Raw genomic sequence first — 60,461 nt, forward strand, 5'->3', positions numbered from 1 at the left:
ACGAGGGCACAACCTCAGCCAGCTGTTGGTTCCCCACCTGCTCCGCCCCAAGGTCCTCGGGCTGGCTGATATCCCTGATCTGTCAGCCAATTCCCTCTGAAAAGTCCCGGTTGCCAGAAATCCCAGTGTTGTGAGGACTTGAAGTGGGACTGGCACGGCATGGTTTCTGCGGCTGTTTCGCTGTAAAGCTGGGCTCAATACAGCACAGAGATCCAAAAGAACAGCTTGTGGAAGTCGGAACCGGCTCATAAGCCACTCATCATCATTGGCCAGTGGATCCTGTTGGTCTCGGAAGATTCGCTCCCTCCGAAGTCTTTGATTTGCCACATCCTCTAACAGTGCCAAATAAGCCATTGTGCGTAATTGCGCATCATGATTGCATGCCCTTTTATACCCACCCATTTGATTGCCTCTGAAAAGCTACAGGTGTGGGAATTGTCCTGATTGATTGTAAATGACGAACAGTTCTGCACAACGAATGTGATGATGACGATGATAATAATAATAATAATAATAATAATAATAATAATGATAATAATACACGTTATTTGTCTAGCACCATTGAAAACACAGTTACAGAATTAATAGATAAAACGAACAAAAATGTATAACAATAAACACATTATAAAACATAATATATGAATATGATAACAATATATGAAACTATGCTCGTATCTGCCCGACTGACGCATTGTCATGACGGCATGAGTGCAGCGCAATTTGTCTGACTGTTCACCATATTATTTATGAGAATACATTTAATGACATGAAGTATTGTTTAACAATTCGTCTACATATTTGAGGGATTATTTTACAACAACATCTCCGTTTATATTTATCATCCTAAATCATATTTTTTGGGCACTCCAGGGAGCATCAATCAAACAGCTGTTTGTTTATTCGTTGTAAGAGAGGCTTGTGGTGGGAATTTTAATTTATTCCTGTAAGAAAACACTCAGAGACAGAGACAGTAAATAAAATCCAATCTTTACTATGTGCATAGGGTCCAAGTTACATGCAAAAACAAGGACAAAGGTTCCAGGACCTTTGTCTGGATATATGTAGGCACAGAGCGCAACAAATGTACGCCCCTTCATTAGTATTCATTCATATTTCTGATAATCAATATTCAAAGACAATCCACCGCTCTTCTCCTCACTGTAGATTGTTTATTCATATCTCCCCCTTCAAGGTACGTCATGCAGATGCATGTTCTCAAAACATTCCAGCATGACGTATACGCAGGGGCCTGTGCATTTAACTTGCGCGTCTGAGAATAATCTCTTATTTTGTTTTAACTCCCTGTTTCTAGGAAGATAATCCCCATGGTAGCTTCCGTCATGAGGTATTATGTTTTTGGTTCTGCAGGCTCTTAGGCACCAAGACAAGATAATCCAGAACACACAGTTAATGGCCGTGGCCTTGGAGGCCCATGGTACAGACAGGGAGAGACATCTCCACTCACACAGTTACAGAATATAATATTGAGTAGCACAAGGCAAGTTATGATACTTTAATAAGTGTGTATACTCTGGATCATTCCAGCATAAGCAACCAATAATAGTATAAGAAATTAATAAGATGATAAGTAATTAATAATGAAATAATCACATGAATATATAATTTCAACAACAGGCTTTTGTCCGTTTTTGCAAGTTAACTATTCGTATATGATACGTGAGAGGTAATATTTCATTACATTACATTACATGACATTGCATGGCATTTAGCAGACGCTCTTATCCAGAGCGACGTACAACAAAGTGCAAATTAAACACAAGAACAAGTGCAAAGAGGACCTGAAAGGACAGTATAGTTCCGAGTCCTAGTGTAAACATGCAGAAAATCAGAACCCTTTAAGAGTACAATCAACAACAATCAATTTCGATTTATTTTACACAGTGGTATCTGTTGTGTATCATTTTCGACTTCTCTCGTCGCCAAATGTTGTGTTGCACTTAGGAAGGGAGAGAACCCGTATAGCGAGATTCAACAATACAACACTTTAATAGGTATAACAGGGACGAAGCACGTCCTTACAGCAGCCATACCCAGTCACAACTCCCAGCAAATCTTTATACCTTTTTACATCCTGTTTCACTTCCCGTTTTCCTGGTCTTACGTCACGAGCATTAAAGGCACAGTTTCTCATTTCTCCAGTTAATGTGCGTACGCATGGGTCAGAGTTTCCGTGGAGGACCGCACATTTTCCCGTCAAGTTCGTTTTTTATAAATGCCAAAGTTTGCTTAGAAAGTGGCGTACGCATTCTTTTGTGCCTACGCAACGTTTATAAATGAGGCCCCAGGGCTTTTATTTCAAAACCCTTCAAAAAGAATAAACACGAGACTTTAAGCAAATGTAGAATGAATAGGTTGCTCTAAATATAGATTGCGTTTATACACCATGTATTGAATATATTATTGTTTGTTCATAGATACATATAACGTATATAAATAATATGTACTTTTCTATATTCATAAATTTCACAATGAAATGTAGTTTAAGAAAATACGCGTTTTATGGAAAGTATCTTTGGCTTTGAAAACCTTTACTTTGAAATCGCAAAACCGGAAGTACCTCATTTGCATCGTTCAATGCTTCCTAGCTATCAGGCGGGCTGTGTTTGAATGTTTTCAAGGGAACTATTGAATGTTTAAAAGCTAGTAAAGCATATCAGAGTTTAAAGCTACCTTTGTAACTTATATAAGCTAAAGAAAGAAACCTTACACTTAAAGAATATTCGTTTTCTAAACAGCTAGATGCCATCTGGTTATATTGAATCATACTACGCCATACTAGTCAGTAGATGGTTAGCTAACAAACGTAACTTCTTACTATGTTAGCTAACTTGACTATAGCTAACTTTTTTTTAGTTCGACGACAACTAACCAGCTACTAGGGAGGTAATATTTCTTACTTGAAATAACACAAGTTATCCGTACATTAGCATTAACTAACCAGTTAACCTGTCCAAGGTTTTTGGCTTTGAGATGAATCCTTGGGACCCAGTACCACATTCCGTGACACCTGCTGCTCAGGTCCTTGCAAGATGTGTTGCATCTGGAGTTTTGGCTCAGGTAGGTTGAAATTATAACGCATGCCTTTCTTAACACCGATGTTTGTATATTTACTCATTTTAGAGCATTGCGGAAACCTATTTTAATTTCACCCTCGAATCTTTCTCCTTTCAGAGGGATCTTGACGCGGTCCCAAGCGACACCCACGTATTCTCTCCACATCTCATTGAAGCTGAACAAGTTGCGGACTTGAAAAAGCAGATTGACGAGGTAACGGGGCCCTTCCAGTGTGACATCTTCATATGTTTGCAACAATCTTTCATATTTTTTACGTTATTCTTTTGTGTTTTAGAAAAACCTGGAGACGGAGCTGTTGAAGCTTGAGAAAGAGAGCGCAGACGTTACCCACAGTTTCTTTCTAAGTAAATTAATACAGGCACGCTAACACAGTCACGACTTGGACGAATAGATTAATCAGAAACTGTCCCAGCGCAAATTATGGTGAAATTCTCAAGTTAATTTTACGTGAATGTGATATGTCACCCATGAATGAAAAGAAGGACGCCCACACATTGATATGCGTTTTACACACTTATTGTAGACAATGTTTCGATCCCAGTGGATCTTCGTCAGATGTCACCCTGACCTAGTGTTCCCTTTGCGTGTTTGTAGGCCAGAGGTTTACTGCCCTGCAGCAGTTCACCTCACACCTGCAGGAGGTACTCAGGGAGCAGGCAAGCCTGCGTCAGAGACTGATGAAGCCCCTTTGCCAGCAGAACCTGCCCATAGAGGCCAATCTACACAGGTGAGAGCAACACAAGCCAGGTCAGGAAAATGCAGAGGACCATCCAAGATAAAGGTGTATACAGAATTTCAGAACTTGGCTAAGAAATTTAAGACAGCTGCAGCCTTTTGTACAGTAACTATTGAACCATACAGAGACATCGGTCTTGGCTGTTTTAACCATAAAGTAAAAGTCCCCGGGCCTGCTGTGAGTTGTGAGAGTTGCGTGAGTGGAAACGTTACAGCTCATGGTTCTATCTGTATAGACTATTTTACAATGCCATTGTTTTGGCGACTACAGTTCCATATTTTGTAACGTTGGGTGGCAAAACAAGTGAGGGGGACCTCACATTCTTTGCATTTTTTGAATCCACTAGCTACACAACTCTGGGTAATGTCGGTTTCCATCTCATGGCGAAGATCCAGCGAACCATATCCACAATAGTTTATAAATAAAATTGTTTTAGCATCAATATTGGAATTTCTCTTGAGGAATGATCATTTTTGTCCATTTTATCGTCAAATTCTGTACATGACAGATCAGAATTTTAGCTTTTATTTCCTGGCATTTTTATCTTGATTTGTAAAACCACATTTCATCTTTTTGTATCAGAGCACCCATTTTTTTCAGGTGAACAAAAAAAGGTATTGGAACATGTGACTGACAGGTGTGTCTTGTTGCCCAGATGTGTCATGTTAGATTGATTGGTCATACAATAAATAGTTCTGGGTGTCTAGTCTTGGTTTTAGCCTTGGGTTTCTCATGTGAAGACTGCATTTGTGTAAAGATAAACCATCATGAAGACCAGAGAGCTGTCTTTGGGGGGGAAAAGCAAGCCATCTTGAAGAAAAGAGGGGAAATCTATCAGAGCCATTGCGGATGGCTTGTGCAACAACTTGGAATGTCCTCAAAAAGAAAGAAACTGCTTGCATACTGAGCAACAGACATCAAACAGATTGACCAAGGAAAACAATAGCAGTTGATGACAGAAATATTGTGAGAGCTGTGAAGAAAAACCCCAAAACATTAGTGCCATCACAAATAATCTCCACAGGGCAGGGGTGAAGGTATCTCAATCAACCATTCGAAGAAAACCTAGAGAGCAGCAATGTAGAAGCTATACCACAAGATGCAAACCATTAATCAGTAGTCAGAATTGGAATGCGAGATTACAGTTTGCAAATAAGTACAAAGATGAGCCACAAAATGTCTGGAACAAGTTGGACTGATGAGACCAAGATTAACCTCTATCAAAGTGATCATGCAGCAAGACCCACTGCCAACACAACAAAGGACTTCATCAGGGAGAAAAAGTGGAAGGTTTTAGACTGGCCAAGTCAATCACCAGACCTTAACCCAATTGAGCATGCATTTCACCTCCTGAAGAACCCCCCCCCCCCCCCCCCCCCAAAAAAAAAAAAAAAAACCAACAAAAAGAAATAACAACTGAAAGAGGCTTCAGTAAAAGCCTGGAAAAGCATCACAAACAAAGAATGGAACTATTTGGTGATGTCAATGGGTCACAGGCTTGATTCGGTTATTGCAAGCAAAGGGATGTGCTACCAAATATTACGTTTTATTTACTTTCCTTTACTTAAATACTCTTCCAATACTTTTGCTCACCTAAAAATTGGGTGGTCTGATACCAAAGGTGGTATATTTTAAGTAGATTAACACAGCTTGGTTTAAATACCAGGAACTAAAAGCTGAAATTCTGAACTATTGTCACGTGTTCATCTTTTTATCTCAACCTCAAAACAAAGGAATTGACCTTGCTGTCCAATACTTTTGGAGGGGACTGTACATAGGAATGCAATTATCTATGTTTTTTATTGGCTCACTGGAACTCGGTCTGCGTAACTAGGGCATAATACAACACAGATTTTTTTCACCAACGTAATAATCTTCCTTTAATTTTCTGTATGCAAGCTGAGACAGTTTCAGTCTGGTTGAATAGTCCCTAGGACAGTGAAATTCACATACTAGAGGGCTATTCTTCTATCAGTGGACCTCAATTAATATTTTAGTATACAAGTTGTTGTTATTGTAATTATTCTCCTTTTTTAAATTTATTTATTTATTTATTTGTACAATGTTCTGGACCTGCTGCTGCCAGGAGAGGTAGAAGTAGAGGAAGGGTGACTGGCAGGGGGAAGTGAGAACACATTTTTTTAGGATAAAAAGGATTTATCATTTAGTATGAAATCATTTAATATTTAATTTAGTCATACCTCATATAAAACCCATAATATCATTACTTTCCATGTGTCCTTTTAGGAAACCTGCCTAGACATAGCTTAGAGAAAGCAATGCAGAATGATTTTTGGTGATATTGTCATCAAATTTGAAAGGGATTTGTCTAGCATTTGCTGTGGTTCCATTGTGTTTCTAAGCCCACCAGATAGAGCCATGAGCATCTGTATCTGTATTTGTTTTAGTAATATGAAAAGTAATTCTGGCTTTTGGAAAACAAACCCCCAAGGATTACCTTTTACGAAGGGTTACCTTCCATGAAGGGTTACCTTCCAGGGGTTAAGCTATTATCGATCAATACATGCCCAGTGTGATTGTGCCTCCTTGGGAAATATTTGTTAATGTTCTTCCTTAGTAGTTTATCCAGCACAGAAAAACTGGCACTCAATGTGCACACCCTATGCTTCTCATGGAAAAATAGTAATTTGTGGGAGGTGGGTTCATATATTGTTCAAATTAATTCAAGGTGAATAAAGATAAATCACAATAAGAAGCAGAGCCAGTAAACTCAAATCCAAGTTTAGCATCTTACAGTATCCTGAACATGCCATCTCTAATACAGCAGTGCACTCAGGTGCTGTTTTTGCCCTTAGGCAAAAGGAAAGTGCTTTTTTTTTTACCAACAAGCAAATCCAGCAGTAACATGTTTCCCCCCTTCAATGTCTCCCTTACACATTATAATGGAGCCCAGTCTGCTGGGTGGTATGGCTGCTGATAATGAAATTGGCAAGAAATGTATCTGATTAAATAGTTTTGTATGTCATTCTGGTTTTACATTGAGTAGACCGTGATACAGTGCATCCGGAAAGTATTCACAGCGCTTCACTTTTCCCACATTTTGTTGTTACAGCCTTATTCCAAAATGGAATAAATTCATTTTTCCCTCAAAATTCTACACACAACACCCCATAATGACAACATGAAAGAAGTTTTTAAAATTTTTGCAAATTTATTAAAAATAAAAAACTAAGAAATCACATGTACATAAGTATTCACAGCCTTTGCTCAATACTTTGTTGATGCACCTTTGGCAGCAATTACAGCCTCAGGTCTTTTTGAATATGATGCCACAAGCTTGGCACACCTATCTTTGGGCAGTTTCGCCCATTCCTCTTTGCAGCACCTCTCAAGCTCCATCAGGTTGGATGGGGAGCATCGGTGCACAGCCATTTTCAGATCTCTCCAGAGATGTTCAATCGGATTCAAGTCTGGGCTCTGGCTGGGCCACTCAATGACATTCACAGAGTTGTCCTGAAGCCACTCCTTTGATATCTTGGCTGTGTGCTTAGGGTCGTTGTCCTGCTGAAAGATGAACCGTCGCCCCAGTCTGAGGTCAAGAGCGCTCTGGAGCAGGTTTTCATCCAGGATGTCTCTGTACATTGCTGTTGTTCATCTTTCCCTCAATCCTGACTAGTCTCCCAGTTCCTGCTGCTGAAAAACATCCCCACAGCATGATGCTGCCACCACCAATTTTGTTTCTCATGGTCTGAGAGTCCTTCAGGTGCCTTTTGGCAAACTCCAGGCGGGCTGCCATGTGCCTTTTACTAAGGAGTGGCTTCCGTCTGGCCACTCTACCATCAGGCCTGATTGATGGATTGCTGCAGAGATGGTTGTCCTTCTGGAAGTTTCTCCTCTCTCCACAGAGGAACGCTGGAGCTCTGACGGAGTGACAATCGGGTTCTTGGTCACCTCCCTGACTAAGGCCCTTCTCCCCCGATTGCTCAGTTTAGACGGGCAGCCAGCTCTAGGAAGAGTACTGGTGGTTCCGAACTTCTTCCATTTACGGATGATGGAGGCCACTGTGCTCATTGGGACCTTCAAAGCAGCAGAAATTTTTCTGTACCCTTCCCCAGATTTGTGCCTCAAGACAATCCTGTCTCAGAGGTCTACAGACTTCAAGTGACTTCAAGTGACTTCATGCTTGGTTTGTGCTCCGACATGCTCTGTCAACTGTGGGACCTTATATAGACAGGTGTGTGCCTTTCCAAATCATGTCCAATCAACTGAATTTGCCACAGGTGGACTCCAATTAAGCTGTAGAAGCATCTCAAGGTTGATCAGTGGAAACAGGATGCACCTGAGCTCAATTTTGAGCTTCATGGCAAAGGCTGTGAATACTTATGTACATGTGATTTCTTAGTTTTTTATTTTTAATTAATTTGCAAAAAAAAAAAAAATTCTTTCATGTTGTCATTATGGGGTGTTGTGTGTAGAATTTTGAGAAAAAAATGAATTTATTCCATTTTGGAATAAGGCTGTAACATAACAAAATGTGGGAAAAGTGAAGCACTGTGAATACTTTCCGGATGCACTGTATATTTTACCCTTTGCTTTGTAAAAATCTATGTTAAATTGTTTTAATTAAATCACTGCTTTGACACACCCGCATGCTGTAGGTATGTGGTGGAGCTCGTGGGTATGGTGATGGACCTGATTGAGAACATGGAGAGCAAGATGACGATTACTCGCTCCTTCCCATCCCTTGGCCCATCAATGACCAACCTGGTATGTCCCAGGAACACGCGTGTATGGAATGAAGTGTCTTAAGTTAGTCTGTGTTTTTCCACTGTTCCTTGCTTGAGTATCTGGGTACAGTAGTATTTGAATAGCACATAATACTGTTATGACAGAAAGGGGCCCTAATAATATAACACATTTCCTTTCTTTTAATAACTGCTCAAATAGCCAATACCAATTCAAATGCAGAAGTGGTGTAGTCTAAAAGCATAATCCCAAATTACATAATGGACTAGGTGTACCGTATTAGGTGTAGGTGTACCATGGACTAGGTGTACCGTGTTATTTCTTGTTATAATTCACAAAAAAGAAATTAACAAGAAAGCTTGTACTTGTACTTAAATGGGTACATTTACAGAATAATACTGTTGTACTAATTAATAGCTAGATTGGCTAATTTTGGAATTGAACAATGACAATGTTATGCAAGTATTGATTTATAAATGTTAAATTGAATTGAATACATAAATATATTATGACACATGCATTGAATTTTAAATGTACAGTGACTTCAGAAAGCATTCAGATTCATTCATTTTCTTGCACACTTTGTGTTGTAGGTTTAGTTTTAAATCCCCATCAATCTACTCTCAATAACCCATACATGACAACCCATGACAACATAAACACATTTTGCAAATTTATTAAAAATCGTAAACTGAAATCTCAAGTATTCAAATCCTTTGCTGTGGCACTCCAAATTGTGGTCAGGTGTATTTTGTTTGCTTTACTTATCCTAGTTCTAAGTCTAGAACTTGACTGGAGTCCACCTGTGGCAAATTGAATTGATTGGACTTAGTTCAGAAAGGCACATACCTGTATATAAGTTCCCACAGTTCACACTGCATGTCAGCACAAAAACCAAAACATTACATTACATTATTGGCATTTGGCAGACGCTCTTATGCAGAGCGACGTACAGTTGATTAGTCTAAGCAGGAGACAATCCTCCCCTGGGGCAATGCAGGATTAAGGGCCCAATGGCTGTGCAGATCTTATTGTGGCTACACCGGGGATCGAACCACTGACCTTGCGGGTCCCAGTCATGTACCTTAACCACTACGCTACAGGTTCTACAGGTTGCCCTATAAAGTCCAAGGAACCCTCTGTAGACCTCTGCGATAAAATTATGGTCAAGATCAGGGCAACGGTATAAAACCATTTCTTCAGGAGCGCAGTGGCCTTAATAATTGTGATTTGGAAGAAATTTGGAACCACCAGGACTCTACCTAGATTTGCAAGAAGGGCCTTGGTCAGAGAGGGAACCAAGAACCGAACGGTCACTCTAACTGAGCTTCATAAGTCGTCTGCAGTGATGGGAGAACCTGCTGGAAGGATGACTGTCTCAGTAGCACTCCCATCAATCAGACCTTTATGGTAGAGTGACTAGACTGAAGCCACTCTTGTATAAGAGGCATATGACAGCTTGCTTGGAGTTTGCCAAACTGCATTTAAAGGACTCAGAGCATGAGGAAAAAGATTATCTTTCTCTGATTAATTCATAAATTGAACTCTTTGGGCAGATAAATTGAGCAGTATGGCAAACACCAGACACTGCTCATCACCTGGCTAATACCATCCCTACGGTGAAGCATAGCAGCTGTGGTGCTCTGGGGGTGCTTCTCAGTGGCAGGCACAGGGAGACTGGTCAGAATAGAGGGAAGGATGAATGCTGCCAAATACAGAAAACCTGCTCCAGAGAGCAGACTGTGGTGACCGGTCACCTTTCAGCACCACAATAATCTGAAGTATACAGCCAAGACAACAATAGGGTGGCTTCGGGGCAAGTCTCGAACATTTGTGGAGAGACCTAAAGAAGGCAGTTCACAGATGCTTCCCATCCAATCTGATGGAGCTTGAGAGTATCTGCCAGTAAGAATGGGATAAATTGATGATTTGTCATAAATTAGCAAAAATTTCTAAAACGTCTTCACTTTGTCATTATGGGTTATTGAGTGTTGATTGATCTGACATGGGACACCCTCAAACGTTCCATTCACTCATCTGGCCTTTCACTTTTGGTAACAGTGAAGTACCCAATTTAAATTCACTTAAACTAAAGTATGCATTTGGTAGGGCCACATTAATACATGACCAGGCAAGCTGTTCCAATGCATTATCTGCATTTAAAAAGAAAATTCAATTCAATTCAATTCAAATGATTTGTTCCGACTTTCAGATATGCGCCATACATCCACTAAATTTGAAATCAACCTGAAACATCTTTTGTAGTTAATCCTATCATGTGCTGTGGGTTTGTAATTTGTAATCACCCCTGAGGATGGATTGTTGCTCCTAACCTGTATATACACTCTAAAGTGCCTTGGCCATATAATCAAATGACTATGGGGTTCTCTTCTGCCTCAGAACAATGCTTTGGCCCAACTGCTGACTCAAGTGGCTGAGGTTGAGGAGCTGGCTGGACTGGTGCTACAGTGGAAGGACATACAGTACCGCATGCTCACTATGAATAAGCAGAACTCCACCTGAGTCCAGGACCAACCAATCTGGATCCAAAATGTGCATGTTTGTCTGACCACATCAGTTACCAGTCAGTGCAGTTGCATCAGCACATCTGGTTATATGCCTACCCAGAACAAGTTAATTTTTCATATTTACAATTAAGTGAACTTTTAGATGGAATTCCATTTGTGAATCCCATTGTAGTATTTTTTCAAACCACAAGCCATCATTCTGTGCAGTATTTCTTTATTTTTTTATACCTAAAAGGACAATTGCAATGGCCGGAAAGGGTTTATAATTTAAAACATTTATTACAATATGTAAAGGTCTTAAGGTCTCCATCTTGATGCGGTTCATCTGTTCAGGAATAGATGTCTTCTACACTGTCATGTCACTGGGTGGGCTGAGGATCTTCCACAATCAGTTCTTGGTCCATGCATGATGGCTAAAAAAAATGGAAAGATTAGTGGATTGCCTTAACTACGCTTCCAGCTCCATGACATTTTACCATAAATGCCCATTTTTTATACAGAGAAATATGTCATGATGAATAAAGGCGCTATATAAAAATGCCAACCATTTACCATGATGCATTTTTTGTTTGGAATTTGTATCTCAGCGATGTTCTAAATACATATTCTACATTGCATTCCGTAAGTATTTGGACAGTGTATTTACATCCAGTAAGTCTGATATTGGCATTGTTCCGGTGAAAGTCAAGACCGCCATAATGAATGTTTGGAACATTATGAAGAAAGTCAGCACTAGTGTGTGTTTATGATCATCCTATGAGTTTGGATGCATTTGAACTTTTGCATTTGATAAGATGTTAATGTACACAACATAATTAATTCTGCTGCTGTTATCAGCAGTTACATTGGCAAAACGCAAGTGACCCAGCAGCTGTGGCAGCTATACATGCCCAAACTATAACACCTCCACCACCATGTTTCACAGATGAAGGGGGGAGGGGTGCTTTGATTCTTGGGCAGTTAGCCTCTACACTTTGCTCTTGCCATCACAATTCAATCTTGGTCTCATCTGTCCACAAGACCCTTTTCCAGAACTCTATAGGCTCTTTCAGGTACTTCTTAGCAAACAGTAACCTGGCTATCCTACATTTGCAGCTATGTATTGGTTTACTTGGTTTACATCTTGAAGTGTCGCCTCTAGATCTGTTTGTAAAGTTTGTCTGTGGAGCATAGTCACTGACACATCTGCGCCTGCCTTCTAAAGAGTGTCTCTGATCTGTCGGGCAGGTGTTTGAGGTTTTTGTTCATTATGGTGAGAATTCTTTGGTCATAAGTGGTCTTCCTTGGCCGAACAGCCCCTTTGCAATTCTTAATGATGTTCCAAACTGTTTTTTTTATAAGCCTATTGTTTGGCGTATCTATGATTGTTTTCTTGTTTTTCAGTCTCAAAATAGTTTATTTCACTGTGATTGGCACAAATCTAGCAATCAAAAGCTTAGGATCAAGACTAGATACTGATGCCTGATGCCTACATGGATCACCCAATATGGATGTGAATACCCTTAAATGAAAGCCAAAAGTCTACACTAACTTCATATTCATGTTTCATTTCAAATCCAATGTGCTGGAGTACTGACCGGAATTGTACCAATGACCAAATACAAGACTGCACTGTTTCAGTGTTGTGAAAGAAACCTCGTATTTCCCTCTCATTGTGGTTTATCATCACAATTCTATAATCAAACAATACATTTGGTTCAAATCATATGTGGTTCTGCCTTAATGCTGGTTTTAAATGGAAAAAAAGAAGATTATTTCTTGTGTTTGGCTGTTCTTGAGAATTCATTTTTGGAATTGGCATTTCATGATTCTGGAGACACCACTTAATTGAAAGGCTAAAGATTCTGTTCTTGGAGATTCTGTTTCATGTTGACAATTGCATCACAACAGATTTGTCTGAGGCGCATTAATGCTGCAAATCTCCCGTTGTACCACATCCCAAAAGTGTACTATTGGATTCAGTTCTGGTGACTGGGGAGGCCACTGAAGAACATTGAACTCATTGTCATGTTCATGAAACCAGTTTGAGACTTTTGCTTTGTGACATGGTGCGTTATCATGCTGGGGGTACATTGTGGTCATGAAGGGAGGCACATGATCAGCAACAATACTCAAATAAGCTGTGGCATTCATGCGCGATTGATCAGTATTAACAGGCCTAAAGTATGCCAAGAAAACATTCCCTACGCCATTACACCACCAGCACCAGCCTGGACTGTTGACAAGGTAGGTTGGGTTCATGTATCAAATGATTTCAGCCCTTTGGAACTATAGAGACACTGTTAAAATGACACTGAACCACTTTGCACAAAATGCCGTGCTTAGTACAGTGATCTTCATGGGGTGTAGCAGCCACTGACCCCTGTAGCGAGCCTGCAACAGCTGAGTCATGGCTGGGGGTGAGGAGTCGGGCTGGCCACTCTGGCCTAGGAAACACCTCTGCTGCTGCTGTGAGTCATGCAGTTCCTCCAGCAGCAGCACCTTCCCTGTGATGATGTGCTTTGAGCATAGCTTCTGAACCTACACATCAGAGGTAGGGGCCAAAAGAATGTGGGTCAGAGGGGGGGGGGGGCAAAGGTATAGCCTATCCAATTTCGATTCAATTCAATTTCTTAACAATACTGTAAAGGTTTCCTACAAAGATTGATGTGGGCCTCAGTTTCACTTCCCTAGAGAATGATATGCTAATGTTACTTTAGATACCCCTGAAGCCCATTAGTCCATTGTAACTTCAGCCCATACCAGTTAGAAACATGAGCACTTAAGTGTAAACATGAGGCAGTTAGCAACAGAGGCATTGCTAGCAATAACAATTCATTTTCAATGCAGTTCAATTTTCCCTGCAAGCTTTTGAGCTAGATTAGAAGTTACAATGGATTTATAATATGCACACAGTTTAGAAAATGGTACTGTGTGTAATAGGGATTTAATCTGCCTCTGGCTAGGCTAACATTTACATTAAATTCCTTTGACAAAAACAAGAATTGTAGTCTCTTTGTAGGGAATTTATTTTAAGTACACTTTTAAATTATTTTTGTTCTTTGTTGGAGAATTGCCATTACGGAGGTCAGCTTGTATACATCCATAATGAAGTGCAACAGATATACCTGGTCTTTGATTTTCAGGATTATGTTCTCGTCTCCTTTGATTGGGAACCCGTAGCTTTTCATGAGGCTCTCAATGTGCCTTTGAAGGAGAACAGAACACTTAGTAGGGAGAACTCCACTGAATCACTGAAATTAAGTGCAGCCGAACGTCTCTTAAGCAATAGTCTTTCTGTGTCTGCATCAAGTGAGCCAAATAATTATCCTGGTAGACTGATGGTCTTCAGAAGTAAATCCTGTGTCAAACGAATTATAGCATGTGTGAGGGAAAATGTGTTTCATTATTGTGTTTCTTGGACTATGGTCCAAAAATCTATATTTTACTAATTAACTGGCCAGTTCTTTTATTAGCATCATCTGCATCTAGGGTTCTATTTCCATCCCTGCTATTCAACGACAAGGGAATTCCATGTGCAGAGAAAAACAGTTGGTTCATTGTTCCCTCGCTAGACTTTAAATGAGCAATCTTGTAGATTCAGTTTAAATTCTCAGTATACCTAACCTGACTGCTGTTAGGTATACTGTTAAGTGTTCTACTTCTCTTTGTTTGGGTGGTTCTGTTGCAACTTTCCTTGTATTATTTTTTGTTCTTGTGCTGAAGGTTGCTTGGGTAAGCAACCTAATTAAGGTATCCTGTTTCACTCAACCCTGACCTAATTCAGGTATCCTGTTTCACTCAACCCTGACCTAATTAAGGTATCCTGTTTCACACCCCTGACCTAATTAAGGTATCCTGTTTCCCTCAACCCTGACCTAATTCAGGTATCCTGTTTCACTCAACCCTGACCTAATTAAGGTATCCTGTTTCACTCAACCCTGACCTAATTAAGGTATCCTGTTTCACTCAACCCTGACCTAATTAAGGTATCCTGTTTCACTCAACCCTGACCTAATTAAGGTATCCTGTTTCACTCAACCCTGACCTAATTAAGGTATCCTGTTTCACACCCCTGACCTAATTAAAGTATCCTGTTTCACATCCCTGACCTAATTAAAGTATCCTGTTTCACACCCCTGACCTAATTAAGGTATTCTGTTTCACACCCCTGACCTATTTAAAGTATCCTGTTTCACACCCCTGACCTAATTAAAGTATCCTGTTTCACGCAAACCCAGACCTAATTAAGGTATCCTGTTTCACACCCCTGACCTAATTTAGGTATCCTGTTTCACTAAACCCTGACCTAATTAAAGTATCCTGTTTCACACCCCTGACCTAATTAAAGTATCCTGTTTCACGCAACCCAGACCTAATTAAGGTATCCTGTTTCACACCCCTGACCTAATTAAGGTATCCTGTTTCACACCCCTGACCTAATTTAGGTATCCTGTTTCACTGAACCCTGACCTAATTAAGGTATCCTGTTACACACCCCTCACCTAATTAAAGTATCCTGTTTCACACCCCTGACCTAATTAAAGTATCCTGTTTCACGCAACCCAGACCTAATTAAGGTATCCTGTTTCACACCCCTGACCTAATTAAGGTATCCTGTTTCACACCCCTGACCTAATTAAGGTATCCTGTTTCACACCCCTGACCTAATTAAAGTATCCTGTTTCACACCCCTGACCTTCACCTGAGGACCTGCTGGTGGGTCTCCAGCAGGATGCGCTGCTGTAACAGGTGCTGCAGCTCTGGAAGATCAACTCCCAGGATCCTGATAGCCTCACAGGCAGCAATGCGGACCTCAGGCTCCTCCTCACAATGTATGGCCTGCAGCAATATCTTCTGGAGAAGAGGAGTCAGGCTACCAATTTTTCCCAGTGCTGCAATCAAAAACAGGGCCTCAGCATATCTACCTCATAATGGCATTCCTTGGAAACATTTGTCAAATGCTATCTCACATATTTGAATTCTTTATAATTGAATATCCAGATACTTGGGTCGTTTGAAATGGAAAGCTAATACAATGCAAAAAATAAGAAGCATTTAATTTAAAAAATCTTCATGCTATACCCTTGAACACAAGGATAAAAAAACAAAAATAAGACTGTTCTGAGGTTGACAAATCCATGTGAGAAAAGCTAGGGTACCCCTGGTAATGTTTATATTGGCTTGTTTGTTAGAAAAAATGCGAAGGGCAAACTCAACACATGGAATTCTCTCACAAAGAAAATGTTAATTGCTAATTATGCAGTACAATACTCAGTAGACTGGGAAAGCAAAGCATCCTACGGTGCAGTACTTGTGTGAAATAATGTATTAATAATTGTTATGCATGCTTGTTAAAAAGGTGCCTAACCCTAGTGCTAAACATGGGCTCAAAAAACTGTACTGGAAAGTGTAATGTCTTCTATGATGCAACAGCTGACTGACAAAGCACTGCATCAACATCACAACAGTGTAATGTTCCCTGCATCAAGTTGGTAAATCTCTTATTTTCTTTAAAACCCTCATCTTAATCCTCATCTTAATGGGAGCCCCAGACAATATTACCTATATTAGGTCTACACTACCAGTATTGAATGATGTTATGAGTAATCCTGAAAGATGAGGTAATATCACCATATGACCATTGTTGAGACATTTTTAGAGTCAAAGACTGGTACGAAAGTAATAAGCCAGGTATAAACCATCTCTATAAATGAGTACCAATATGATTTAATCAATTATCTTACCTGTACTTCAAAAGGATGGAAAAAGGTCCAGAGTAGCAATATACAGGAATAGACTCTGAGATTATCCTCCAATAGCTAAATTTAAGACAGAAGTTAAAATTCATTCAAAAATGGTAGCTTACCAGTAATAGCTGCAACTTTAACCCCCCAGGCTGGATCATCCTGACTCAACTCAATAAGTTGATTCACAATCTGAAAACAAAGCAAACCTTTAAATTCCATTCCACAACTGAAGAATCTGAAGAATTCAGAAGAATCTGGCAATCTGGGGGTGGATACAAACAATGCAAATATAAAATGCTCATTAATAAACAAGCAGTGGACATATCCTTCACTTTAAATGCTAACTCAACTAACTTTGAATGCTAACTTTCCATTTTCCATTTTCCATAGCTACTGAACCAGTGGAGGCTGGTGACTTCCAGAATTGAGGAGGCCATTTTTTTCCGCTTGCTCACTTCACTCGCGATGGAATGTTCCCTGTTCTCTTATCTGTCTTTGTGCTGGCCAAAGGCATACTATTTGGAGTGTAAGCTACAGTCAGAAAGTTCTGGCTGATGAAATTCATTGTGCAGAGCTTAGCCTTGTGCCTTCCTGAAGAAATGACATTGCTGTAAGTCTATGAGCCTGCCTGATAATTAAGCTGAGAAATGACATTTGGATGTAATATAAACGCCAAGTGAACATGTGTAAAAGGCAGGAATTTTAATTATCTAGTTAAAAACAATTTTGTTTAGCTTACATTTTTCATTCTTCTACAGCTTCAACATGTAATCACCAATTTAATCAAGTTTAGCATATAAAAAAGATAAGATAACACTTTCTTTATCATATGTAGTTTTATTCAATATATTTAATATAAAATATGTAAAAATATGGTTCCAGTTGGCTTTATCTAACGTTAACGTTATCCACTAGAGGGCAGCACTCTATTCGTATTTAGAGTGAATTTCCTCACAGAGCAACAATTCAGTAATTTGATATGGAAGATTATTAAATTGACTTGTAATAAAACGAAATGGACTACATTAAAAATAAAACTGTTCAATAAATCCCAAATGGTGTCTAACATGACCTATTGAATGTCATTCTCACTCCCTAGTATCTGGAATCTGCATATCTCCAGCCCAAGATCTCAAATTGCGCCAGAATCTCGCCGACTTCCGAGGTAGTTTTAAGCAAAAATGTTTGGCCAAATGAGCTATAAACTCCAGGGATGATAGCCAGGTGTGTTCTCTAAATTTCCTGAAAAGCACAAGTTGATAGGACACTCGTAGCCACTATGGCGAGTGTTTGTTTGACTGAAGTGACTAGCGAATTCTCAAAATGGCTTCTGTGTTGAATAGGAAAGGAAAGGATAGTTGATTCCAAATGAACCAGTAGCATGTGATTGGACGAACAAAATGTCAATCTTTCAGCCCTGAACACAATGCATGGTGAGGCCAGGCCTCCGTTGCCCACCCATTTTCAGTGATCTGGCCAATCACATATTGGCATGAAAAAAAAAGCATTACATTGACTTCTATGAAAAGCTAATTTCCTAGGGAAGGCCTGGCCTCCCTTAATACAAACTGATAGGGAAATCTGGCCTGTTGCTTTACAATTGCAATATTGGGTTTTAGCCATGAGAAAATTTAGATTTATGAACAAAACTAAAATAATATGAATATAAAAAATAAAAAATGTTTTTTGTTAAAATAAATAAATAAAATAAATATATTTATTGTTTTTTTTAAATCTCTCTCTTCTCTCAAATTATTGGGGAGGCCAGGCCTCCTCCACCTCTATGGAGGAGCCTCCACTGTACTGAACCCATGTGATACAACTGACAGGGACAAAGTACAATGCGTAAACTAGGGTTGCCCCTAGTTTGTGTACTGTATGTATGCATGTGTGTGTGTTGGTGTGTGCGCACGCAAATACAGTATGTACTGTATGCATGTGTGCTTCAGTGCGTATGTGTGTGGCACAATTATAACTTATTTTTCATGATACTGCCCTGTTGTCTAGCGGTTAGTGAAATAACATACTGTCTAGAACTCCTGGTCCATGAAACATTGAGTAAAGCACAGAATTATAGGATTGGATAAGGTATAATGACAGTAGGCTTGGGTATACCATTTTTCTAGGATGTCTTCAATTTTAGTCCTTTTTGGAAAGCAAATCAAACTACTTTGGGGTTTCAGCTGCAAATATGCTCATTTGACAGCTAGACTTAACCTATGAAACCTCACCCAATGGAAGCATGCAGTTTTTGAAAGAAACACAAAGTGCATCATGAAGGTTGTATGATCTGATAAGACCGGGAGGGTAGATTTTGTGATCTCACCACCTCGTCCTTCCTGCACAGTGCAGCAGCGGTCAAGCAGGCCTGTTTCCGCACAGCCACAATGTCATTCCTGAGGCAGCCCAAGAAGCTGGGGAGCAGCCTGGCAGTCATGATCTGCAGATGCGCCAGGAGGACCAGAGCTTCCACTCGCACTGAGGAGGGCCCCTCCTCCAGCTGCACCCTGAAAAGACCACATGCTCTCTCACTCTTCTTTGGATGGAGCACAAGCCCCTCCCATTCACTGGCTCATATCTTTCTGCCCTGTCCAGTACCTGAGCTCATTCTGCAGTTCCCTGCCCCGCCCTAGCGCCCCTAGTGCCTGGGCAGCAGCCTGCCGGGTCTCACTGTAGCAGTCCTTCCACATGAGCTGCGTCAGCTTGCTCACCAGGTCCTGCCACAGAGCATATACCACTTTTTGCAAAATGTATGACAACAAAATACATACTTCAATTCTTTTGTTTGGAGAAATGGAAAAGCTCCACTGCTTTCCAATACAACAGTAAAGTTTCAGGCTTCAGTACTTTGTTGACGAGGCCCTTGAGCTGACCAATGGTTTTGCAAGCCATAACTCGGTTTCTCCAGTTAGCACAGTTCAGCTCCTTGGCCAGCAGTGTACGCACTACAGTCTGTCAAAAAAAGAGACGATGGCAGTTTAACAACAATTTCACAAAATGATAAAACTCTTCAGAATTGAGAATACAAATGACTGTGAAGTCAAGTTTAGAGGAAAACATGATTGTTTAATAGTTTTATGAAGACTCATAATCAAGTCCTAGCAGTTTCAAGTCATGTAATCAAAAGTTGCTGAGGGTTTAGAAGCTATTGACATTGTCATCCAAGTGTGCAGATTTGGATGGCTATTCAGATGTTCTTTGTAAAAACAAAATCCCCCTGGCTCTCCAGACACAAGATTACAACAGCCAGAAACGATCAAAGAAAGAGTCTCACAGCTTTCGCACTTCTTTAAGAGAAATTTGTGAATTTGCAAGAAGACAGGCCTCTTCAAACTGCAACCTGGTTCTTCTACCATCCACATCTATGGAACTCCTGCCTATAGTACTAGCCAAGTCTGGTTATGGCATCTTTCAGGTTTTTGGTTATGGTATTTTTATGGTTTTCTGTTGGTAGGTTTTGTTATGCATGTAATCTGTATGTTTGTATGTCAGGTGAAAGCACTACATTTTCTGACATAGACTCAGTGAGTTTTATATGTTGTGTTAAGAGATGCTCTTCTGCATACCACTGTTCCAATGTGATGTGATCCAAAATGACTCTAAAATCTCAAAAAGCAAAAAATGTTATGTTATGTTATTCAGATACACACAAATAAGCTCCTGTCATGACAGAGGGAAGTACTCCCTGCTGTAAAATCTAGCTATGCCAGTTTGACCAGCTTGAAAATAGCTGGGTTTGAGCTGGTCAACAAGCTTAGCCATGCTGATCATGAAGCTGGTAAAACTGGGTATGAGCCAGTCAACCAGCTAGTGCTGGTAGCTTGTCTGAGCTGGTAGCCGCTCAACCAGCTATTGAGATGTTCTGAACATATCAACCAGCTACCAGCTGTTTGAAACTTAGAAGAGGAGACAGAAAGTGGGAAGTACGCACAGTCTTGATGCTGATGTTGGCCAGCAGTGTGGTGGCCTGCTCCTGCTCTCTCTGCAACTCACTCCCAAAGAGCCGGGAAAGGAGGACCTGTATGATGGGCAGACTGGCCCCTCCCCCCGCTGCCAGGCACTGCGCTGCCAGCCAAACATCTGCACACGCACCTGTCCAATCCAAACCACAGAAACACCACAGCAGTCCATGCCCATCTCAGGTCACTTGTGCTTGTTTTAGCTGTCATTATTTCCGTTTCATCATTCATGTACTTTCATATCTCGCCTTGGTATTATTTTCCTGCCTCTATCGGTCATTCGTTTTTGTCTGTAATACCCAATTATCTGCTGTTATTTTGCCATCACATTTCCTTGTTCTGTAACTACTCTAATATGAATGGCAATACTGTACATACAATTGGATTGTATATCACCAGACTATAGCTAATTCCAAGTTGGTATTAATGTTTGCTATGTGATTCAAACTGAAGTATATACATTTATAAATCTTTTAGACAGCAGCCCCCAATCCATTGAAAGCAAATGGATACCATAAAGCCTTTTCGGTCAATACAATATGTATTTACATGTATACAGTCGCTTCAGACATATTCAGACCCCTTCACTTTTTGCACTCTTTGTGTTGTAGATTTAATTTTAAATTAATTTGCCATTTATGCCCATCAATCGTCACTCAATATCCCATAATGACAAAGTGAAGACGTATTTGCGTATTTGTTAAAAATCAAAAACTGAAATCTCTCATTTATATAAGTATTCAGACCCTTAATTCAGTACTTTCTACAAGCCCCTTTGGCAGCAATTACAGTCTTCTTGGGTAAGTCTCTACAAGCTTTGCACACTTGGATTTGGGCAGTTTATCCCATTGTTTCTGGCAGATCCGCTCAAGCTCCATCAGACTGGATCTATGAACTGCCATCTTCAGGTCTCTCCACAGATTTTCTATGGGGTTTAAGTCTGGACTTTGGCTGGGCCTCCCAAGTACAGTCAGAGACTTGTCCCGAAGCCACTCCAGCATTCTCTTGGCTGTAAGCTTAGGGTCATTGCTGTGCTGAAAGGTGAACCGTTGCCCCAGTCGGGCTCGTGCACTAGAATCTTTTTACCAGAGATCAGATAATCTTTTTTCCTTATGCTCTCAGATTCCTTTAAGCAGGCTGTCATATGCCTTTTACTGAAGAGTGGCTTCCGTCTAGCCACTCTACCATAAAGGCCTGATTAGTGGAGTGCTGCTAAGATGGTTGTCCTTCTGGCAGGTTTTCCCATCTCTGCAGGACTTCCAAAGCTCTGTTAGAGTGAGTGTTGGGTTCTTGGTCACCTCCCTGACCAGCCCCTGGCCTTCTTGCCTGGTTACTCAGTATGGCCAGACAGCCAACTCTAAGAAGAGTCCTGGTGGTTCCAAACTTCTTCCATTTCACAATTATTGAGGCCACTGCATTCCTGGGAACACTCAAAGCAATTTTAAAACATTATTTTATCCCGGAGGTCTACAGAGAGTTCCCTGGACTTCATGGCTTGGTTTTTGTCCTGATGTGTTTATCCTAAACTATGTTCAATCAATTCAATTTGCCACAGGTGGTCTCAATCAAGTTCTAGACACATCAGGGATAATTAACGCAAACAGGATGCACCCGTGTAAATGAGACTTAATCAGCTTTTGATAAATTTGCTAAACTTTCTAAAAACATGTTTTCACACATTATGGGTTATTGGGTGTAGATTGATGAGCAAAAATGGCAATTTTATCAATTTAAAATTAAGTCTGTAACACAAATTGTGGGGTCTGAATACTTTCTGAAGCCAGTGTATCTATAGATTTGAAAATGTAATGGCAAGCATTCATTTGATCAGGGACTGGTGTCAGGGCTTACCTTCATGGAGTATACTGTGAAGGATTTCTCTGGCCCTCAAGCTTGGCAAGCCCATGGCATACTGGCACACTGCAGCTGCCGTCTGAACGCACACATGGTCATCATCCAGGGCAGAGAGCAAGAGGGGCTGCAGCTCTTGCAGGACAGGGTCAAATTCTCCAATAATAAATAAATAATGTAAGATTGCATTTTAAAGCTGAAAACATATTCACCATACAAAAAACAAACACCACTGATCACAATCAATTGAGCCACACTTGAAAATTTCCTGCACCCCTCAGATATGAATAGGCACAGATTGCCAGTTGGCTTTGCTTTAACTGAAAATGTCTGAACTTGGCAGATCTTAGTTCAGCTCAAAAGTCACCTTGTGTTCAGATACATTGTTCCCACTTCATCTTTGTAGACGTGAACAAATTCATATTATGTTGGCAGAGCATGACCAGGAATGATACATATAACAAAACAAGTAATGTATATTTAAGATATAGGAAAACTATATACTTCTATTTCAAAACATTTACAGTCCCCTCCAAAAGCATTGGAACAGCAAAACCAATTCCTTTGTTTTTGCAATACACTGAATACATTTGTGGGGTTTGAGATAAAAAGATGAACACGAGACAAGAATTCAGAATTTCACTTTTTATTTGCTGGTATTTATACCTAGATGTGTTAAACTACTTAGAAGATACCACCTTTGGTATCAGACCACCATTTGTTAAGTATGGAACAGAGAGTTTTTGAGTAAATGGAAGTAAATAACACTTAATATTTGGTAGCATATCCCTTGCGTGCAATAACAGCATCAATCCTGTGCCCCACTGACATCACCAAACTGTTGCATTCTTCTTTTGTGATGCTTTTCCAGGCTTTTACTGCAGCCTCTTTCAGTTTTTTCCCCATCTCCTCTTCAGGAGGTGAAATGCGTGCTCAATTGGGTTAAGGTCTGGTGATTGACTAAAACCTTCCACCTTTTCTCTATAATGAAGTCCTTGTGTTGGCAATTCCTCCTAATTAGTTTGGATGCATTCTTCTTCTGAATGACAGACTTCTGAATTCATCCTGCTGCTAACCATCATGAGTTAGATCATCAATAAAGAATAGTGAACCCACTACAGAAGCAGCCATGCAAGCCTAGGCCATGACACTTCCTCCACTGTGCTTCACAGCTGAACTCTGTACTTCTTTTCAAATTGTAAGCTCGCCTTCCGATTCTTACTTCTGATGAATGGTTTGCATCTTGTGGTATAACTTCAATTTTAGTCTTCTTCAAACGGTTGATTGAGATACCTTCACCTCTGCCCTGTGGAGATTATTTGTGATGACACTGACTGGTGTTTTGGGGGTTTTCTTCACAGCTTTCACACTGTTTCTGTCATTAACTGCTGTTGTTTTCCTTGGTCGACCTGTTCTTTTACAGGACATTCCAAGTTGTTGTGCCAACTGTCCCCAATGTTTGTGCAATGGCTCCAATTTCCCCTCTTTTCTAAGCTTCAAAATGGCCTGCACAGGCAAAACCCAAGGCTAAACAGAAGTATTTATTGTTTAACTAATCAATCTAACAGGACACATATGGGCAAGAAACCTGTCAATCCTGTATGTTCCAATATTTTTGCTCACCTAAAATTGGCTGGTCTAATACAAAAGATGATATGTTCTAAATTGTTAACAAATCTTGATAAAACTCAATTGTCTTCAGTGTATAGCAAAAACAAAGGAATGACCTTTCAATAGTTTTGGAGGGGACTGTATATAGTTTCCCTTTAGGTTTAAACATAACATACAGATTATTGGCTGGGTTGTTTACTAAATACAGCCTTTTTTCTTCATTTTTATCAAGGGTGCCAATAATTTTTGAGCCCAAAGCACATGTATAAATATAAATGAAAAACTATCCTTGTGACATCCTAACAAAGCAGTCGCAAAATGCTGAATGTCTCTGGTACGCTTTTGCAGTTTCCTCTGTCCTCTTCACAGAACCATTTACAGCAAAACAACATAGCCAGATTGACTAATGAGAAGACATGAATAAGTGTAACAGACAGGAAGTCCTACCAGTATGGACAGAGTCCTGATCCTCCTTTGCCCCATTTATGGCTCTCAAGGCACAAGTTGCTATGGCCTCCAACCGTACATGATGGTCAAGATCAGTGAATGCCTTCTTCAGCCCCTCAGAGGTAATGCTCAGACAAGTGGTCTCTAGCATGCAAGGGTTAGACAATTTTGAGCTATTGATGCCATGCATGTTCAACCAGGCAAATTAACATACTGAACAGTGTCTTCTCATTTAGATTCTAGTTTGAAATGTATAACAATTTCTATAGGCATTACTTTCCTAAACCTACACACCTGTAATACTCTAATTACCTCTACTACCTGTAGGTGAGGCAGACATCATACAAGCATTCCTGTTTGTCTGTTGTTTGCCTGATATTTTCAGGAGGAAAATGTGCACACTGATCTAAGTCAGTGACTTAACGTTTTGGAGCTCGCTAAGTGAACTGTAGCAGCAGTTTCTGAACCACAAATTTAGTAATTAATGAATTTCTCATAGACGATCGCACCAACCTGCATTCGAGCCATAGTGGGCTTATTTGTATTCATTTGTTTTTCTGGTGAAATTTTCAATCAATCTGGTCACATGATATACTGTTTTGAAAATTTTAAAACATGATTCTATCGGCAAAAACTATTTAATGATGCCAATGTTTTAGTGACAACAGTTCCTTTTCTTGGGATGTGTCACAAACCAAATTTTCAGGTGCCAATTAAACCTGGCCACCTCCTCCTATCTGACCATCTAAAAAATGTTTATGCTCTCGTAACTATAGGAGAATTTGCCAAAACATTTTATGCATACATCCATCCATTATCTTAACCTGCTTATCCTGAACAGGGTCGCAGGGAGGCTGGAGCCTATCCCAGCATACATTGGGCGAAAGGCAGGAAGACACCCTGGACAGGTCACCACTCCATTGCAGGGCACACACACCATTCACTCACACACTCATACCTATGGGCAATTTAGACTCTCCAATCAGCCTAACCTGCATGTCTTTGGACTGTGGGAGGAAACCGGAGTACCCGAAGGAAACCCACGCCAACACGGGGAGGACATGCAAACTCCACACAGAGTGGCCCCGGCCGACGGGGATTTGAACCCAGGACCTCCTTGCTGTGAGGAGGCAGTACTACCCACTGCACCATCCGTGCCGCCCCATTTTATGCATCAAAAGTGTCATCAAAATGAAAAGTCCCTTTATCAAGACAGTCAAAATGGTTAGACATATTGTCATTATCAGATGGGAACTTTCTGATAACCTGGTTGATTTTAAACAGTTAGAACCCAGTGGGCTCTCCTATGAGATCAGCGTGAGGGAGCATAGCCTACTGATCTTCTGGGCCATGATCCACTCCTCCACAGCATAGCGGAGCAGAGATATATCCACAGTGGGGTTGCGGCCTGATGGCTGCCAGAGCAGCCCTATAATTTCCCCCTGGGGCAACCCTGTCTTCATCCCACAGCTGTCTGGGGGCCTGGAAGTCATCTTTGCAGAACAGTTAATTGGGGGGAAACGTTTCACCCAGGACAACTCCTCCAGCTGCATTCTTGGGACCACTGAGAGAACAGCAAACAAAAATTGGTGTCACTGAGGAGAGCTCATTGCAGCCATGCAAATGACACGCCACTTTTGTCATTTGTTCTCCTCATCGGCCCACACTGCATGTTTGTTTACTGAAAGCAACTAAATGCCCAACTTTACAACAGCCTACAATCATTTTCCTACAATAAAACCATTGCACATGATATCCATATTGCACCTGACTAAAAGTGATCAAAAAACTTGGATTCATTCAATTGGAAGTGTTTTTACAATTTTGATTTGATTTTGAGAATATTAACAAAGATTTAAGATATTTATCAAGATGATTCACCCAAACTGATAAAACTTTGATGGAATGTCTGCTCATTCTGTCTTCACGACTTAACTGAAAAAAATATCACATTTAATGACCACAGATAACAAAAGGATTTTTATAAATATATGAACGTATGATATTGTAGAGGAATTTGGGAAATTATGTAAATTGGCGGAGCCCCTATCTCCTTAGTTAAGCAACAACACTTTGCTTAACCAATAATGGTTTATCGCACTTATGGACCCCTTTTCTGTTTGGAAGAGTGTCACCCCCTAAGCTCCCTTCCCCAGCAGAATAATAATATGGCAGATGGTTTTTTCTGTGTCTGTCCAGATGGGCAAAACCATAACAGTTTCAGAGAACTTAAAATTAAAGTCTGTGTAGGCTTGAATTATTCTGAACTGAACTATTCCTTGACAGATACAGTACAACTGTGGTATAGTTATAGTTATAGGGTATTGGGCCCACAAAAATACATAAATACATTCAGTTAGCACTGTAAGGACTACTATTATGGACTACTTCTTACTATTATGCAATAGTAAGAAGGCATAAAACATATGGAATGGTTGCACACTTGCCAGGAAGAGGATGCAAGTACATATTATTCCCATGGTAAGGAAGTGGTGAGGGACTTTAAGAATTGCAGAGATTGGTTGTGTCTTGGTGTCACCAAGTCTAAAAAAACATGGCACCTCCATACCAGCAAATTATTTGTAAGTGTGGCATAAAGACTTACTGAGCACAATAAACAAAACTTTGTTTTTGTCAGGCTGGCGAACGGAGAAACCAGATGCAACCAGGAAGTAAGTAGAACTGAGTCAGACAGACAGAGTTCAATCGCCGGCAAACAATAACAGTGGAGATTGGCAATGGCGTGGTTGTGGTCACAGGCGAAGGGTTCGTACACAGAATAGCAATCCAAGAGGTTTAAGGTACAGAATTGGCGTTCAGAAATCAGAAGTCTACTTATCCAGAAATAGGTTGATACACAGAGTAGACAGTCAGGAAACCGCTTGAGAGAATGCAGGTAACACATAACAATCTAGCAAAGTAATGGTGCGGACATACAGGTATATACTGTATACACAAGTGAACTAAACTGAAATGACAATCAGGTGTGAGAATAGATGAGGGAATTGCAAACAGGTGAAATTAATGAATGGAGTGAGGGGTACGGAGCGGTTTGGACAAAACATGACATTAACCAACAACGCAAAATAGCATGCAATACGGGGTGTGACAACAGTAATGAAACACAGGTGAGATAAATGAATGAGGAGAGAACTATGGAACAGACAATAATGTAGAAGTGTGTGACCTGAAACAGAAAACACTAATGTGACAGTTTTTGCCAAACCTCATTGGAATTATGACTGGAAAAGAGTGCTAACAAAGTTTTGTTTAATGTGCTCAGTAAATACGCACAGAGTGTTGTAAACTAAAAAAATAATAGTTATTGACATAAGCTTTGTTGAGACCAAAATTTGGCCATACATACCATCATCATATTTGGCGGCAAAATGGAATGCAAGGAGAAGCACCTCATACCTGGGTCATTGATGTTTTGGAGATGTTTTCCTGCTAGTGGTCCAGAGGCACTATTTCAGATCAATGGCAATGAATTCAACAAAGTACAAGGAAATCTTGGCAGAAAATGTGGTTGCCTCTGCTAGGAAGGAGTCTTGGGCGTAGGTAGATTGTCCAGTAGGAAAATGACTCCAAGCATACATGAAAATCTACACAGAAATGCTTAAGTAAAAAAAACTATGTTCTGCAATGGCCATCTCAGTCTCCAGACTTAATTCCAAGTTCTGCATGGAGGAATGGTCAAGAATCCCTCCAATTGTGTATAGGAAAAGCCTCATGGCTGTCATCTTTGGGATATTTGCACAAAGTATTAAACCAGGAGTGCCGATAATTGTGGAACCTGCTCTTCGGTTGATTCCACTGAATCATTATTAAAGCACACTACTTTACACATGTTGGAATAAAGCTTATGTCAATAACTATTGTGAACACTTTGTGTGCATATTTATCAAAGGTGCCAATAATTCTGGAGCCCACTATATGAGACATATTCACGTCATTTGACATGAATTTACTCTCAGGATCCTTTTCCTTTCTGAAAAATAAATGATTGTCAGTGGGATAATGAGCATAAATGTGACATCTAACCTCCTGCCTCAGTCCCCTCATCTGGTCCACTGGGGAAGCCTTGCTGGAGCTGTTTCTGGTGCTGTGCTTCGATGTCTACGACGATGCCATTCTGCCCCTTTGCACTGCACTGGAGCGCTGGCAGCGATATGCCTGTAATGAGCAAACAATGAGCCTCACCCAGGCACCTTTAAACAGGCCAGTCAGTCTACAATTATGGCTACATTTAGCTTTTGTTATCTAGAATGACAGACAAATACACCTTTTGAAACATACAATCAGTTTACACAGTTATATATTTTAATGGAGCAATCAGGTTAATTACAGTGCTCGAGTACAATTACAGAAGTGTTCTTTTTTGCCTGTGGGCTTATGGCTCGGTTACTGTCTTTTATATTTAGGATATTTCAGTGCACAAGTTGCAAATCATACCAGCGAAGGGCAGTGTTTGGGAGCTGTACTCAGTCTGGTTTGCATAGCTGCTTGTCTGGCGGTTCAGGAAATCCTGGGGCTGCAGGCAGGTTTCAGAGTATTTGATGGTCACAGAGTTTGTGGTTGAGTTGGACCCACTGTGCTGATTTGCATGGACTGAGGGAAGGTTGAACCGTGGCACTCTGGATCAGGGGGATTGAGGAGATATAACTATTCACAGTTCAATCACAGTGCTCCATATTTCATGAATGTGAGGGGATTAATAATTGTGACAGGGCTCAGTTTGGGAGAGGGAATGAAGGATATCTGTGGCCACTCCTACTGGTTAAGTATTCACACATTTATTTGTGCATTTTACACAGTTAGGGTTGGAGACCAGGGGCTCATTTCAATCCCTTATTTCTCTCCCCTTTTTCCTTTTCATTTCTCTTTTCTTGCCCCTAGCTCTACCCATCGGGAGAGGCTAAGAAAAGATGAAAGAAAAAGAAGTAAAGACGAGAGAAAATGCTAATTAGGCAAGTGGAGCCCTCCGCCTCCCCCATCCAGCCCTTGCTAATTTTGAAGGCAGATGCGTGGCAGAAGGGGAGAGGTGGATCCACAGGTCGATCATTTATACGTCAGACTTTCTGGAAAAATACTTCCACAAAGGATGCATGGATGTTTTCTTGCTCAAAGATTGGGAATTCATAACTTCCACTTCTAGCTCCTAGAAGGAACATTTAAGGTGTTTGAATGTCCTTAAAGACGACAGACCTTGATCGACTTCCGGATCAGGAGCAAGTAAAAGATAAAATGGGAGAAAAATAAGTGATTAGAATGAGCTCCAATATCTTCCTGTGTCCAGCTGTTCTGCTGGACAGGCTTATGACAAATTCATATAATTATTACAATACAGTTATGAAATTACATGCCATACCTTTCTTCATCCCCAATCTACGACAGAAAACAATGTAGCCATGTGTCTTGAGCCATGCTTATGAGAGACATTTCTTGAATTATACTTGCCTGTGGCATGCAGGCAGTGGAGCACACTTGGCTTAATGTAAGTGCATTTTGTGGAGTGTGCAGTATGTTGGGATGTGGTTTAAGAGTGAGTGCACTTACCTATGGCCTACTGGGGGTGCAGTTTTAGAGTGGGCTGCATTTTCCTGTGGTGTGTTGGGAATGCAGTTTTACAGTGGAGTGTAGTTGTCTGGCCTACTGCGAATGCTGTTTAAGAGAGAGGTCAACTTGCTGATGGCCTACTTAGAGGACTGTTGTACTTGCCTGTCGTGTGTTGGCAATGCAGTTTTAGACTGGTTAATGTGTGGAGCCTCCTTGAGGAGATCTTGGTCTGTGCTCAAGTCTGCCTGGCTCACAAGGACCTCACTCATAAGGTTGGTAGCAGGCCCCTTCAGCCCATGCTGCAGCCATTGTTTGATCTGGTGCTGCTGTGGTCTCCCCTCAGTCATGATCCTGTTGATCTGGTGCTGCTGTGGTATCCCCTCAGGCATAATCCTGGCTGGTTTCTTGTCCCTGCAGCTGCTCTGGTCCTTCCTGTTCCCTCTATCTGCTAGTGGCCGCTTTTTGGAAGGAGTTATAATGGAATCCTCTGCTGTCACAAGGATGGGCTGGTTAGGCAGGTGCGCCAGGGGAGCTACTAGATGCTCCCTGCTACTATGGGCCCCCACATGGACAGGAGGTGAGGACAGCTGGGGGAGGTGTCTCAGGGTAACCGTCCTCCGGCTTTTAGGATTGCTGCTGGCTGGTGGTCCAAAGCTGCAGAAGAGCCAGCGAAAATCTGTCTTGCTATACGAGACAGTTTCAGCAGCCCTCTCCCACACAACATCCTGGGAGAAAGTCAGGCTGTGGGTGGCGCTGTGGAGAAGCTGCAAGAACACTTGACTTTGTCTCATATTCTGAAGGTCACCGACATTCACAAGGGAGTTCTGACTCTGGAGAAGGTCCATTTTGCTTTGTTTCTGTTGTAGATCAGGTCAAGCATAAAAAAGAATTATGCAATCTTAGATGGCTTGGTGTTAGGCTCACTATGATTTTGTTTGCTACTGAGAAATATGATTAAGAGCAAACATATGCAGAGGAAATGAGTGCATGATTACAAACAGGTCTCTTCACTGTCACATTTCAGGTCTGTCTTGCCATCTTTTATGTTTATTCATTTTGTCTTAGTCACGTATTGTCTTATCATGTATTATGTTAGTCTAGGTTCGTCATGTTGTTTAGTTAATTTCTTGTTACTATTTATTTTTTCGTCATGTCTAGTTATGTTTCGTTACGATTATATTACCTTGTTATGTTGAGTGGTTATCGTCTTAGTTTCGTTTTGTGTTATGTTTTGATTTATGTTTATTGTTACGTAGACTGGTTACTGTTTAAACATACACTTTTACATGTCTTTCCGCAAACCTTGCGTTCCGCCTTTTCTCTCTCTCTCTTTCTCTTTCTGTCCTTCACACCCTAATTGTTTCCATTTGTCTATTTACTAAAACTACTAACGCTAGATCAGGATTGGGTAGAACTACCAAACTAATCATGTGTTCATGTTACCTTATGTTTCTCGTGCATGTCATTTACTAATTTACTAATGCTAGGGCAGGATAGGTTTATTACTAACGATTACTAATTACCCTGTTAAACTTGTCATCCATCGCACCTGTTTTCTATTTTCTTGCTGCGCTCTAACTAATTGTCTACACCTGTCTACACCTGCATTCATATCCCAGTCGCGCTACCGTTCATTGCGAAATTGTCTGCCTCTTGTTTTCAACGTAACTCTTGAGCATTATTACTGATTGATTCACGTTAAGAGCCAAGCCTGTTTTACCGACCATTGTTTATTGATTTCTGTTTCGTTGACCATCGTTTGTTTTTTGACCACGTCTTCGCCTACCGTTTTTGTACCTTTGCCTCGCTGATTGTTTCATGGTTTCGACTTCCGCATCGCCCTCGACTACGACCCTGCCTGCCGTCCGCCTGTACTTCTGCCCCGCTGACAGCTCTCCTGCTACCGGACCTTCCTGCACGTCTACCGACTACGAGTTTGCCTCTTCCCTCGGCACCGTGCTTTTTATTTGTTTAGTGTTTGTTTGGCTGGATCTACGTGTATGGACTTTGCTTGTTTTGACTACGCTCCTGGGATTCGTCCCGAATAAACCCCTGACGGGACTTTATCTAACCATTGTTTCTGAGTCGTGCATTTTGGGTCCAACCCCCACGCACCCGTCTCATTCACATCATACATATTAATTTAGTTCGACACTACATCTTGTTGCCACTATGTGTCCATATAAGTAAAGCCTTCTAAATAAAGTTAAAGGGAAGTAGATCTGAAAATTCTACATAAAACGTAGCCCTGCTATTTTAAAATTCAAAGATAATGATATCTGTAATTTCATATTAACAAAGAGACCACCTTGCCTTGGGTTTCGCTTAATTAAAAAACATAGAGACGTATTAAGAGCAAATAGTTTTCATGCAGAAAGAAGATGCGTGTCTTTGCTATATGCCTTCGGTACAGTTCTAGTAGGGAGGACAACCGAAAAATTTATTTCCGGAAATCAACATGAATATTATGATTATTATCTCAGTTTAACCTTAAATTAACGTGTGGTGGACAATAATTCTGCTTAGGCTGAATTTTAATGTGACAAAATGACTTTGTGGCTTTTAAGAGCTCATTTTACCAGCATTCCATCAATGTTAAATGCTGGACCCCGACGGCACCGAAAAACAGGCAGATTTCACTGCCATTCCATTCTTTACGTATATGGAGCTCGAAAATGGTGACACAACAATAGCTTTAACTGGTTTACTTCACGCGCTCATACATGGCAGTTGGTGGCAGTTCGAACTGTCAAAAGTGTGACTGGAGCCAGGTCAATATTTTTGCTGGGTACTCGGCCTTATAAGTCCAAAGTCCCTGGTTACTTTTTCATAGTTTCAATGGATTTTGACAATAGACATCCATCCATCCATCCATTATCTGAACCCGCTTATCCTGATCAGGGTCGCAGGGGGGCTGGAGCCTATCCCAACATACATTGGGCGAAAGGCAGGAATACACCCTGGACAGGTCGCCAGTCTATCTCAGGGCACACACACCATTCACTCACACACTCATACCTACGGGAAATTTAGACTCTCCAATCAGCCTAACGTGCATGTCTTTGGACTGTGGGAGGAAACCGGAGTACCCGGAGGAAACCCACGCAGACACGGGGAGAACATGCAAACTCCGCACAGAGAGGCCCCGGCCGACGGGGATTCGAACCCAGGACCTCCTTGCTGTGAGGCGACAATAGACATGTCAGACTTCAATCATGTTAACGCTCTCGAGCGTGCGTCAAAGTTTAGGTAGCAAATAACAGTGCTGTATCCTTCTGACGTCATTTACATAGCTACAGAACTGTCCGATCACGCCGAATCACAAGATGAATTAATGACGATTCAGAAAATGTATAACTTTTAAAGATTTAAATAAATCCTATGGTGGGACTTTTGCCATTTATGGACGGTACGACAGAAAATTCCGGTGCCGTCGAACTTAATCGAATGCTTTTATTTATATCGTTCGAATGACCAAGTGCCGTTAAAAAGCAAATTGTATGGCTTTGTGCTATTCGCGTATGCTAACATTGTACAGGGACCAGTAAAGGCTTAGAACACACTAGCACTTAGTTATTGTAAGTTTGATCACCTCTACTGTAAAGTAAAAAAAGTGGACAAATTACGTTTTCTGTGAGAAACCTATTGGCGAGCTCACGTGCACACACAGCGGTCTACATTCTAAAGCTCCACTTTGCCCTCCCTAGTTCTAGGACATTCCTGGCGATTACAGTTCAGCCGAAAGTTTTGTTTCCACTGCAGTATGGTATGATTACTAGAAAGTTAGACATTCAATCACACAAGTTTTTTGCGCAAATGTAATCGTATGTTTTACATTTAATGCTGTAAGGTACGTTTAGTTAAATTATACTTTCTCTTGTTTATCATTTCTGTCACATACCGACGAACGTTGACACAAGTCCGCGTTCTTCTCCGTGAAATCCCTGGTTTGGTACTCTTAGCGGCACACTGTTGACGAGGTTGTCATGCCAACATTGAAGTTCCTGATCATTGTTTTTCCTTCCCTAGACGTGTCTAATCGAGCCTTTCCGGTTTTCGATGAAAGTATGAAGACTTATAATTTCTATTTTATTTTAACAATTGACTAACTTTTCCTTTTGATAATATAACGTCACATTATATTGGCTCTAACTTTTTCTTCGTCATAGCCTAATCATATGTATTGGCTATGGAACACAACAACAACAACAACAACAATAAATGTTCCACTGTTCTCAAAAACGTCTACATCAGCGGATATTTCACAGTGATTTAAATTTTATTCTTGACTTTAAAAAAAAATGATAGTCACGCCTATTTGTTGAACAACACAACAGCAGCTGCCCACCTAATATTCACATAGGTTGTTTCTCTGGCTACAGTGTGTGGGGGAGTTACCATCCCTTACGGGTAGAAACATCATCAATCATTACATCGGCCAATGCTTTCAAGAAGGATAACAGGATCCAGGCAGAGCAGGGTCCTGCTGCTGAGATTTTCCAATATGAAATCAATTGGCAAACAAAAGTAATTAATATAGTTTTCAATAGTTATACATTGATCTTGAAAATAAGTGTAACTAATGTAAATGTAAATCATCTTCAAATCCTTTTAGAATAAATAATGAATGTGACAACATTTCTTTATGGAAACAGTACTGCTGAGGACTGGTGTTTCCTTTCAGTTATTTCCCCAAAGCACTGTGGCTTACAAGACTGGGAGCTCATTTTTGAGCATTAATTCTACAGATAAACTTCAATAACCTCAGAACAGTAGGCTTGCTGCCTGCCTCAGAGTAATGTACTGTAAGCGCAACGAACATGTCTGGTTTCAAACATGCTCACACTTCATCTTCAACTCACAAATTGAACTTTTTAATCACAAAGTACCATTGTCACCATAAGACAGACAGCAAGGGAAGAACTACTCAGATCACCAAGTCCTTGGGGAAGAGATGTTTTAGTGAGCAATAAAACATGAACTATCATGAGTATCACTATCCTGGACAGGTTTTAAATAGTAAGTACAGTACTTACAGTATATTTAGATGTACAATATCCTTTTACAGTCAATATATGATGACATAATGGCATTTGGTATACAAATCCATATATCCGTGGTACATTTGAGTAGCCCCTCAGCCATCTGAGAACAGCTCTCACTCCGGGCTTCATACGGACGGCACGCCAGCACCATCATCCACCAAAGCGCCAGAAAGCTCAGGAGATGATCACCAGACACCAGGAGCCGGCTCTCTAAAGCAGTCTCTCAGATTTTGCTGCGGAGCTCAGTAAATATCTCTGCGCTGCAAAGATCAGAAGGGAAAACACATCCACAACTCAGGACCAAACAAGTCATTCTCGGCTTTCAGGATATCTTTTCAGACCCAAAAGTGCTCTGTGTTTATGGCAAGACAGGCTGCAGTCAATCTAAATCTACACATTCCTGCTCAACAAGCTCTTGTACTGTATAACCAGTAGGTATGAAAGATGCACAGGATCTTAACTGGGTAAAGAAAATAAGTTAACTGATGTGGACTCTGTGTTAATCAGCAATGGTGTTGGTGCACTTGTCTACAGTGCCCTCCATAATGTTTGGGACAAAGACCCAACATTTATTTGCCTCTGTACTCCACAATTTGGGATTTGTAATAAAGAAATGGCATGTGCACATTGTCAGATTCTAGTAAAGGGCATTTTCATACATTTTGGTTTCACCATGTAGAAATTACAGTAGTGTTTATAGATAGCCCGCCCCCCATTTCAGGGCACCATAATGTTTGGGACACAAGAGTATTATGTAAATGAAAGTAGTGATGTTTAGTATTTTGTTGCATATGCCATGACTTCCTGATATCTGTGATCCATCAACATCATCAGTCTGAAGTTATGTTAATCTATACAGAGAAACGTACAGTTTTTAAATTTGTGTACAAAACAAGGTATAATAATAGAATAAGGCATTGTCTTGCATACATTAAGTTATATAATCAATTTTGCATTGATTCATTTTGGCTTCAAATGTAATTTAAATAAATTCTATAACCACCCCATCCCACATAATCAGAACTAAAAAAGATATATGAATACAATATATACACAATTTATACACAAAGAACAAGGGCATCTTGGCTGTGCTCTAAGTGCAGAACATTACTTTATTCTTTCTATCTAGTGCTTTTAAAACTTGACATACGTATCCATATACAAAACAAGAAATACATTCCTTAAGGCATTGTCTTTATAAAAAAGAAACATGCACCAAAATACCTTTCTTAATAACTGAGGTAACTGACTTTTAATGATCTTTTTGGTGTATTTGTAATGAAACATTTGTTTGTGTTGAGTTAGAATATCAACACAGTCTCTAAATTATTCAAGATTTAGACATGAATAAACAGTACAACACCATAACATACAGAAAGATATTAACCATTTCATGTTTGCTAAATGGTTACCTGCACTGGGAATTTTTTTATAACAATTCAGAGAATGGTAAATTAAGAATAACTCTCAGTTCTTTCCTGTTCAAACCTGCTTCCTTCATTTGACTCTTGAATTTTAGAAGGATGAGGCCTTTGTTTATAATAGCAATGTAACAATGCACTACGGGATTGCTGGCTCTCTCATTCCAAACTGTCCCTTTCTGAAACCATTGAATCACACTGAATTGAAAAGGAGCCTTGGAGCCAGGGAACTAGCCATCCCATAGTGCATTCTTTCTTTGTGTTTTTAAAGAAGCAATGCACTATAGTTGAGCATATCTTTGCATGGAGATGTAGCACAAGAAGGTTGTCCTGCACATAAAACTATGTTTGAAATGAATGTGACAAACTTAGTTATACTATAAGTCAAACTTCATATATGCCTTGTAATTGACATGACTCACTGGATTATAATCATGTCTATCTTGACTGAGTGAACAGTGGATACATCTTCAAGCTGGAACTGTGGTTTGTGAGCTCCATACCAGGTTTCTATGTGTCTTGCACCTTACAAAATTTCCCATCTGAAGCTAAGCTTTATTCGATAATATATTGGTGCATATTCAGGAATTCAGCTTGATATTTGTGATTATCTATGTTGCAACATCTGTATATTTGATTTAGCTAATGGCATGCAGATGTCAGAGATATGAGCAGATTTGGTATGAGACAGCTTGAATAATCTTGCACACATGTCAGATGACAGAGGGAATGGTTTCTCTATACTGTATCCATCCAATGGGCGGCTTCCATTGTTGATGGAATGTAAGCCTCAGGATAGGAGCAGGTGGTGACCACAGAACTCAAGCATGAACACTATAGCAGGTGAATGTTTAAGTGGTATCCAGGAGGAATGGCACTGTGGGGGTGCTGTTAGACTGGATCTGAGCTATCAGTTATGCCGGTAATGTTGCTAATATTGGCTCTTCCGGACATTGCTGTTGGAAATCAAGGACTATGTACAATTGTTTGAATGTATAGTTTGTTCTCTGGCAAATTGGATGCTATGACCCCAGACAGAGACATTAGGCTGCAAAGCAACCTCATTTGTCACAGCTTATTGCTTGCTGCAACAAGTTTGATTCTGTATGATTTTATTCTTTCACACAAAAGCACCTTGAGAACTGTATGACAAAATACTTCGGAATATGCTCTTGCCTCCCCTAGTCTCGAAGCCCTTGTGAACAGGAGCTCACGACAGAGATATACAACCTGCTTTTGAATGAGCTAATGGTAGAGTCTCTGGGGATCAGAGTGCCAGTGTGTCTGAGGACCAGTTCAGAATCTCATGTTTGGAATGGGTCCAGAAGGGTTGGGTCCAGGCCTCAGAGTGAGGTCTTCAGGCCTCAGAGGGAGAGTGCCAGGTCTCGGAGTGAGGTCTTCAAGCCTTAGAGTGAGGTCTTCAGGCCTTAAAGTGAGGTCTCCAGGCAGCAGGACCCTCTACGGATGTAGTAGCGGCGCACCTCGGTAGAGTCACCGCAGACTTCAGGGCGGTGCACGATGAGGACGGGGAAGAAGCGGGCATCACGGTAAGTGGGCGGGCTGTCGCTGAGGGCGAGCTGGCTGGAGGAGCGGCAGCAATGCTCATCCACACAGCAGCGCTCCGTCAGCGTGCTGCTCCGGCTGCGCCACAGCCCCATGGTCCGCCGCGACCCGTACATGCGGCACAGCGAGAAGCGTGAGGTGTCCAAAGACAGTCGCGAGTGGAAGGCGTGCCGGGAGAAGATGGAGGAGCAGCTGGAGCTGGTAGCTGCCAGCCCATGGCTGTCCTGTCGATGGCAGCAGCGCTCGCAGTCCCGCACCAAGGCTCCGTAGCTCCGGGCTATGTAGCTGTCCCGCCGGAAGCCGTCAGACGACCGCGTCTCCCCAGAACCCGAGCCTGAGCCACCCAGGTTCATTAGCATGGCCTCAGAGTAGCTGGGAATCAGCTGGCGGTTGGAGCGGATGTGCCACTCCAGCTCAGTGCTGTCAACAGTCTCCGCTCTGGGAAAACCATAGTTGCCACTCCGTAAAGGGATGTTATCCCCAGAGGGGGACGGGCTGCTATTGCTGTACTCCAGTCCGAAGAGCTTCTCTACATGATAGTGCACGTAGGCCGTGCGGTACTCCACAAGGACCCGCAGCGGCCAGGATAACATGAGCAAGGCGGCCAGCCAGAATGCCACGTGCGAAGTGTACCAGGGCAGCCGGTCGGGATCCACATAGGCGATGAGCTGCTCTTTGAAGTCCACGTTTTTCAGCTGCATCCCCTCCCGCGCCTCCATGTAGTCATCCAGCCCCTCTATCTCGGAGAAGAAGCGGGCTCGCTGGTTGAGGTAAGCGTTCTCAGGCCCGGCACCGGCAAAGCTGAAGCACTTGGTGAAGCGCAGGCGGGTGGCGGGGTGGCCCTCCAGACCCCGCAGGTCCCTAGAGATGTCTCGCACCCCGCAGCGCGCGTAGTCAAACTCCCCTTCAGCAACGTGGGTGTTGACCCTCTCGTGGTACACCTGTGTGGTTGTGTAGGCATCGCCGTTGCGGTAGCGGGTGACCTGTCGGGTTCGCCGTACAAAGTGGTAGCTGATGGCCTTCCACCAGACGCAGGGCCGGGCCTGGCGCATACGGAGCACCCGCTCGTACACGCTGTCCACGTCTGCCTTGCACTGCAGCTCGGCGCGGGCCCGGCAGTGCCAGCACTCCACCAGGTACACGGCATACAGCATGAGCAGGAAGGCCAGTGGGATATACACATAGCCATCAGAGCAGGGACTGTCGTGGTAGATCATGGAGCGGCCGCTGCCCCCTCGCAGGGAGGAGATAGAGGCCGTGAGGGAGGAGGTGACGGAGGCGTCAAAGCTCAGCTTGGTCACGCGGGTCAGCTGACACCAGGCCACTGCCCCCAGGCAGCCGTACATGAGCAAAGAGAGGAGCAGGCAGCGCCAGTGTGACTCCCGCCACATGGAGGCGCTGAGCGACTGCTTCACCGGCTGCTGCTGCAGACAACAGGGACAGAGAGAGAGTGATTCATGACCATTATTCACTTTTAAGAATACTGCACAGAACTGATAATGCACTTACCATTATTGCATATTGTCAATTTTGCCACACACATGGACATACACACAAGCACACACATGCATTACACACACACACACACACACACCACTCTATATATATCAAAGGTTTGGGGTCACCTTGTCTTTTTCAGCTTTTTCTGATTTAATATTTTATTTTCTCTTTTTGTAATCAAACAGTTCATATGTGGTCAAAGTGCAGACTCAGAGCTTTTATTAAATGGTATTTTTATACATTGTGGTTTCACCATGTAGTAATTACAGAACTTATTATATGTAGTCCCCCATTTCAATGTTTGAGACAAATTAACATAATGTCAAATAAAAGACTTATGTTTTGTATTTGTTTGCAAATCCTTTGCATGCCTTGACTTCCTGATGTCTGTGACTCATCAACATCATCACAGTATGGATATCTTATTTTCAGATTGTGCTACAAGCAATACTATAACTCTTTGCATTTGAATGGATCTCAATGGGAATTGGGGGGTGGAACTAGATTCAGCTGTAAATTAGGCTGATACAGTATGGGTCTAAGGTATCAAATGAGCCTGAAACCATCATGCTGCTGCCAGATATGAATTGTTTCTCCTGACAAATCTTCCTGTTGAACTCAATGGAAAAAATATAAGACAAGGTGACCACACACGTTTTTGTGTATACAGTATAATTATCCTGCACAATGAATGACCATGTGGAGGGCCATTTATTTCAGGGCCATTTCTAATGCTCCATTTATCCCACGTCATTTTCTTAACTGTTTTATTTTACCATTAGCAGATCAAGGGCCTGAGGCATGATTCTACATTGAAATGTAATGAATAAGAGCAGACCAGTGCTTGGTATAAATCCTCAAGCTGGCAATGAGGAAACATATCTGTGGCACAGTGTAGCAGATCAGGCCAGATCTGTACAGGACCATCCTTCACTTCCAGTTGAATTACTTGCATTCATGCCTGGAGCCTGAAGATAATTGTAATTAACCCCCACCTACCTCCCTGCTCCATTAATTAGCTTCAAAGAACAACATGAATTGAATGGAATGGCATACAATGAGCAATTTCAGTCAATTAACTTCAAGAGGCTTAATTTTTTTTCTTACTGAGAACTGTCAAAGGAATTGAGGATAACAATAAATAGATCTAATCACTTGAACTGAAGACAATCTGAAACTGACAGGGCTGTAACTTTTCTGGTTAATGTATAAATATCTGTCATTTAAAATGATTTGAGGATGTATAGTAAATATTCTAATAAATTATTAAATATCAAAAGCTATTTTTAGTAATCTTGCTCTTATGGACTGGATGTGCTGGTAATGAATTTAAACTGAGCTCTTAGTTTTTCTCAGTCATTTACATTTATTTATGTTCTCAAAATGAACGCATAAAACTAAACACTTGCTTTTTGTAAAACAAAATTAAATGCAAATGTGCAAATGTGTTCATGTTACCTTACGTTTCTTGTGCATGTCATTTACTAATTTACTAACGCTAGGGCAGGATAGGTTTATTACTAACGATTACTAATGACCTCGTTAACTTGTCAATCCTCCACACCTGATTTCCATTCTCATGCTGCTCTCAAGCTAATGGTCTACACCTGTCTACACCTGCATATAAAGCTCAGTTTCACAGCATTTCTTTGCAAAATTGTTGCCTCCTGTTTGTCTGTGCACTTTTGAGCGGTTTTGTCAAGCCATTGTCTACCCATTACGATCCAAGCCTGTTTATTGACCGAAGATTATTGATTTCTGTTTTGTTGACCATTGCCTGCCTGTACCACAACTTTGCCGCCGTCATCGACCCTGAGCCTGCTTACCGTCCGCCTGTACTTCTGCCCCGCTGACAGCTTTCCTGGCTACTGGACTTTTTTTGCATGGTGTACCGATTACGAGACTGCCTTCTCCCTCGGTACTGCACTTTGGTTTTGGCTGGATTTTACGTATATGAACATTGCCTGTTTTTTTAATACGCTCACTGGACATTTCCTGAATAAAGCCCTGACAGGACTTTATTACACCCCTGTTTCTGAGTCGTGCATTTTGGGTCCAACCCCCCACGCACCCGTCTCACATATGTTAAAATGCATGTATCATAAACAATATGTAACATATTTGGTCATAAAATATATTACCATATATCTGGATATAGTATATATGTATGTATCATACATCAGTATTGGTCTTATCTAGGGACATACACAGTATGACCATACAGTATATTAGATGTCCATGTGTACCTAATGCTTGGGACAAAGATGTCTTGATTTGCCACATTTTCAGATTTGGAATCACACAATTTGGAATTTAATGTGGTTAAAGTGCATTTTCAGATTTTATTTGGCTAAAGGGTATTTTTATACATTTTGGTTTCACCATGTAGAAATTACAATGATGTTTATACATAGTCCTCCCATTTCAGGGCACCATCAGGACACATGGTTTCACAGGTGTTTGTATTTGCTCAGGTGTGTTTAATTGCCGCCTTAATGCAGGTATAAGAGAGCTCTCGGCATCAAGTCTTTCATCTAGGCTTTCAATCACCTTTGGAAACTTTTATTGCTGTTTATCAACATGAGGACCAACGTTGTGCCAATGAAAGTCAAAGAGGCCTTTATGTGACTGAGAAACCTTAGGCTTACCAAAATCAACTGTTTGGAACATAATTAAGAAGAAAGAGAACACTGGTGAGCTTAAACTGCAAGATGCATCCCACTGGTTAGCCGCAAAAACAGGATGGCCAGGTTACAGTTTGCCAAGATTTATTTAAAAGAGCAACCACAGTTCTGGAAAAAGGTCTTGTGGACAGAATGCGTAAAAACTCATTGGCCAGTGGTGAGTGATCCCAAACATACTGCTAAACAACAATTAAAAATTCTTGAGTGGCCAAGTTGATCACCCAATCTGAACCCAATTGAGCATGACTTTCATATGCTGAAGCGAAAATGTAAGGGGACTAGCCCCCGAAACAAGCATGAGCTAAATATGGCTGCAGTACATGCCTGGCATCACCAGAGAAGACACCCAGCAATTTGTGATGTCCATGAATCACAGACTTCAAGCAGTCATTGCATGCAAAGGATATGCATAAAAATACTAATTTATATAACAATGCTATGTCCCAAAGATCACGGTGCCCCGCAATGGGAGGAGTATGTTGACAGCACTGCTGTCATTTCTACATGGTGAAACCAAAATGTAAAATCTGCCCTTTATTAAAATGTGACAATGTGCACTTTAACCACATGTGACTTTTTATTGCAAGTCTCAAATTGTAGAGCACAGGAGCAAATAAAAACATTATGGATCTTTGTCCCAAACATTATGGAGGGCACAGTGGCTGTGTGAATTTAGTTTTAGTTTAGTTTTATTTATTAGCACACTAGAAGTACAAGGCAAAGAATAAAACAAATTGTGCAGGTGAGATAAAAACCCCATGGGGGATTATAAAGGCATCTCACCCAAACAAATGATGCAAGCAGTAATAAAACAAAACTGAAACAAGTCATTATAATGTAACATCTGATAAAATATATTTTTTAAAGTATATATATATATATGCACAGACAAATACAGTATATACAGTATTTGCGCTATACCTGTGCACAAAACCGACAGAAAAACCAAAACAGTAAAGTATGGCAACTTAAGTATTACACTGCAGAGGTACACCACTGTCCACATACAAAATTTTAGGCACCACAGTCCTGCCTTCATGAAAGACAAAAAAACTAAACCAAAGCACAAGTGCAATATTTACCCTACCACTGAAAACAATACATTTCATTTCATTTTGGGTATAACGACAGAAGGTATAGTTTTAGTTTGTTCTTAAATATTGGCAGAGAAGTATTTATTAGGTGCTGATGAGCATTCCACAACTGCACACCACGGTACTTGAGTAGAAACTGACCCCTGGTGGTGAGGCTCTTAGGAGGATGTAGCTGATTAAATTGCCGGGTACTATGCTGGTGGACTTCACTATTAGGTGTAAAATAATTTTCAAAACACTCCTCATTTACATCATGTTTGATATCTCTCCACAGATTTTCAATAATATTCAAGTCTAGGGACTATGGTGGCCATTCCAAAAACCTTCATCCATCTTTCCAGGAAGTACTGCATACTCCAGATGCTTAATTTTGTGTTGAGGTTGTTCTTTCTGGCAACTCTGCCATGTAGGTCTTTGTTTTTAAAATATGTTGTATCGTTGTCCTGCGAACAGCTAGACCTGTTTGTGCTATTCTTTTTTGCAGTGGTGAGTGGGTTCTTCTGAGCATTTCTCACCAGGTCTTGGGCCATTCTATCTTAAAACTTTCATGGTCTTCCAGACCTTGCCTTGATTTTTACATTACATTACATTATTGGCATTTGGCAGACGCTCTTATCCAGAGCGACGTACAACAAAGTGCATACTCATAACCAGGGATAAGTTCGCTGAAAGACTTCAACTGTTCCATTTATCTTTCATTTTCTAATAATGTTTCTGACAGTGGAAATAGGTTGTGTTTGTAGCCTTCTCCTTCTTGGTGGAAATGAACGATCTTCATTCTGAAATTCAACTGAATTCCCAGGGGGCAGCAGTGTCCTAGTGTTTTTGTGGTTTCGTTTCAATCAGCTGCCAATTAAGGCCAATTAAGGCCTTAAGAACAAGGCGGGAGGATACTTTAACCAATCAATGTCTTGAATGAACCTAGAACACCCCAAAAACCAGCAGACACTACGGCCCTCCAGGACTGGAGTTTGACACCTGTGGTTTAGAGGAACCCATGGTTGTTAACACCAGACAGAACGGCCAGTGCAGTTGGATACTTTAGATGGCATGGAGTTACTTCAGAATAAAAAGTTCACCCCTGGAATTATACTCACTTGACTCATTGAAGCCATTTTTGTTATCATTTATAGTAAAAAAAATAACAATCTAGCAATCTTGCCTTAAAATTAGCAGAAAAGTCTTATGTTTAACTGTACCATTTCGAGTTACATACAGATTACATACAGATCAAGTTACTCAAGTAAGAGTAAAATTAGTAGTAAAAGTAGTTAAGTACCAAGTTATTTTAGGATCTGATTTAATATCCAATCGAAAAAGCAGTGCAATGGCTACAGAGCTGCAGAATCACAGCCTGATATAGTGTACATACAGCAAGATCTACATAATTACATTGTCCAAAATATAAAATGCACTTCCAATAAAATAGTAATAAACTAAATATAAAATAGCAATGTTCAAATTAAAACAGAGCCGAAATGATATACCATTATAATAAAACAATACACAAAAATAAATTAAATCTTTATCCAGCAAGCCACAAGAAACATTATTGTAGATCCCCAAACTTGTTCTTCAACAGATAACTGTGTAGTATCAAAGCCTGCTTACTTTGGATTTACATACAAAAAATAGCCTTATCACTCTTTATCCAAGAGCTTTTGTAACAAACATCTAGTGGTCTCTGCGGTAAAAACTTGTCACTGCACGAAATTTTATGACAGAGCGCACATGAAGTGCCTGCAGCTCGGTTGAAAAAAATAAAATGTATGTATGGTAGATTTGATGAATGTAGTGACGACACATTCTTTGTTTTTCCAGTATTTTACAATTGGTCACACCCATGTCCCAATACTGATTAAGCTTTTTCAAAACTCTTAACACAGTTAGCACAACAGCAGTCCATGTGGACTAACTGGGGACCATTTTTCATTCAATGACAACATTTTTCAAAATTAGCAAGGAAGCCAGCCAGACTCTGTCCATCTACAACGCTTTTTGTTTTCAGTGTTTTCAAAACTGTTAAACCTGAGTTCAAAATATAGCACAATTGAGTCTTAGCAGACAATGCTCCATTTGCAAATGTCCAAAATGTGAGTTTGACAGCCATGGCTAGAGTCTAGGAAACATGAAGTCATGATGAAGCAGCTGCATACCGTCCCCTTTGAGAGGAAATCAGAGCGTGTAAAGGAGCTGAGGTACCAATCTGTCCATGCAAGATGTCAATACATCTTACCTTATTATTCGACAAAGAGGAACAGTGGATGTTCAGAGGAGAGCCAACATACTGTAACAATGTGCGCAGCAATACTCTCTGCAGTCGCTCCTCTCCATTGTTTGGGTATAGCAGCTATTCATTTACATAGAGGGGGTAATATTGACAAAAAACACAGATCATTCATTGATTTTATTTTTTTACTCTTGACACTCTACAGCCCAGAGGTCTCAATTGTGAATTTGATATTAAAGTGATACAGTCTATATACTCCTTTTCTATTTAGACAAATCCTGTTATTCATGATGGCCCTACCTGATATCGCTTTCAGGTTGTCTAGGATCAAGTTTTCTTCTTTTTTTTTTATTTACATTTTCGTCATTGTAGGTGTATTCTGTTATCTGTGTGGAATATTGAAATGTGAATGTATATTTGTCTTTTGTATGAATATGAACACAAGTAGGACAGGAGTGAGCTCAAAAAACAACAATCTTTAATAAGTGGGGGGGGGGGGGGGGGCATGAGCTCTGAACATGAGGGTCTGGTAACAACCTCAGGGGAACCAATAATCTAATTAAGACCAACAATTAGCTTTAATGAGACAGGGAGACATGAGAGAAGACAGAAGCCAGAAGGACACAGGTGAACCCTTACACCCAAACCATGCCAGGAAATGTGTCCCATCATTGTTGGAGCACAGTTGTTATTTTTTTATTTACTTTCTGTATGTTTACACAGAAATACTTACTGTACTATCATCCAATTCTCAATCACTGAATTTCTAGTTTTCTCTTATGTCCCCTGTCTGAATTTTGAATTTGGCAAGTACAAATGCAAGTGGCCAAGGTAAGGGTGTCATTACATAACACCGTCATGCAACCTACCTGGATATGTACAGCCTGCTGGTCTGCACAAAAATCCTAGGAAGTCTGTCCCTATGGAAAAACACACACCTGAGGACTGATGCTGATGCTTAAAACTGTCACTGTCAATGCAGAAGAAAATCTACTAACTAATGTTCCATCACAAAGTCTTCAACGTGGACAAGTGTCTGCACTGTCCGCACTTTGAGACAGCTCCAGCTCAGCCCCATGGCTGTGATTCCTCCCCACACACTGACTGTGGCAGCCCTGGCCAGAATGCATGGCCTGCTGCCAAATATTCGCCCCTCTTCAGCAGAAGCATTTCTCCCTGAGCTGTTCCAGGTTGCAGCTTTATAATTACTTTGCTGTCCTGGATCGATACAGACAGTGAACTGGTCAGGACAGCTAAAACAGGCCCAAACGAAAGCCCTGCTCTAAAATCCAGCCATGGATGACCAGCTTGAGAAGTGAACTGGTAAAGCGGGTCATAACATGGCATAGCTAGGTATGAGCTGGTCAGCCAGCATGGCCAAGCTAGTCCTAGAGCTGGTCTAGCTGAGTATGAGCTGGTCAACCAGCTACCAGCTGTTTCTCAACATAGCTGGGAGGTAGCTAGTCTGACCTGGTCAACCAGCTAAGCCATGTCGAGCTGGGAGCTGGTCTGACCAGGTAACCAGCTACAGTGCCAGCTGTTTCAAAACCTAGCTTGAGCTGTTCTTTTCAGCAGGCAGGGAGGACAGAACTCTTTTCTCAAAGAAAGGGACCAGGCCTGCCAGCCCTTTATGCAAAGTGGCTTAAGTTTTTACACGCTTTCAATGCATGCAGCTGGATCAATTTTACTGAAGCAATTCAGGCTGATTATCTCACTCAAATGCGCAATAGAATGGCAAGTGTAGTGTTCCACTTGGGATTAGAGCCTGCAATCTCTCAGTAACAAGCCCATTTCTCAGCTCTCCTAACCTCCACCCCTTCTCTGCTCCCACCTCTCTCAACAAGTGTTTTTCAGCGAATCGGTACCTGTCCTTCATTCGAGAGCCCTCAAGAGACCCAGGGAAATCTCAGCAGCTGAATAGATTCATGCCAATGTATTCACTCAGTTAATGAGGAAAGCAATCAGTCTTATCGAGGCGCTTATTCCCTTTTACCATTCCCTGGGTGAGCGCATGCCTGGGAGAAAAGCGAGACAGGGGGGAGATGCTGGGCCAGATTACAGTAATTGGTTTCCTCCATCTCTCCCTCCAGATGGAAGAAGGTTTGCCATGCCTTTGAGAATACAAGAATAAAAATCCCCAAATCTGGTGACATCTGCACTCCAAATGTGTTCAGGGCAGGTGTAGTGCTGGAGAGATTGGGATGGAGGGTTGGTAATTAAGTGCCAAGACTGTGACAATGGCACAGCAGGGGAGGAGGCACAAGACACTACATTACCACTTCCTCCATCTTCCATCTCTCTATCTACTTAGAACTTGCTTGTCTGAACATCTAGCGTAAAAACAGGTGGCAACAGAGTGGATTTATGATTGTGGGGCAGCATTCTACAGAGTTCATACATTTATGTTCAGGTGACATGAAAACCATGCTTCTTTCTTTTCCTTATATTTCACTTTTTCACCAAACTGGAAAGCCCAGATTTTCAGGCTTTCATTGCTGAAAGGTGACTTGAGGAGAGTGCAGACTACCTTCCATTTCCCTTTGCTCACTGCACAGGTAATCTGCAGGTGATCATTTTCTCTTGTGTGATGAGGCGGAGCAAACCCTACTGACTTGAACCCTCATACCATGGGGGAGCTATGGCCAAACAATCATCAAGTTTCAACTGGGCACAGACTCTAGCCATGGACATCTGCAAGTCAGTGCTGATTCAGCAGGGTGGCTCAAATGTGCCACATATGGGTCATAAACATCGCTGTAAAACAGCAGGAAAGGGCCTACCCCATGTGTTACAACCAGGGTGGGCTGCATGCAGGTTATTGGGCAAAAGAATGGCTGACACGGGGAGGGTTGGGCATAAGCAACATGACTCAAAAGCTCCCAAAAGCCCTTGCCCTCTCCCATGTGACAGACTGAGCCCTCATAAGACTTCTCCAATAACCACACAAAATATTACTGTAAGACTGAGAATGATTTAGCCAGAAAGATATCAGTCATGATGCCATTTTTCCATGGAGAATAGGATGCGATGGTAATCTGCACACAGCTCATCCCCAGGCAGAGGTAATTACAGGGAGACGGAACGAAAATATAGCCCACAGCGCACAACACACATCATTAGTGGAACACAAAAACCAGGTAAACACTGACTGTGCAGGATTTACAAACATCAGTGAACAATGCACATACTGTGTACTCACTGAAAAAGCACTGCAATAGAACAGCCACTGTAGAATAAAACCTTCCAAAGGTCCGGAATGCAAATAAAGATTTCATTCATTCATTCATTATCCTAACCCGCTAATCCTGAACAGGGTCGTAGGGGGGCTGGAGCCTATCCCAGCATACATTGGGCGAAAGGCAGGAATACACCCTGGACAGGTCGCCAGTCCATCGCAGGGCACACACACCATTCACTCACACACTCGTGCCTATGGGCAATTTAGACTCTCCAATCAGCCTAACCTGCAAGTCTTTGGACTGTGGGAGGAAATGGAGTACCCGAAGGAAACCCACGCAAACACGGGGAGAACATGCAAACTCCACACAGAGAGGCCCCAGGCCGACGGGGATTCGAACCCAGGACCTCCTTGCTGTGAGGCGGCACTGATTTATACAAATAAATTCAATCAAATGCTTAACGTGTGGTTCCCTGCCCAGAAAATCTAATTATTCCAAAAAATCCAAGCCTGTTTGACAGATTATGACTGCTACCCAAGACAGGATTAACTATGGCAGTTATTGACATGAGAGGGTTTTGAATGGTTGATACAGTTAAGGATATAACACTCAGATGTGCATGCTGGGATGCTCTATATTGAGATAGTTAAATTATACATGATTTCTGTATGTTCCTCTATGATTTCAAGCAATGCTGACTTGACTACATTTAAAGATTTAAAACTCATCTCGGGTCATGAACTTTCTCTTCTTTATTTGACTATGTCCAATTCACCTTGGCATGCATGTGTCCCTTCATGAAATCAATAGACGCAATCTATCAACCACAGCAAGGCAGGGCATAGACAACAAACAAATAACTGTACCATTTAGCATTTTATCAATAGCCTGCCAGTGGGGTACACGTTTCTATAAATGTGTCTGACAGCTGAAAAGTTTCCTGCTGAGAGTTATACATTCATTTCAGCTGAACTATTTGCCTGCATTGCTTAGCATGGCATAGCAAGAGTTCAGTTGACTAGGTTATCTGTGGAAAATGCATACCTTCAAAGGGTACTTCACTTCTAATAATGTGGAGTCACACAAATCTGTAAAATGTAATGAATATAATTGCTGCAAAAATGTCATACTATTTTTATGACAATACACTGGTTCTCCACAGCACACCTGAGGCAGCTCTTTATGTTCCAAATAAGTACATGCTTTTGCATGCTTAGTTTCTCCATATGTTCATACGCTGCTATAATGTCAGGCAAGATCACACTGGCACAGGGATCAAGAAGACAAGCTTATAAACCAGAGGATACATCATGTTTTCTAGAGTAGATACTCCTGTAGATCCCTTGAGCAAGGTACAGGTGTAAGGGAGCGGGGACGGAACACTAAACGTGACTGAGTTGGGTTCTAAAAGTTACCCACAAGATAGGTAAAAGTGGGAGTGTTAGAGTGATAGTGTTAGCTGTGAGAAGAGCACTACTTGCATAGTTTACCCTGTATATGCGCGAAAGACGGCGAATCAATTCACGTACATATACGGCTAACAGGATACATTCAAATGAGAAGACAAAGCAAATATAGAAACACAGATTCACAATAACAGTTAAGACTAAACTAAACACTGGCTATGCCCGAATGTTTGTTGTTTTACTGAGTCCATATGCATTGCTGGATCCAAAAGACGTGCTGTCCTTGTAGGAGCCGCGATGGTGCTGTGATGTCTGGAGAGGTGCGCAAAACTGGGTTGTTTGCAGGTCCTTTTCCGGGTGGAAAAGTTTGTTGCTGTGGTTTGCAGTGGTAAACTGATGTAGCATTGTGCGTACACCAGCTTCCACTCGCTATAGGCCACTAAGTTACCGCGTAGTAAACTAGGTGTGTCCGTAGGCCTGGTGGTGCGCGGTAGAAAATTCAGCCTCTGTCCGAGTATCGGAGCAGATGAGGTGAAGAAAAGAGCGTTGAAACAGGGTGCGTCGAAAAAGAAGGTGAAAAAGAGATTGGCATGCTCTTATACAGGGAAAGTTTATTGCTCCCGCCATTATGGGATTGGCTGAACCAAGCTAGACGTCATGCAGGGTGGACGTCGCGGAATTGTCCTGTGGGATTGTGGGAAATGTTGTCCCTAGACTAGCATACATGAAAAACATTAACACTCTAATTCAACTGATGAAACAGGATTATTTATACATAGGTGAGAAGTGTACACTCGGTGAAACCCTTCACTCATAGCAGACAAAAATATTGACACAACTACAATACGCTTCTCGGCTCCACCGCCAGTCCGGAAGCGAGATAAATACACAAACAGCCACGAGGATCTCCCGTATAAAACTCTGGGCTATCGGAGATTCATACAGCTCCCAGTGCGAGGAGTGACAACTCCAAACTTGTTTATTTAACTTTAGTGTAATACAAGAAACAAACATGCACTAAGAAGGCAACGAAAAGCACAAGCATCTTGTGCATAATACCAATACAGAAGTAACCTAAATACACAAACCGCCATGGGGATCTCTAACGCAGATCCCCAGACTATCACAGGTGCGCAAGGCCCTAAAAGGATATTACCTCCGACAGCGGCATCTTGAGCTTTAGTGCTATAGACACAATAACAGACATAAATGATGATAACACGAAAACAATGAGTTTTGAAAGTGACAAAAACAAACACCTTGCTATACCAGAGTAAACGAGATGTGGCTGTCAAACTTGGAAACAGCACGCTATGGGAAACTGACACACAGCAGCGGCAAGAATAATTTCCTCATACGGATAGGGGGAACATTGACTTATCAATTACACTAGATGAAATCTGAAGGGAGTAGCTTTCAAACAAGGTGGAAATAATAACTATGTGGACGAACAGCCAATGAGAGTAAGCATGCAAAAAAGGATGCAATAACCTCAAAACCCCAACACTTGGCTTAGACAGAAGGAAGCTCAATTCCCAGAGGAATCCCATCTTCCAACCGTCGTGTGTCTGATATTTGTGTACAAAATAAAATGTGCAGGTGAAAGTGTGACTGTCCTCTCTACCCTAAGGTGACAAAGAGTTCAGCTCCCATAAACTCTGGAACAACAGGTAAATGAGAATAGTCAGTCACATGCCTCACACAGTAAACAAATACAAAATAAAACAGACATGAAATTGAGAATTCAACACACAAGCCCCGATTCAAATAAAAGCTGGACTTAAATAGAAAGACACGCAGCTGACCTTCATTGGTAATCAGACAGGGAATTGATTTCATTGCCAAAGTGAAATTAATTACCAAATTGGCAGAAATACGGCAAGGGTAATGCCTGGAAATTCATCAGAATAGAAGTTCAGAACCACCACAACAGGTAGTGAACAAATATGGAAACAAATGAAATTTGTATACAACACCATACTTCTACAAGCAAGTGAATCAACCAACGTGTCGTTGATGGAATGGTACATGGAAATGGTAAGTGGTGTCAAGCATTGTTCCAGAATATGCACCATCAATCAATGCACAAGCATCCTTGATCTGCTTTAAGGTGACAGGGAAGTCCATGATCTCAGCTGCGGCTCTGCCATTGTACCATTCATGTCCAGCTATATGACCTGATTTTATATAAAACTCTGAATAAGAGCATCTGCTACTGTAACTGGGGCAATGTAATAAAATGCCATATGGATCACTGCAATGATGTCAGACCTTTGGGTGACCCCTCTGCAGATGGGAGATTGTCATCCCGAGCCTCTGTTCCTTAGTCATTTCCGGGTTTCCTGTTTCTATGTATTTTCTGAGTTCATTTTCATGTTTTGAGTTTGCCCTGTTCTTGACCAAGCCCCCTGCACCTGAAATGTGTTTCCTCATGTTGTGACGTGGAGGTGTGGAGAGCCAAGCGCGACTAAGGGTGATCCTAAGTGAGCGAACACACATAAGTGTCCGCCACCAAGACCCCAGTGAAATAGCAGAGACCGGGGTACAATAGGAGACAGCTCCGCACAAATAAGAGCCCCAAATAACGGCTCAAAAAATAAAGCTACCCATCAAAACCAGGGCGAAGAAATAACAACAAAAAACAGAGTGCATAAACATGAGCACTCAACCCCCGAACCGGGGGGAAACCCAAAATAAACGTACAACCTAGTGTAAAATACTAGGCACAGAAATAAAACACCAGGAGTCGCAGCTCCGGAAAAAATAAAAGTACATACCCGGGACACCGTCCCATACCCACGGACTCACACAAGCCGAAAAATAAAAGTAAACCAAGAAACTCAACCCCAAGGAAGGTGTTCGCGTAAGGCACACTGCCAGCGCGCAGAACCCCTTCCTTACCTATATTAATAGTTTTGCGAATAGAAACAGGCTCAGAAAGAACCGATACCCAGCACAATACCCGACTCAACTACCAGAGTCTACCGTGTGCTATACCAGCTTTGGTGACAGAGCGTAAGTGTACACCGAAGCAAAGACCGATCGAAAATGAGAGCTTTAAATACTCTCCAGAGGTAGGTACCTGGCTGGCACTAATGACTACCAGGTGAAGGTAATAAAGCACCCCCCTGGTGGCCACAGCCGGTATTCCCTCCCAACCCTGACACATGTGGAATTGCACTCACCTGATCCAAATTGTGTCTTGTTACCTGTGTATATATCCTGTCAGTGTTTTTTGTTTGTTGCCAGATGACTTGGTCCTTGCTCGTGTCTTGCTCTCTCGCAGTTCCTGTTCGCGTGTTTACCTGTCCCACTTCCAAGCCTGCTCCAAGCTCCTTTATCCTACTCCAGTCCCTTTGCCCAGCCCATGGTCCTCCACCATCCTCCTCCTCCAAGCCCCATCTCCATTCCTGCCTTCCACCTCAGACTGATCTTCTGGTTAAGACCCTCGCCTGTGTTTGACTTCGTCTCACCTGCTCTCCATTGCCCTGTCTGCCTGGATTCGGACCCTAGCCTGTCCATCCACTATGAACTGTTTATCCTGCGTTGCTCCCGTTTGCTGGCTATTGAACTTGGACTGTCTGACTTCGCTCCCTTTTCAACCAGTTCTGAGTCTGCGCTTGGTTTCAGATATTCTGCATGTGACAGGAGATATTGTGATTTAATCATCACCCCTCAGGGCAGGAACAAAATGCTTTGATATGGTGGTGAAGATGACCACATCAACTTTGCATTCTACGGGCACATACAAACCAAGTATGCTTCACTTCAGGGGAGACAGGTTGTAAAAAATGGAAACATAGTGTTCTTACAGTAAAGGGTTCTGGTGGTACCATAATTCATATAAGTTTCATACACTGGCCATTAAATTGATATCAACTAATATTATGCTGTTGGTTTTTGCTGTGATGTAGAAATGAGGTTGAATTTCCAAAAGCAACACATAACTTACAAATAAATAAAAAATACAGCTTCTCAGCTATTTGTAAATATCCATAATATTTGAAGTATTTACAAATACATGCCAATTTTTAAAAATAAAATCAAGAAGTACTCACCGAACACTTTATTAGGTATTTATTAGACTTATTTATTTTACTTCTACTGCTGTCGCCTAACCACTCAGCGTTATGATGTGTTGTGTGTTCAGAAGTGCTCTTCTGCATACCACTGTTGTGATGTAATGTTATTTGCTTTACTGTCACCTTCTTGACAGCTTTGGCCAGTCTGGCCATTCTCCTCTGACCACTCTCATTACAGGCCTTTCTGTCTGCAGAACTGCTGCTCACTGGATTTTGTTTTGTTTTTTTACATCATTCTTTGCAAACTCTAGAGACTGTAGGGGCGACATTGGCTCAGGAGGTAAGTCTGGCAGTCGGAAGGTTGCCAGTTTGATCTCACCCTGGGTGTATCAAAGTGTTCCTGAGCCAGATACCTAAACCCAAATTGCTCCTGACGAGCTGGTTGGTGCCTTGCATGGCAGCCAATCACTGTTAGTGTGTGCGTGTGTGTGTGAATGAGTGAAGGAGAAGCATCAATTGTACAGCACTTTGGATAAAGGCGCAATCCCAGGAGATCAGCAGTTTGTGAGATACTCAAAAACCATCCTGTCTGCCACTAACAATCATTCCACGGTCAAAGTCACTAGATCACATTTTTTCCCCATTCTGTTGGTTAATGTGAACATTAGCTGAATCTCCTGACCCGTATCTATATGATTGTATACTGCCACACAGTTGGCTGATCAGATAATCACATGAATAAGTATGTGTAATAAATAATAAAGTTCCTAATAAAGTTAGGAACATTTTCAAATGTTCATATTCATTTTCATATTCAAACACGATTCAAATTTTTTCAATTTGTGAAGTGTAATCTTTAAAATTGCAAATTTTGTGATTCATAAATGATTTCGTAATTTTTTTTAATGCCACATATGCGATTATCACTAGCAGCTTTGATGGTAACCTTCTGATTAATCTGGTTACTTTGAAAAAGCACATTGAACCCTGGAGTACTGCTTTGGCTACTGCACTGTTGACCTGAGGACATGGATATCCTCAGTGAGCTTCCAACAGCAGGTTACAATGTATGTATGTGCTAAAAACAATGGCAGCCAACTTTCCCCCTAGCAGCATTCTCATTTTATATGATGTACAAATTTAATTGCATATGTTTGCTGTCATCCAGGTGATATAAAGCTGCTACGCTTCTGTTCAGAATCAGATTCCTGTGAACAAGTAGTGTACATTAGCAGATCTCCAAACACAGATGAACATAACCATATGACATTCTGAATTCTACTTTGGTTTCCATCTTCAAATTTTACTAGTGAAGATTTGACCAGAATAGAATCATTGTGATGGGAGCATTGAGAACAACTGCAATAAGTACAGGAAAATTGTCCTGTAATATTCACTCTCCTTCACTGCTGAAAAGGGGAAAATGGAACAAGAACACAATAACCCAAAAAAACAAATCCATAATACTAATTAAAGCATAAAAAGCTGCAGCAAGTTGATTTTCTCTTTCCGGAAAACTGTAATCCAAGAAAGCTTCAAGCTTTTGTTGCATCTGTGTTTCTGTTGTATATCAATTACACTACATGCTGTATCTTGCCTCCCATTAAGTGCAAGTGAGTCAACTATCCTAGATATTGATGACAATCAATAGATTGGACAAAAAAATGCACTGTATTCTGTAGAGGAGCGGTGAGCAGAAAGAATCCCGGTGCAATTTTAGGTCTTCTGCAACCTGCATCACACTTATTACACACACCCAGCCTCAAAATATGGCAGACGCGTTTGCGTTTTACAGGCGTTCCATTTGCAGCCTCCTTTAAACTGTTAGTGGGAGCTACACATGAGGGATTTTTGTTGCGTACGGAGCTACAGGTTTTAAAGTGTTAACACAAGGTTAGCGTACAGAATGGCATGTCACGGGCAGAGAATTTGCGCTGCATTGCAGGCAACAACTCCAGTCTCACCTCTTCCAAGACGTCGATGCTGGCCGGGGTGCCTTCGATTTCGTTCGGGGTGTTGGGCACCGTGTCCTCCGCAGCAGTGTCAGTTTCCAACTCGGGAGACAGCATCCTGCTCTCGCAGAAACACGGTAGCCAACTAAAACCAGTCCCTTTAGGAACCCGGCTCTATCGGTACCAGCTCGACTCCTTCCCTTGTCCCGATCCCCTGCTGGTCCGGAGCCAAGGAGGACGGGGATCCCTCTCAGGGTGCTCCCATAGCAGTAAGCAGGGAGGCAGGGACGCTGGGACTACTCGATCTGTTCAAGGACGGTGAAAAAGGAAATTCCACAAACGATTCAAGCCCGGTACGCACGCCATGGCAATGGGATATTATAGACTACAAATATAAACACGAGAAAACATAGCAATGCATGCTTAAACGAACAAACTTAAGCGCGAACCGCAAAGAGTAAGATAGTGAATATATGCAGCAAGCCCCACGCACAAAACGCATCTCAAATGTTGTCTAAATGGCCAAAGTGCAGTCCACATATCATGTTCCGGTGCCCTTCAACAAAATTGTGGGATACGTCCTTCACGTTCTATTTGGCAACCGACTCCCTCTTCTTTGCTGCGTCTACATTTTATGCGCTAGCAATATAACATTACCCTACACTAAAAGCACGCTCTATAGAAAAAGCGTATTCGAAAAAGCCTCCGCTGGGAGTCGCGTAAACCCAGTTCATCTCTGCAGTAGCTTCGTGCACTGCAGAGCTGAGGTAACGACCAGGGAGGCATTTTTCATTGATAAATTCAATACATCATCGTCTGTGTGCTTTTCAAAATACACGCTTTCTGCAAAATATGCTATGCAGAAATAGGTATGGTAATAGGGGAGACCGGGGTACAAACGAACACGGGGCATGTTTAAACATGGGGATTTTGCACAGTTGCATTTGCGCAAGAATTATGGGTTTGTTTTCGCTAATGTAATACAGCAACGGGCTTCTCATGTGTGAGTGGCTGTATGATTTGAAAACTTCATCAACAAATCCGTGCTTTTGCACCATGAAAGTGATTGTTTTTCACCAACGTATTTTAATGGAATAACCGATCATATGCGACCGCCAAAGACTCCAAATATAGGCCTACGTCATTTAACTCACTGTCTTGCGGGTTATAAGACTGTATAGATTCGACACGTCACGAGCGAGCAGAAACTGTGACCCTTGCTGGAATACAGCTAGCGCAGCCGGGGCACGTCGGAATGCTGTGTTCCAACATGCCCCCTCCTGTTATAAATGCATCAGCCACAATAACTTTTAATGTAACGTTGTATATTCCACATTCCATATTGCTTGCATTTATTCAGTCCGATTTAGCACTCGCTCTTGATCAATTTCTTCCGAGACTTTTTTTTTTTCCCCGAGATTTTTATAAATGGTATCATATGCGGTTAGTACAGACAGCATTATAGCCAATCTCTACAAGACGATTTTCAGATAAGAAATGTGAACAGTAAGAAATGTTGGATTCAGGAGCTTTTGTGTTAAAACTATTATTGTTATTACTATTTTCCCAGTCCATTTTCCTGTACTTTGGATGCCGTTTAAACTTGCCCCGGAACTGTTATAAATTGCGTTGGATCAGTTTCACTCCGGCTGCTTTCGACTGAACTGCTTATAGATTTATGTTGGGTTTACAGACTGCAGCACACTGCTGTAAGTAGATCATTATTCCATATACCTCTATACTCACCAAGCACTTTATTAGGTATTTATTAGACTTCATTTTTAGACTTCTACTGCTGTAGCCTATCCACTTAGAGTTATAATGCGTTGTGTGTTCAGAGATGCTCTTTTGCATACCACTATTGCATTTGCATGTGTGGTTATTTGTGTTACTGTCACCTTCCTGTTAGAGGAGAATGGCGAGACTGGTCAAAGCTGACGTCTCTCATTAACAAGATGTTTCTGTTTGCAGAACTGCTGCTCACTGTTGTGTGTGTTTTTTTGCACCATTCTTTGCAAACTCTAGAGATTAGTGTGTGTCAGCAGTTTCTGAGATACTCAAACCACCCTGTCTGCCACCAACAATCATTCCATGGTCAAAGTCACTTAGATCAAATTTTCCCACATTATAATGATTAGCTGAAGCTCCTGACCCATATCTACATGACTATATGCATTGCACTGCTGCCACACAATTGGTTGATTAGTTAATTGCATGAATAAGTAGGTGTAATAAAGTAAAAATGTTCCTAATAAAGGGTTCGGTAAGTGTATATATACAGTCCAATCCAAAAGTGGAACAGCCAATTCCTTTGTTTTTGCAATATGTTGGGATTGAGATAAAAAGATGAACACAAGACAAGAGTTCAGAATTTCAGCTTTTATTTCCTGGCATTTACACCTAGTGTTAAAGGTACAATCGCTAAGATTTTTGTGTTAAAACATTGTTACAAGACCATTGTAAATCCCTTCCTATCATTGAAATAGGCTCACTGACATGTTGACTCACCCTCTGCCTGATTTATAGTCCTTAAATTCGGGTTTGAAAAGATGCAGTTGATGGCCCGACAATCTGTACCAAAGCATTGCATAACTGTACAATAATTCAAGCTCATTGGTTGAAAATTGGTTCTTGTTGCCGTAGCCAATGGCGTTTCAACATCAGCATGTTTACAGAGAAGGGGGAGGGATGAACAGTGTTGTGGTTTGAAGATTTTTGTTGCTGCTATTCCTCTCTTGACCATTAGAAGTCCAAAATTACCTATTGTACCTTTAAACAACTTAACACCTTTGGTATCAGACCACCCAATTTGTAGGTGACCAAAAGTATTGGAACAGAGAGTATTTAAGTCAATGAAAGTAAATAACACTTAATAATTGGTAGCATAGCCCTTGCTTGCAATAACTGCATCAATATCACCTGATGCATTCTTCTTTTATGATGCTTTTCCAGGCTTTTACTGCAGCCTCTTTCAGTTGTTGTTTGTTTTGGGGGAGTTTTTCCTTCAATCTCCTCTTCAGGAGGTGAAATGCAGTCTAAAACGTTCCACTTTTTCTCCCTAATGAAGTCCTTTGTTGAGTTGGCGGTGTGTTTTGGGTCATCATCTTGCTGCATGTTCCTCCTGATTAGTTTTGACACATTTCTCCGTAATTTGGCAGACAGAATGTTTTTTTTCATTCTGCTGCTACCATCATGAGTTACATCATGAATAAAGATAGGTGAGCCCACTCCAGAAGCAGCCATGCAAGCCCAAGCCATGACACTTCCTACACTGTGCTTCACAGATGAGCTTGTCTGCTTTGGATCATGAGCAGATCCCTTCTTTCTCCACACTTTGGCCTTTCCATCACTTTGGAAGAGGTTAATCTTGGTCTCATCAGTCTATAAAACTTTGTTCCAGAATTTTTGTGGCTCATCTCTGTACTTCTTTGCAAATTGTAATCTTGCCTTCCTATTCTGACTAATGTTGACTGTTTACATATTCTGGTATAGCCTCTATTATATAGCTTGTGCAATGGCTCCGTTTTCCCCTCTTTTCTAAGCTTTAGAATTGATTGCTTTTCTCCCAAGGATAGTTCTCTGGTCTTCATGTTGGTTTATCTTTTGGAACACAAATGCAGTCTTCACAGGCAAAACCCAATAAGTTTATTGTTTAAACAATCAATCTAACAGGACAACAAGAAACAGCTCTAACTTTTGTTCTATTTTAAAATGTTTTTCTTGGCTAAAAGTAAATTGTAGAGCTATAAAATTTGGCAGGTAGGTTCAGTTACTCTCTCATTGCAATACACAGGTTATTCTAATGATGCTTATCGGCCACATGGTAACACACATTTACGTTTTAGCCCATAATGCCAGAACCTTTTGGTCTAGAATCAAAATATTTTTTTCCACGCTGTAAATGTGCTATAAGTTGGCTAAATGGTTGGCATTTATAAAGCGCCTTTATCCAAAGCGTTGTACAATTGATGCTTTGACCGACAGCGATAGGCTGCCATGCAAGGCACCGACCAGCTCGTCAGGAGCATTTGTTCAGGGACACTTCGACACCCGGGCGGGGGATCAAACCGGCAACCCTCCAACAGTCAGACAACTGCTCTTACTGCCTGAGCCATGTCGCCCCGGCCTGAGCCATGTCACCG

General features: G+C 41.4%; 3 protein-coding genes across 5 annotated transcripts; 1 reads left to right on the top strand and 2 right to left on the bottom strand.

Annotated features, from left to right (window-relative positions):
* The first annotated feature begins 2,587 nt into the window (after window positions 1–2,587).
* On the top strand, window positions 2,588–12,666 carry haus2 (HAUS augmin like complex subunit 2). Of its 2 annotated transcripts, XM_061250885.1 has the most exons (7): window positions 2,588–2,904; window positions 2,977–3,078; window positions 3,193–3,288; window positions 3,371–3,440; window positions 3,691–3,823; window positions 8,452–8,560; window positions 10,940–12,666. In XM_061250885.1, exons 2-7 carry the CDS (start codon window positions 2,992–2,994, stop codon window positions 11,060–11,062), a joined length of 618 nt encoding a protein of 205 aa, XP_061106869.1. In that variant the 5' UTR covers window positions 2,588–2,904; window positions 2,977–2,991; the 3' UTR covers window positions 11,063–12,666. The 2 variants fall into 2 exon arrangements, with proteins under 2 accessions (XP_061106869.1, XP_061106863.1); XM_061250879.1 differs by having other exon boundaries at window positions 2,588–3,078.
* heatr4 (HEAT repeat containing 4) lies at window positions 11,277–34,163 on the bottom strand. 2 transcript variants are annotated; one of them, XM_061250861.1, is made up of 16 exons: window positions 34,125–34,163; window positions 30,386–31,080; window positions 29,120–29,301; window positions 28,709–28,840; window positions 26,001–26,228; window positions 24,665–24,808; window positions 22,607–22,762; window positions 20,728–20,888; window positions 19,644–19,748; window positions 19,395–19,513; window positions 19,123–19,303; window positions 16,916–16,985; window positions 15,752–15,941; window positions 14,175–14,253; window positions 13,428–13,587; window positions 11,277–11,480 (listed from the first exon to the last, which is right to left on the bottom strand). In XM_061250861.1, exons 2-16 carry the CDS (start codon window positions 31,066–31,068, stop codon window positions 11,422–11,424), a joined length of 2,649 nt encoding a protein of 882 aa, XP_061106845.1. In that variant the 5' UTR covers window positions 31,069–31,080; window positions 34,125–34,163; the 3' UTR covers window positions 11,277–11,421. The 2 variants fall into 2 exon arrangements, with proteins under 2 accessions (XP_061106845.1, XP_061106853.1); XM_061250869.1 differs by lacking the exon at window positions 26,001–26,228.
* Window positions 34,164–38,116: 3,953 nt separating this feature from the next.
* si:dkey-13p1.4 (transmembrane protein 151B) lies at window positions 38,117–56,436 on the bottom strand. Its single transcript, XM_061218721.1, has 2 exons — window positions 56,332–56,436; window positions 38,117–39,676 (listed from the first exon to the last, which is right to left on the bottom strand). Exons 1-2 carry the CDS (start codon window positions 56,434–56,436, stop codon window positions 38,117–38,119), a joined length of 1,665 nt encoding a protein of 554 aa, XP_061074705.1.
* Window positions 56,437–60,461: the final 4,025 nt, after the last annotated feature.

Source organism: Conger conger, chromosome 1, assembly GCF_963514075.1.
Source record: "Conger conger chromosome 1, fConCon1.1, whole genome shotgun sequence".
NCBI lineage: Eukaryota > Metazoa > Chordata > Actinopteri > Anguilliformes > Congridae > Conger > Conger conger.

Coding starts and splice junctions, on each gene's coding strand:
- haus2 (XM_061250879.1), top strand. CDS start 2,992: ATGAATCCTTGGGACCCAGTACCACATTCCGTGACACCTGCTGCTCAG. Junction 3,824..8,451: donor ATAGAGGCCAATCTACACAG/GTGAGAGCAACA, acceptor CGCATGCTGTAG/GTATGTGGTGGAGCTCGTGG. Junction 8,561..10,939: donor GCCCATCAATGACCAACCTG/GTATGTCCCAGG, acceptor CTTCTGCCTCAG/AACAATGCTTTGGCCCAACT.
- heatr4 (XM_061250861.1), bottom strand. CDS start 31,068: ATGGACCTTCTCCAGAGTCAGAACTCCCTTGTGAATGTCGGTGACCTT. Junction 29,302..30,385: donor GCATTGCCAACACACGACAG/GCAAGTACAACA, acceptor CCCCTGATCCAG/AGTGCCACGGTTCAACCTTC. Junction 19,514..19,643: donor TCAAGGGCCTCGTCAACAAA/GTACTGAAGCCT, acceptor GCTCTGTGGCAG/GACCTGGTGAGCAAGCTGAC.
- si:dkey-13p1.4 (XM_061218721.1), bottom strand. CDS start 56,436: ATGCTGTCTCCCGAGTTGGAAACTGACACTGCTGCGGAGGACACGGTG. Junction 39,677..56,331: donor GCATCGACGTCTTGGAAGAG/GTGAGACTGGAG, acceptor TGTTGTCTGCAG/CAGCAGCCGGTGAAGCAGTC.